This window comes from Trachypithecus francoisi, unplaced genomic scaffold, assembly GCF_009764315.1.
Source record: "Trachypithecus francoisi isolate TF-2019V2 unplaced genomic scaffold, Tfra_2.0 Lachesis_group8, whole genome shotgun sequence".
In the NCBI taxonomy this organism is placed as follows: Eukaryota; Metazoa; Chordata; class Mammalia; order Primates; family Cercopithecidae; genus Trachypithecus; species Trachypithecus francoisi.
In genome coordinates, this window is record NW_022681473.1 from 19631313 (window position 1) to 19692260 (window position 60948).

General features: G+C 46.0%; 1 protein-coding gene across 1 annotated transcript; it reads left to right on the forward strand.

Annotated features, from left to right (window-relative positions):
• The first annotated feature begins 9571 nt into the window (after positions 1–9571).
• On the forward strand, positions 9572–53064 carry SYT13 (synaptotagmin 13). The gene is made up of 6 exons (XM_033205945.1): positions 9572–9874; positions 40405–40630; positions 41896–42030; positions 43601–43902; positions 49826–49955; positions 51990–53064. Exons 1-6 carry the CDS (start codon positions 9692–9694, stop codon positions 52292–52294), a joined length of 1281 nt encoding a protein of 426 aa, XP_033061836.1. The 5' UTR covers positions 9572–9691; the 3' UTR covers positions 52295–53064.
• Positions 53065–60948: the final 7884 nt, after the last annotated feature.

Sequence of the window (60948 nt, forward strand, 5' to 3'; positions counted from 1 at the left end):
TTAATTTTCAACACTAGGCCCATGGGTGATCCCTGAATCAGCATCTCTTGAGGTGGGGCCCAGAAATCAGCATTTTGCAGACTACACCAGGTAATTTTTATTCGAGGTGTTGAACCTCCTCTTAATTAGAATTACTTCCAGGCCTGTTGATTAACATAAAGTGTAATGATTATATGGATTACAATAAACATCTTGTCATTTATCTAGCACTTAAGCAATATTCAAAGTACTTTTCACTGATTATTTGATTCTGTTTTCACAATAATTCCCCAACTCCTTCTGGCGTCTGCTCCATGACACGACATTGGCCCTGGCTTTGCCTAAAAGTTCGGCAAATTCACCAATTTGATTTTCGCTGTGAGATTCCTTCTCCAACATGCTATTAAGTCTTTGTCAGAAGTCTCTCAAATTCCTCCTGCTCCATCTGGAAGCCCACCCTGATCTGAGTAAGGTAAAAGGACCTCACTTTCCCCTTGGGCCCTTCACTAACCAGCTAAGAAATAAAACTGTGAATGGCTTGGGAAGTAGCAGAGAGCCTGAAATGAAGCCTAGACAGAGAGTCAGGAGGCCTGGGAGCCAGCCCAGCAATCTCCTCTCTTGACCTTGGTGTTCCCATCTGTAAAACAAGGCTGGAGATCACTGTCGGTGGTCTCAGAGTGCTTTGGGGGTGGCTCTGACTGTCTCTAGAGGTGGACGGTGTGTACAGTGGGGAGTAGGACTCAGGGATGCAGTGATCCCAGAGGATTCTTTACCCCACCTTCTTTCCACCACCTCACCTTGTCTTTTATTCTGAATTCCCACATAAAACTATGGCGGAATTTTCAAATAACAATGAAAAGTGCTTCTCCTGGACCATAGGACCTTGAGGTTTCCTTTCAGTCCTAACCCTTCAAAATAGTGGTAATCATTTCCAATAGTCAAGTGCTAACCACCTGCCAGGCACTAGGTGAAGCACATCATGCCCATTGTATCACTTCATTCTCTCCATTTAATAGATAGCAAAACTGAGCCTCACCAAGATAAAGTGCATTGTCAGAGGCCACCCAGCTGGTTCCTTTGTGGAATTCGAATTCACTGGAGAGTAGACTGCTCTGGCTTAACCATGACACAGGGAGACTTTCCAGCTTGCCTGCCACTAGCGCAGGCTATGACACAAGCTAGAGTGGTCAGGAGCTCTGGCCATGGCTCCTCCTATTTCAGCCCTGGAGCAGTTTACACGGTGCCAGGCATTTCTGGACTTTCCCTTTGGCTCTCCCCACAAGGTATGGGGAGAAGGGGAGCAGTGGTGTGAGCTTGCAAAGGGGCTGTGCGTGAAGGTGCAGTGAAGCCTCAGGGCTTGCGTTAAGGCCCACAGGGCAGGGCTGCGGGTCAGCGACAGGGTTCCTGTCTGTCCACTTGACATACATATTGAAGTGCTGTGATGTGCCAGGGCTGGAGATACACTGCTGGACAACTCAGACCCTACACCTGCCTTCCTAGGGCCTCTATTCCAGAAGAGGAACTCAGACCATTGGCAAGATAAATTAGACAGGTAAGGAGAATTGGAAGGAATATTAAATAATGACAAGTGCTAAGGGTTTGAAAAAGTAAGGCAATGGGGAACAGGGAGTGATGGGACAGTGGGTGGAGAGCTGGTAATTTTACATAAAAGGCAAAGGACACATAGGGAGAGGTAAAGGTCTGGGAGTCGGCCAGTCATGGTAGCTCATGCCTGTAATCCCAGCAGTTTGGGAGGCCAAGGTGAGTGGATCACCTGAGGTCAGGAGTTCAAGGTCAACCTGGCCAATATGGTGAAACCCTGTCTCTACTAAAAATACAAAAGTAGCTGAGGGTGGTGGCAGGCACCTGTAATCCTAGCTACTTGGGAGGCTGAGGCAGGAGGTTTGCTTGAACCCGGGAGGTGGAGGTTGCTGTGAGCCGAGATTGTGCCACCACACTTACTCCAGCCTAGGTAATACAGCCAGACTCCATCTCAAAAAAAAAAAAAAAAAAAAAAAAAAGGGCTGGGAGTCAAGACCTAGGGGAGGATTCACTTCCCCCCAACATCCTCCAGGTGGCAGCATCTTCCAATTCGTGGGGCCGTGCTGGTGGTTCCTTTTCCCCGCCATAGAGTATTCTTGTTCAGTTCATCTAAAAATGCCGTTTAAAATGGGGGAATCCTAGAAAGAAAACATGGAGAGTTTGGAGGAATGTGAGTATTATTATATTTTTTTATGTAGGCGCTGGATAAACAGATGAGTTCACATTGTGAAAATCCACCATGCTGTGCTTATGACCTATGCACTTTTCATCTGTAGGTTATACTTCTATAAGTTCAAAATGACACACACTTTAAACATCGTATTTTAATCTAAATCATAGTTTGCATTAATTTCCCCAAATTTTGATGATTAAACTCTGTGTCAAAACGTTTTAAATTTCTAAATACATTAGTACAGACAAAATGCTCAGAGCCAAGCCTGATGTGTAGGAAGCACTTAATAAATGTTAGCACTGTTACCTCCTGTGCATACCCACCATGCCTCGTTTATAATTTCCAGTCCTGCATTCTCTGCAGTGGAGGAAGAACTTGGAGACACTTTCCCGGCGATCTGATGGCAGAGTCCTTCGAGAATTTTGTGAGTTGTCCCAACCTTTTACAGATAACTTGCTCATATATATTTTAACAGCAGTTCTAAAAGCAACTTACCCTAATGGGTCTTTGCAAAGCACTCACCTTAGTTCTCACAGAACTAACTTTCCTTTATACTTCTATGTAATTAGTTTACTTATCAGTTAACTGAAGTTTTAAATGAATAATGAGATCAACGGGCATAAAAAGATTCTGAGACAAACACAACTAACTGTGAGTGAGTAGACGACTCCATTGGAGGGGGAAAAAGAGCAATGAGAGAACAGGCTGTGGGCATCAGGCAGCATTCTCCAGAAGGAGTGGAGAATAGCTGGGGTCAATCTAGAAAGTTGGTTGAGTGGAGGTTGGTTTAGAGAACTAATATTGTACCCTTCTCAAGTGTTGGAGTCTATAAGATTGATTCTTGTACAATTGTTAATGAGCTGGTGTATCTATCAGGCGTTGCTGGAAGTGCTTGGTAACACTGCCTTTGGGAACCAGGAATTATAATCCAAGCCATTTCTTGTGCAGCTTCCATGTGCCAGGCCCTATGCGTACAAAAATTAGCATTACATATTTTCATGGCAATCCTGTCAAGGAGACTATCATCTCCCCATTTGTATCAACTCTTGACACAAATTTAGTGGCTTAAAATGACTTATAATTTTAATTTAGCTCATTATTCTGTGGGTTAGCTCTTTGGCTGGGCTCAGCAGGGTGGCTTTTCTAGTTTTATCTGGATTCAGTCATGAGCTCTGATTCTGGTAATTGGCTTAAGTTGGGGTCATGGGAATAACAAGCTCACTTAATCTCTCATTCTCCTACAAGATAGATTGGGCTTCTTCACATGGTGGCTGGGCAGGATTCTATGATGGAGAATGGAATCTTCCAGGATCTCTCAAGACCTAGGCTTAGAATTTGGCACAATGTAACCTCCACCACAGTCAATTAGCCAAAACAAATCACAAGGCCAGCCCAGATTAAGAAGTGGATCAATAGACTCAACCTCTTTGCAAAGTCACATTGCAAAAGGGTATGGACACAGGAAAGGGAATAATTGCAACCACATTTCCAAATCATTTATCACCCACTTTCTGCAAATAAAGAAATGAAAGTTTAATCAGTTTAAGCTAATTTGTCCATCCTGGGACTCCCATCTAATAAGCAATAGAGCTAGAATAACACATACCTGTGGGACTTCAATATCTACTATTTTCACTAAGCCAAGCTGCTTTATTAAGAAATTAGAGGGTCAGGAACAAATGAGATCATTTGAATTTTAAAATTAACATTAATCAAGAATCCTGTGTTATTTGTACAGCACTATGCTTAGGCCATCCTCACAACATCCCTGTAAAGAAGAGATGATTGCCCCTATTTTACCAATAAGAAAACTAAGGCTTCAAAATATCAAGGTTACTTGCCAATGAATCACACAGCTTAGTGCATACAAAGACAAAGGATTTGAACCCATTTCTTCTTATTTCAAGTCCACTCTTCTTTCAACCACACTAGAGACTCCTAATCTGTGGTTCAAGGCATTATATGATCCTTGAACAATTTAGAGTTACATACCAAATTTATATATATATAAGATTCAGACATTTTTCTGGAAAAGAAAATTGCTTTTACTATATTCACATAAGCCCCACAAGGTTAAGCACCTCGTTTCTGAAAAAAATGCGAACCTTGCTTCTGATATGGCAGGCAAAATCCTTCAGATGATGTCTTGTAATTGTTGTACACTCCAGAACCCTAGAACCAACTGGAGCCTTTAGATTAGCTTCAGAATAAATGGAAGGGAATCAAGGAGCCATGCCCATGAGCACTAGAATGTGTGGCTTTATCTTGTGTTGAGATGGAATTAGGATTTGAAAGAATCCTGCATTTTGGAAAGGCCATGCCAGGGCAGCTGATTACCTAGTGGTTAATACGGTAACACTGTAATTTTCTCCAACACCAGAAGAGTTTCCTACTATTCAAAGACTTGGATTTCTGGATCAGACCCCTCCATCCCTTTCTCCCCTTTCTCCTTTGTGCCTTAAGGTACAGCCCAGAATTGCTCAGAGTCAGCAACAGGAGTCCTGGGAGTGGGCCTCGCACCTGGGTCTGGACTGAGCTGTGCTACTTACTGTTCTCACTGTTAGTGTCTCAGTTCTCCTGGGCTCTGCAAGACCCTGCTGTGGGGCTCAGAATTTCCACCCTTATCCCAGCAACTTCCTCCTGCACATCTCACCTTTGGCAAGGGACTTGGGCTTGGGGAACACCCAGTCAGTCATGGTCCAGCTTGGAGAACCTGCAAAGTCACCAAATGAGAGAGCTAGCAGCACAGAGCTGAAAACTGGGGGCCAGAGAGGAAAAGTGACTTGCCCAAATGTACCTGCCCTCTCCTTGTGCTGTCAACAATTTCAGCCTGCCATGAACTTTTCATTTCTGAAGGGAAGCACGACCTCTCTCCCTGGGTGCCTACTATGCCTTCCTCTTTAGTCCACCAGCACCCACTTTGTCACTTTGTTCCTCCCCAATCCCTCCAACACTTTAGCCAGAGGAACTTTCTTATTTTTTTTTCTTTCTTTCTTTCTTTCTTTCTTTCTTTCTTTCTTTCTTTCTTTCTTTCTTCTTTCTTTCTTTCTTTCTTTCTTCTTTTTTTTTTTTGAGACAGGGTTTCCCCATGTTACCCAGGGTGGTACTGAACTCCTGGACTCAAGCAATCTGCTTGCCTCAGCCTCCCAAAGTGCTGGGATTATAGACGTGAGCCACTAGACCTGGCTAGGAATCTTTTAAAAACACAAATCTGATTATGTCACGCTCCTCTGCCTAAAAACAAGCAATGGCTTTCCACTGTGGCCTCCGAGCCCTGTTGTCTGGCCCCTATTTCTTCCTTCAGGCTCAGTCACACTCTCCTAGTTGTGTGCTGAAACTGGCTCCTCCAAGCTCACAAGAGCCAATGGGAAATATTCAGGAATTTGTTGGTAGCTGGAAATCGACCACAGTGGGGTTACTTTACACCAGAAAAATCAACAGATGCTAAAAATCCTTTTTTTTTTTTTTTTTTTCTGGAGAGCTGATTGGTCAGTCCACCGCTGCTCCGTCCCCACTGTGCTGTTCCATCACAGGACTGCTGAACATGCTGTTGTTCTGCCTGACATGCTCTCTCCTCCTTCTTTGCTGAGTTAACTCTATTCTTTCACACCTCAGTTCAATTCTTACTTCTTCCAGGAAGCCTTCTGTGATATTTCTGAACAAGTCAAGTCTGTACCCTTCACCTTTTCTTCTTAGCCTGTATCATATTTGTAATTTGACAAGTGTGATGAATGATGAACATCCATCTTCCCCATGGGAATGTAAACTCTCCATGGCAAGAGAGATCAGGCCTGGTTTTACTCACTCTCTGCTGTATCACCCGACACAGTACCTGGTCATAGAAACTCACAACATCTGCTGAATGAGTGAATAAATTAGAGAAATAAGTACTAGACAAGGCTCTGGCTTCTGTGGCAGGAGTATTTTTGATCACACATCTCCACATTCTCCTCTGCATTTCCCAGCCTCTCTTGGTGTTACATTTGTCCTGTTACCAAATTCTGGCCGGTGGAATGGGGTGCTCTGTGTCCTCTAGAATGCCACAAGTAGTCCTCAAGGCTCTTTCTCTTCCCTGCATGGCTGGAAGTGAAGGAGTCACAAGACAGAAGCAGCCCGGATTCCCGAGTCACCAGTTGGAGAAGAGCTGCCCAATTGAGTAATCTGACCCTCATTCAATCAAGAAAAGAAGGAGATGTATACTTTTATTGAGTTAATCACTGAGATTTTGAATCTCATGTGATTTTGAATCAAACTGCAGCAGAATCTAGTTTACCCTGACCTAAAACACCATCCCGGTTGTCATTAACTCCTATCCTTTGGGCAAGTCACAACGTCTCTGAATCTCAGTTTCCTTATTGGTAAAATAAAAGGATTCCACAGGTTATATCTGAAAGCCTTGCAATGTTAAAAATTCAGTTATTCCGCTGGTATATTTTCCTCCCTCCTGCATAGCACCATATATAGACACCACAGATGTTTGCTAAATAAGAGAACCTCCTATGTTTGAAATCCTTTTCTCCAGATAAAAGCATTTTAGTACCTTAGAAATTCAGAGTAATTACTCAGAATATTTAAACATCTAACATGTACAATATTGATCAAAATAACAATGGGGACATTTCATCCAGAGGCTGGGGAGCCTTCAGAGATCTATCCCTCAGCCTCATAGATACCTCCTAAGCATCTTGCTCTGTCTGCTCTTAGAAATGTGGCCTCAGCACTTCCAATTATTTGCGAGTCCCAGCCTCAGACTGTCTTAACTGATCCACTCAGCTGACTCTGTTAACTGCATTTCCCAATATGCATACTCTCATTTTTCAAAGGAACCTAGTGAGGCCTTTTTTAGTGGGTTGTCATTAAAAGCCACTGTCTGCATATCATTAACCAAGAAGCAAACGTCATATCTTTGATGAGATGTATGAGGGTGACTGGTTGGGTAGCAAAGGTAGCCCAGAGTCCTGATGACTCAACTGGGCTTCAAATCCCCTAAGGTCTATTCCTAGCTCTGCCATAGGTTCATTGTGTGTGAAAAAGGCACAAGGCAAGCTCTTCTTCTTGGGCTGGGGACCCTCTTCCTGTTATAAATGAAGGCCACTGCAGCTGCAGTCATCCCAGTAACCATAGTAACAATGCATCACGTGACAGGTGTCTGATCCCCATCAGACATTTTCTGATATGAAGTATTCTTCATTCTTCCCCTTTAACCCCACCCCAGATCCTGTTATGAGTAGTGGCAGGGGTTTGAGCTTGGGAGACCTGGAGCTGACAGCATTAATTCAACCTCTATTTCCACAAAACATTTTGCATTGCCAGGCCCTGGAGCCAAGAAAACCTCCCAGGGCAGCTCTTATGTGAGAGATTGCTAAGGCTGTCACCAGGGACTGCAGTGCTTCAGCTCTACAGTTTGCAGCAAATAGGGATTAGTAGGAAAGTGTGCCTGGCATACAGCAAGCACACAATAAATACTTGTGGAAAAGTCAATTTACTAAAATGGAGCTCATATCACAAATGGGATTCCTTCAAATCACTGGAAATTCTGCATAAGATGATCATACGGATTATTCCACAGTTACTGAGTGCCTGCTGTATGCACCCATGGGTGATGACATGGAGACTCTAAAGATGTTAGCTTGTTGAAGGAATCCCAAGTCTGTAGGGTGGCTGAGGCTCAGGGGCACATTGGGAAGTGTGTAGAGAGGAGTCTGGAGAGCTTAGCAGGGACCACATCACAAAGGGATTTGGATAAAGGTTGAGTCTCTTGGGTTTATTCTTAGAGAACCTTTGAGAACTGTTACTCGTGTGAGTAACATGATCAGCTTTGTATTTTGGACACCTCCCTTTTGATGTCACTGAAGGCAAGAACTAGAGGGAGACTGTTGTTTTGATCAAATAGTGAGTGTTCTAGAACTTCTGAACCCAGGCCTTAAGACAACTGGCAGCTTCTGCTTCATTCCTCTTAGAACCCAGCTAGCATGCTGTGAGCAGCTCCAGCACCGTGGAGAAGTGACATAGGGGAGAACCAAAATGCACCAGTTGACAGCCCCGTTGTGATCCCAGTGGCAGCCAGCACCTACTGCTCACCACGGGAGTTCACCATTGCACTATCTGCAATGGTGTCTGGAGAGCTGATGTTCCAGTCCAACTGAACCCCTAGATGACTGTAGTCCCAGAAGACAACATGTTGAGCAGGAAAACCACCCAACTGAGCCCAGCCAACCCACGAAATCATGACAAGTAACAAAATAACTGGTCTAAGCCAGTAAGTCATGGTGGGTTTTTACACAAGTGTAGATAGCTGAAAACTGGAGGATGGATGGGTTCCCAGGTGGTGGTCACAGCTACAGCTCAGAAGAAAAGGTCTGGCTGGAGAGGCTATAGATTTAGGAGACATTGGCTCATAGAAATGTGAAAGCTCTATTGTGGATGAAATCACCTACAACCCTTTTCGCACATGCCCAGCACACCTAGCGCACAGCCAAACCACAGCAAATATCTGCTGAATTAAATTCAACACTCCATATAATGAAAAGCACTAAAAATCAGTGTTTTCTTGAGCTAAGACAATCCTCAAGCCTGGAATTCTAATTTCCCCTTGTTCTAAGCATACTTTTATGCTCACCCTCTCTGAATCAAGTGTGTACTCTGAGCTGCTGCATTTTATCTTCTTTATCCTCCTAAGACAAGTCCTTTTGAGTGTGGACTTGGAATCTGCAAGCATAAGCCTGGGTTCAGGGTGATGATTTTTCTACCTGTGCACCTCTCTTCTGAGCCTCAGCTTCCTCATCTATATATAAAGATGAGAATACCTGCTGATTAAATTAGGTAATAAAGGTGAACTCTTGGGCAGCTCTAAGGGGATGCATCTGTATTATCCATCTTCAGCAGGTCACAGGTACAGCCGCAACCCAGACATCCCATCGGTTCCCTCTACCTGTGGCCTGTTCCTTTTCCCTGTAAGAACCATCTCCCAGATTGGGGACCTGGGAAATATCCAGCTTTGTGTTTGAAAAAACTCTCGGAGGACCCAATTTTACAGCCAGCTTGGCCAGCCGCTCGGGTAGAAGGGTGAGCAAGGAGCTAATAGTCTGGGAAAGTGACTCCTAGAGTGGCAGATATGGTTGGAGCCCAGGTTTGTCCACTAACACAGTGTGACCTCCACAGGCTCCAACACATCTTGGGCCCAGTTGTCCCCTGTTGTACACAAAGCATTAAGAATGGCCTGAAACAACCCCAAGGCTCCTTCCACCTGGAAGGCTCCGGCTCCTGTTGTGGTGGGGGTCCGGTCACGTGTTGGCGAGAAGGGGGGTGCCAGTTGACGTGGCTCCGGGTCCAGCCTCCTCTGACGTCCTCGCAGCCGTCCTCCCTCCCTCCGTCCCCGCCCCTCTGGCGGCGGGAGAGCTGCTGGCTCGCCCGGATCCCGGGAGCTGCCTGGAGGCGGGCCGGGCCCGGGGAAGGTGCGCGGCGGCGGGACCCAGCCCAGCTCGGGGAGCGGGCACCATGGTGCTGTCGGTGCCTGTGATCGCGCTGGGCGCCACGCTGGGCACGGCCACCAGCATCCTCGCGCTGTGCGGGGTCACCTGCTTGTGTCGGCACATGCACCCCAAGAAGGGGCTGCTGCCGCGGGACCAGGACCCCGACCCGGAGAAGGCGAAGCCGAGCTTGCTCCGGTCTGCACAACAGGTGAGCGGGGTAGGCGCGCGGGCCCTCCAGGGGCGAGGTGGGGTCGCCGGGCAGCTGCAGAGGGCGAAATGGGGTGGGGCACGGTCGTGGATCTTTGCGCGACAAAGCTTGGCGGGGAGAGGGGACAGCAAACGCGCTGGAGGACAGGTCAGGGAGTCAAAAAGGCAGGCGGATGGGGGAGGCTGGGGGATGGTGGAGAGGTGAAGGAGAATTAGGAAGCGGGCGGGGGGAGGGGGTCGGGGAGCTTGTGGGGACTGAGGGAAGAATGGGGGCCAGCACCGAGAGCTAAAGAGAGGGGACAGGAAAGGGGACCTGGATAAGAATTAGGGCTGGGAAGGGTAAGAAGAGAGGGAGGCTGGGAGAGGAATCGCCAGGGTTAGGGAAGACCCTGAGAGGAACTGGAGAATGAGGAACTTGCAGAATGGGGAGGAAGACTGGGGTCTGTGAGAGGGAGGGGGATGGTGGTTGTGGAGCCAGGGTAAGGCAAGCCCTGCCAGAGCTGAGAAGAGATAATGCCTGGAAAGCCAGACGGGAGGTGGCTGCGGTCCCGCAGGAGCTGAGGAGCTAGAGGGGTCTGGAGAGCTGAATCCCGGAGGAGCCTGAAGGACTCTTCCCCATCCCCTAGCAGCTCTGAGCTCCGGTCAGTCAGAGGGGGTTGCTATGGCCTCCCCCAAGATGTCTCTGCAGATGTCTCTGCAGATGTCTCTGCAGATGTCCCTGGAGACAGGAGGGCTTTTATCCCATGCATTTGCTCATGGCCAGAGCTCCTTCGTGCAGGAAATAGTCCGTGCTCCCATTGTAAAGAGCAACAGAAGGGGTCTGGGGAAGCGGTTTGGAAGGATTTCCCTGCATAGGCTATGACCACCAGGATGCATTTCCAAAGTGCAGAGTGCAGAATGTTCTCTGGAGAACCAAGAGGCAAAGAGTCTTGCTAGAGTGATTTGAAGAAGGATGGCCCTGGGGCAGGGGCATGACTTGAAGGACCTCCTAAAGACCCTCTAGATCCGTCTAGGTTCCAGGAGCGGTATTAAAATGCTGTGACTCCATCTTCCTTTTTCCAATCAATAATTCAAAAGCTCAGAGGACTCAGTTGTGTGGGGCCTGTGTCAGTCACTGTACAGTGAGAGTGGAAAGGAAATGGCTGCTGTCCTTGAGGCACTTATAATCCAAGAATAGTGACATTGACAGTGGCTAAATAGGAGCCGGCTGCACAGCAGAATGTGGGACTTGGGGCGATCTGGAAATGGAAATAGTGGGCTTTCCACTGGCCAGGGGTTGGGAGCCCTTCTCCAGAAGTCGTGGCCGGCCGCCTCTCAACCTTCTTTCCTGCCCAACACACTTGAGGAACTGCCACTCTTCTGCCTTTCAGTGATGTCTCTCCAGGCACCATCCCCTCCCCTTCCTAGAGAGAACCACTGGGAAAGTAGTTGGTGTAAATGACCTCTAGGGTCTCTTCCAATGCTTTGTCTTATTGATGACCAGTAGCCCACAGAACAGCTGATCGTCTGTTAAAGACAAACCAGGTTGTGTCTCTCCCCTGCTTCAAATCCTCCACAAGTTCTCACTGAGCTTGGAAGAGGTCATAGCAAACCATGACATAGCATACACTCTGTGCCAGGTGCACTGTTCAGAGTGCTTTACACTAATTAGTGCATTTCTTGACCCAGTGAGGGAGCCATAGAATTATCCTAACTTAAAGATGAGGAAACTGAGGCTTAGAGAAGGTAACTGACTTGCCTAGAACTGCACAGCTAGAGAAGTTTTAGAGCCAGACTCTAGCTGAGCTTGTCTGATTCTGGAGGCCAGGCTATTAGCCACTTCTCTCCACCCACTCACCTGCTTTGACATGGAAGGTGCCTGCCTCTCCAGCCAAGCTCATGCCAGTTTCTTTCTTCATCAGCAGTCTTGGCCTCCCTGGATTTATGATTATTCTTTTAAAACACCAAGCCCTTTTCTGCCCCTTCATTTTTCTCTGGCCTTTCATATAAATGACTCCTTCTCATTCTTCAGATCTTTTTCCATTTAAAGTCTTAGGGAGGATTTTGCCCACTGACACATGAAACAAAACACCCCGTTCCTGTTATCCTCTCCTATACTGTTCTTTCCAAATCCTTTTATGGCATTCTTTACACTAGGATGCAATCTTTCATATTCACTTATTGGTGTAATATTTATTCCCAGCACCCACTCAGTGCCTGGAAACTAGTAGGTGTCCAGTAAGAAATTGTGAATGAATAAAGTCATCTCATGGACCATCCAGTGGGGATTCTCATCTTCAAATATGGATGCACTCACCATGTCTTTGTAACCAAGTGTGAGCTCAGTAGGGGCACAGTAAATATTTGTTGATACATGATACCTGCCCATCCACATTCCCATATCTGGTTCCCTCAGTGACAAAGATGTGGGCAACTTGGGGCTGAATTTATGGGTGTGAATGTGTTGAACCTGAGATCTCACAATGACTTGGTTGCCATTCTTCTCAGATTCATTCAGCCACTGGCCCAGATGCAGTAAATTGAGAAAAGACAACCAACTGACATTTCAAAGCAAGTAAAGAAGGTGGCGTTAGGGGTGGCAGATGACAGGAGGGTGATGTACTTGGCGCCTGTTGACGAGGAGGGCAAGAGCCAGGGAAGCTCTCTGAGGATGTTCCTTGAGGAAAGAAGATATGGAGGCTGGAAAATAGGGGCCTAGATTACTAAAATCCCAACAGAGGTGTCCGAGGTCTAATAGCCAGTGTCTCTGTAACTTGTAAGTTGTGGCTGCTGGAAAAATTCTTTGGATTTGGAGGCCATTCCTAGAAATCTGATTTCTGACCCTGAATGGCTGGATGAAGTTGAAAGTTTGTAGTGATTTTGAAAAGAAATTTGGAGTTTTCCCAGGGGTTTTGTTTATTTTTTACATGGGGTCTGACTCCATCACCCAGGCTGGAGTGCAGTGGTGTGATCAAGGCTCACTGAAGTCTCAACTTCCTGGGCTCAGGTGATCCTCGCACCTCAGCCTGCCATGTAGCTGGGAATACAGGCACGTGCCACCATGCCTGGCTAATTTTTTTGTATGTTTTGTAGAGACAAGGTCTCACCATGTTGCCTAGGCTGGTCTCAAACTCCTGGGTTCAAGCAATTGGCCTGCCTCAGCCTCTCAAACTATTAGGGTCACAGGAATGAAGCACTGTGCTTGGCCCCCAGGGGTTCTTATTCTGGGTCCACAAATCTCAGTCTGTAGATAGCATTAAAAGGTCCATGGTCTTGGATAGGAAAAAAAATGACATCATTATTTTCACTCACCTCTAACTGAAACAGTATTTTCTGTTAAGTAGAAATAGCAGCAAAAACCATAGTATATCATCCATACCTGTGACTTTGTCCCCAAGGGAAATCACAGATACTTTGGTTGTACATTACAGCTGTTGCAGATGGTTCACATTAGATTTACACTCATCTCTCAATCTAAATTATGGTACTTATTAAATCTCCTGCTAGACTCTGTTATTTAATGAATTCATAAAGAAGCAAACGTATAGCTACTTTACAATTTGGTTTTATTAGGCCGTCCTTTGCAGCCTTGTGTCTTTTATTTTCTGCTTTTTCCAGCAATTCAGAGGAAATGTCCCTAGGCAGCCCTCGGCCATGCATTTCCTCTCATGCTTCCAGCTGGTTTCAAGTCACAGTTCTTTGCTTTTCTGAAATACACCCTCTGGACCCTTTATCCTGCCTTCTTAGACAGTGCCTCACTCTCACTCATGTGCTACCCTTCCGGGCATGCAAGGAATTCAGTTTTACTATGCCGCCCACTCCTAGCCTGGCAGGTCACCTGGGACCTCTCTGTCATCAGCCTAGCTCTAGAGGCTTGATCATTAGGCAGTGACCTGGCAGCTTGAGCAAGGAGACAGAGCCGGGGGGCAAAGCGAGAATGTTGGTTTCTCCTTCACCATTACTTCTGAATCTATTAGTGAGCAGCGGCCAGACCCATGGGTTCCTGCCTCTGAATTTCCTCATCACCCTTGTCCACACAGGCTGCCACTCAGCCCACTTCTGGGTCCTTTCATGGGAAGTCCTCCTTTCACCCAACCTAAAGAACTTGGGAGCAAGCAAGGAGAACGGCTCTTTTCCCCTCGCCTCATGGCTCAGTCCTGTACCCCTACCACTTGGCAGGCACACATGTCCTGTTTTCAGGAAGCCTTCCTTTTCATGGCCTAGTTTTCTCCCAACATGGTGCCTACCTTGCTGTGCACTTAAGTGAATCTTTTCAAAGGCCAGAGAGGTCCCCTGGGTGACCCCAGTGCTGTCCCTTTGAAGCTAACACGTGGCCAGAGGCTTTATTGAAATTGCTTGGCCCTCAGCAGGAGTTCCCACACCTTTTTTTTTTCTTTTTTTTGAGACGGAATCTCACTCTGTCACCCAGGCTGGAGTACAGTGGCATGATCTCGGCTCACTGCAACCTTCACCTCCTGGGCTCAAGCGATTCTCCTGCCTCAGTCTCCTGAGTAGCTGAGATTATAGGTGTGCGCCACAACGCCTGGCAAATTTTTTGTATTTTTAGTAGAGGCGAGGCTTTGCCATGTTGGTTAGGCTGCTCTCGAATTTCTGAGCTCACGTAATCTGCCCACCTCGGCCTCCCAAAGTGCTGGGGTTACAGGTGTAAGCCACTGCGTCTGGTCCCCAGGTCCCTTCTATCCATGTCCCCACTGTCCCCCACTGTCACATGTGACCAAACTCTACAATTCCATCCTCTTTCCAGCAGAGTCAGGATCACTGAAGTAGCTTTCAGTGGAACCCTAGTAGATTAGTTCTAAGGTTTTACAAAATAATATAAATAAGTGTTGACTTTCTTTCCTTCTTTATTTCTTTCTCTTTCTTTCTCTTTTTCTTTTTCTTTCTTTCTTTCCTTCCTTCCTTCCTTCCTTCCTTCCTTCCTTCCTTCCTTCCTCCTTCCTTCCTTCTTTCTTTCTTTCTTTCTTTTCTTTCTTTTCTTTTTGAGACAGAGTCTTGCTCTGTCATCCAGAATGGAGTGCAATGGTGCAATCTCGGCTCACGGCAACCTCTGCCTCCTGGGTTCAGCAATTCTCTTGCCTCAGCCTTCCAAGTTGCTGGGATTACAGGCGCCCACCATCACGCCTGGCTAATCTTTTGTATTTTTAGTAGATATGAGGTTTCACCATGTTGGCCAGGCTGGTCTCGAACTCCTGACCTCAGGTGATCCACCCACCTCTGCCTCTCAAAGTGCTAGTATTACAGGCGTAAGCCACCACTGCCAGCCTGAATTTCTATCAAACAATGTATGTGTGGTGGAGTCTTCTCCTTAAGATCAGATAATTTTTCCTTAATTTTCCTTGTATTCTTGACAATGTCTGGTATGATGCTGAGCACATGGCAGTGTTTTGAATTAAATCATTATCTTGTAACCTAACACTGAATAAGAGAGGGAAGACACAAAGGCGTACATACTGTTAGGGTTCCATTGACACAGGATTTGAAGCCAGCGCAGTTTATTTATGGTGTTACCCTGGGGGACAGGAAATGACTGCAGCTGGGTGGGAGAGCTTCTGGGCTTTTGTTCATGCTCTGCCTCTTGACGTGGGTCCTGGTTACAGAGGTGTGTTTACTTTGTGAAGATACATCCAGCTCTACATTTATGATTTATGTACTTTTCTGTCTGCAGTTATACATCAGTAAGGTTTTTATTAAAAAGTGTCATATTGTGACATGTTTGTGAACATTAATTGAGTACCAGGCCAGTATTTTTATTGCCAGGAGGACTTTGGGGCCATATTCAAGACAGATGAGCCTTCTTTTTGTGGTTTTTTAATAAACTGCTTCTTCGGCCCTGTTTGCTTTCTGCTGTTTCTCCCATGGCCACCTCCTGTGTGCTGCATAAAGGATTCCCCCTTGGGATTGGGACCTTAAGACCATCAGTGTAGCCCTATTAGGCCTCCCACCTCTTCTCTTCCTTAGTCCTCTAAAGCAATGCCTTCTCTGATCCGTTGTTTCAATTCACACATATAAGAGTGAGGATGGACAGATGCTGCATTTCATTAGTTAAATAGTTCACTCATCAAAGATTAATGAGCACATGCTAGGCCTTGGGATATGGCAATGGAAAGACAAATATATGCTCTTCTTGATAAATGGGGAGACAGACAATAAAATAAGCAATTGCCATGATGAGGGAAGCACAAGGTGCCATGGGAAACCCGGGCTGGGGGTCTTATTCCCCGCTTCAGCCTAAAATAGAACTTTCTCCAGTGCAGGTTGGTTGTTCTTCTGAACTCTCCCCTGTACCTTAATGATGCTGGGACACCCCATGTATTGCTAACCCCACTCCTGGAACTGATTCAACTCTGGAAGGCTGTAAGGTCTGACCTCTATGGATTCTCAGACTTTTAAAGGACTCATTTTCTTTTTTTTTTTTTTTTTGAGACGGAGTCTCGCTCTGTCGCCCGGGCTGGAGTGCAGTGGCCGGATCTCAGCTCACTGCAAGCTCCGCCTCCCAAGTTCACGCCATTCTCCTGCCTCAGCCTCCGGAGTAGCTGGGACTACAGGCGCCCGCCACCGCGCCCGGCTAGTTTTTTGTATTTTTTTAGTAGAGACGGGGTTTCACCGTATTAGCCAGGATGGTCTCGATCTCCTGACCTCGTGATCTGCCTGTCTCGGCCTCCCAAAGTGCTGGGATTACAGGCTTGAGCCACCGCGCCCCGGCCTAAAGGACTCATTTTCTAGCCTACTATTAGCTGATCTCTTGCCTGGTGAACTCACCCATTCGTATAAACCACCACCACAACAAAGTATTTCTGTAGAGTAATAAATAACAATGATAGAATAACTAACATTTATCAAATTCTTTATATGTGCCAATCACTGTTCTAAGCATTTTAACCATATTAAAATGTTTTTTGAGACAGAGTCTCACTTTGCCACCCAGACTGGAGTGCAGTGGCATGGTTATGGCTCACTGCTGCTTTGATCTTCTGAGCTCAAGTGATCTTCCCACCTCAGCCTCCCAAGTAGCTGGGAATACAGCCATGTGCCACCGTCCCTGGCTAATTTCTTTTAAATTTATTTTTTTAGAGAGGGGTTCTCACTATGTTGCCCAGGCTGTTCTTGCACTCCTGGGCTCAGGCCATCCTCCTGACTTGGACTCCTAAAGTGCTATAATTACAGGTGCGATCCACTTCACCTGGCCATAACCATATTAATTTTAATTATCACAATAACCCTATGAAATATGCATAAGTTTTATTTTTCATTTTGGAGAAGAAAAGTAAAACACAGAAAGCTTAAGTAACATATTCAGTGGGAGAGTTGGGAATCAAATTTACAAAATTTGTCTTCAGCGTGAACACTTTTGACTACTAGGCTGGATATTAGCAGAAAAAAAGTAGTCAAAATTTTATTCGAGCCATTGTGTTTCCCCAGATACGGCATAAAAGTGTCTACAAATACACATTTTGAGGGTCACCTTCAGAAACCTTTCCCAGTGCTTTGGATTGCTTTGCTGCCGCCATCACACTTCAGGCATTGGGTGCAGCCCAGGGCCCTCCACATAGATTTTACACAGTAAACATGTTTGGGCTGGTTGCTTAGCAACGTGGAAGACAGTATGAATTTTTCTTCAAGAAATTAGCATAGATTCTTTCAGGAAGAAGAGCACAGACTCACTGGAAATACTCTTCAAAGCACTCATATGTGGGCCCCTAAGCCTGTGTCCCTCAGTCTTTTTTCCAGTGACAGATCTGACCTGTCCCATCTCCCTTCCTCCCCTAGTTCCTTGTTTGGGTACAGTTTGTAGATAATTCAGATACATGGCTCTTCTCTTCATGGAACTGACAATTCACTAGCACCTTTTGTTAATTCCAGGAGAAAACAGTGCTGCATCCTTTCCAGATTTTCAGATACTAGCCAAGTTACGAGGAGGTACCTGGGGCATAGGAGGAGGGATAGAGAGGCCTTTGGATCATGATGAAGGAAACACCTGAAAGACAAACCAAAAGGGGCCCCAGCAAAGGCAGAAGGAAGAGAAGAGACCAGCAGGAGAGGGAAGCATCAGACCCAGAAGATAAAGAGGAGAAAAAATAAGACACAACCATTCCAGGATCAAAGACCTACGAGAGCAATCCGAGTATGTGGAGACAGTCCCTTTGTTGTCCACACTGACCTACAATCTCCCAATAACCAGCAGCAGTTCACCTCCTGCTTCCACCTTCTTCTTACTATGTTCAGTACCCCTAGGGCTTATTTCATGATAAGAAACAATGGGAAAGTCTGGTCTGAGGATGGAGAATAGCTTCATAGAAACAAGTTTTAAGAACTAAGAGATTGTATACGTATGTATCAGAATCAACACACGTGCACACAAAGGGCCCCCTATAACTAATTTGATAAGAAATAATGGAACTAATACAGTTATAAAGGAAAACAGGTGTAAAAGGTGTGTTCCTCCCTCTTTTTCTCCCTTGGTTGTGTTTATTAAGCAACTATGTGCCAGGTGCTGTGCTGGGAGGTGAGGATACAGTGGTAACTACCCTCTTCCCAATGACACAGTGACCTATCTTCAGCCCTCACAAAACTTATGGTATAATGGGTAAAACCAGAGTTTATAGAAGAAGAGGTCAAATAAATGAAAATGTGTGCTGGTGGTAGATGACCTGAACAGAAGGTTCTGGTGCTTTGTAAGTGTAAGATGAAGAGCTTTTATGAGAACACCTTACAAGATGAAAGCTTTCCTAGAGAGTGATGGCCAAACTGAGAGCTAGAGTGGGAGAAGATCTTAACCAGGGCAAAAGGGAAGGATGTTGGGGGCTCCACACAGAGAAATGAGCCTGTGCAAAGGTCCTGTGGCAGGAGGAAGCCTAACATTTAAGAGAGCCTGGGGAAAAGCCAGTGTGGCTGAAGAGCAGAGAGCAAGGGAGATCCTGGTGAACAATGAAGCTGGGGAAATAGGCAGGGGCCTGGATGAGCAGGGCATTGGAGACCATGGACAGATTCATTTATTCATGCATTCGTTCATGCATGCATAAATCAAACATTTGTTAATGTCTCCAGGAGGGGCATTGAGCTATGTACTGATAATGTGAAGATTACCATTATTTTCAAAGCTTTTTTTATTCAGGTGAAATTCACACGATATTAATCACTTTAAAGTGTAGGATCAATGCCATTTAGTACATTCACATTGTTGTGCAGCCACTACCTCCACCTAGTTCTAAAACATTTTCCTCACCTCAGAAGAAAACCCCTCATCCATTAAATAATCACTATTCCTCCCTCCTCCAATCTGTTTTCTGTCTTTATGGATTTGCTTATTCTGGACACTTCATATAAATAAAATCATATGATATGTGATCTTTTGTGACTGGCTTCTTTCACTTAGCATCATGTTTTCAAGGTTCATCCACATCATAGCATGTATTAGTACTTTATTTCTTTTTATGGCCGAAAAATATTCCGTTGTATGGACACACGTAATATTGTTTATCCAGTCACCCGTTGATGGACATTTGGATTGATTCTACCTTTTGGCCATTGTGAATAGTGCTGCTAAGTACATTCCTGTACAAGTAGTTCAGTACCTGTTTTCAATTCTTTCAAGTATATACCTAGGAGTGGGATTGCTGGATCATATGGTAATTCTATATTTAACATTTTGAGGAACCGCTAAACTGCTTTCCACAGCAACTGCACCATTTTAATCTCCACCAGCAATGTATGACAGTTCTCATTTCTCCACCTCCTTGCCAGCAGTTGGTATTTTTTATTTATTTTATTTATTTATTTTTTAAAGTCATCCTAGTGGGTGCTAAGTAGTATCTCTTTGTGGTATTTTCTGAGCTTTTAACATCTAAAAGAAAAATCCAAATTCTCACTTTTACAATATTCGTCAGTAGCTGGCAAGTTTTTTTTTTTTTTTTATTGTATTATACTTTAAGTTCTGGGATACATGTGCAGAACGTGCAGGTTTGTTACATAGATATACATGTGCTATGATGGTTTGCTGCACCCATCAACCTGTCATCTACATTGGGTATTTCTCCTAATGCTATCCCTCCCCTAGCCCCCACCCTTCTGACAGGCTTCAGTATGTAATGTTCCTCTTCTTGTGTCCATGTATTCTGATTGTTCAACTTCCACTTATGAGAGAGAACATGTGGTGTTTGGTTTTCTGTTCCTGTGTTAGTTTGCTGAGAATGATGGTTTCCAACTTCATCCATGTCCCTGCAAAGGACATGAGCTCATCCTTTTTTATGGCTGCATAGTATTCCATGGTGTATATGTGCCACATTTTCTTTATCCAGTCTATCATTGCTGGGCATTTGGGTTAGTTCCAAGTCTTTGCTATTGTGAACAGTGCTGCAACAAACATACATGTGCATGTGTCTTTATAGTAGAATGATTTATAATCCTTTGGGTATATATCCAAAATCACAGTAGCTGGCAAGTTTTTAACAAACATTTGCTGTCTATATTGAGCAACCATTAAAATGAGTCCACATGGGCAACCCATAAAAACATTTCATTGTTCATGAGTCTCGTGAGAAGAATAGAGTGTGTGTGCAGTAGTCCTGGCTGCCCTGTTCTTCCAGCAAGTTTGCACCTGCTGCTCTGTTTGTCAAATATGTTATTATTGTCATCTTTCCCATTCTGTTCCCCCAAGCTTTACTCCCTCATGGTCCCACTCAAATTCACGCTGATACCTGGGCCCTGCAAACCCCATCTAATTGAGGCAGTATTTAGTGTCTTTTAATATTTCCTTATGTATCAACACTGCCAGGCCAGTGTGATGCCTGGAGGAGCCTTGCCCCTCTCCAGGGCCAGTTGCTGCCCACACAACGAACCTTCAGGAGGAGTTCAATAAGTCCTAATTCATTAGATAAAGGATGCCTTAATTGCCTTATGTTATAGAAAAGTCCTGGGAGATTTTTTACACACTGCTTAAGAATGTTACAGTGCTATTTGGGGAAGCTGATTGTGGTTTTGGGGTGGACCTGGAATGCATTATAATTTTTCCTATTAAAATAATGGAGAACCAGTGCCTGCTTTCTGAAATCTGCTAATCAGCATGTTTTTAGGAACAGCTCAGAGTCAAATAATGAGGAGGAGTTGCATATATGAATATGAATGAAAACAAGCATAAAGGGGAGGGGGTCCTGTGAGAATTCTGCAAAATTGAGTCAGTCCATCTGGCATAGACCTTAGAGTATTTTGACATATTTCATTGATTCCTCTCCCTACCCCCACCTCCACTCATTAAGTCAAAGACATGCTTTTCCCTCATGGAAAGTTGAGCAGGACTTAGCATATAGCAAAGAGAAACGAGGAGACATGTTGAATGACTAAATACATTGGTGAATGGATGGGTAGACAAATGAGAAGGCAGGGATCCGTGGGGCTGCCACCTCTGCTTGTAGCCAAAATAAAAACCACAGGCACAGAGAAGCAGGAGAGGATGCTGAGTTCACTGAAGGATCTCTGTGCTTGCCTTTCATGACATATCAAGAAATCAATACCAGCAGGAAGCATGTGGCAGCTTCACTTTTTACAGGTTTCTCTCCCTTCAGGTCTCTGTTCATCTGGCTAACGTTAGAGAGAGTTTTTAAAATCTTCAGCTGCCAGGCCAATGAGGTAATACCCAGGGAGACGTTTTGTTTGGAAGAGCATTATAAACCACACAGGTTGGACTTGCTGGTAAGAACAGCACGATGTAAAGGCTGTAGTTTATTGAGGCAGGATTGCAAAGACTTTGCTTTTCAAGTAGAATTAAGAAGGATGTTTTGGAAAAGATGGTGTTTGAAGATGCAGATAAGGTAGGGTAAAAGCAGTTTGGTAGGACAACTAGAAGAGTTGATTGAAACAGCTGCGGTTGTAGAATATCTTGTTAGCTTTAAGCTTATTCTGCATTTCTGAATCCCCCCTGCACTCCACTTCTCAGAGCATATCGCCGAGCATCTTAAAATACACTTTCATTTCCAGCAGTCACTTCACATAGAGGAAAGGGGAAGATATCAGAGAGAAATATAGTGAAGGCAGTGATGTGACATGAAGAGAAAATATTCGCATGATTTGGAGGGCTTCTTTGCACATTCTTTGCAAGTGCGTCATCTAATGATCTCGTCTCTTACTAACAAATGGAGCAGATTCTTTAAGTGGCAACATGACTATCACCCTTTGCACAACAGCCTCCATACAAAACACGGAGAGACAAAGAACAGAAAAGAATGAACACGAGGTTAGGTGCCTAGCCTAATCCCACCGTGTTGCAGCCTTGCATTTGATTTTGGGTACACACTGGAATTAATTTTAGGTAACAATCTTTGAGACCACTCGAAAGAAAAAATTAACTCAGAATGAAAATGTTCATTTTTATAATCAAGATGCTGAGCTAAAATAGGAATCAAATGAGACTCAAAAGCCTGAATTTGAATTCAGACTCCACCATTTCCTAGCCAAATCACCATGGCCACTCTGAATCCCACTTTACTCATTCATGAAACAGGGATTCTACAAGGTTCTCTAAGATCATGGGGAAGAATGAATGAGATGACATGTATGAAAGCACCCAACGGATTCAGCACCTGCCGTTGCTCAAAGGATATTTTTAAGAATCTGTGAATTATTTTCTCATTTATCCTTTACCAAAGCAATGACTTGCCTACTCACCATGCGGGAAAGGAAAAATTCATCAAGAGTATTCCAGATGTGATAAATGAAATGTGTCTGTTAGAATGAAAAGGGGAACATGAACATTCCATTTCTAGGATGATTATTCATTCAACAAATATGTCTTGCATACCTGCTATGTGCAAGGCACTGAGTTAGCCCTTGGGACAGTGCAGTGACAAGGCAGAACCCATCCCTGACCTCAAGCAGTTAATATTTTAGAAGGAGGGATGTTCATCACACAGTCATACACAGAACATAGTGAGTGCTGGGCTGGAAGTTATTTCCTTGTGCCTCCAGAACCCCCTGAATGCTCCCCTCTCAACCCCAAACCTACTTCTTCCCCACCCCCTGCTCCAAGTCTATCCCCGTTTTCTCCCCCTCCACACCCTGGCCCCAGGAGGCCCCCACCTATTGGCTGCATTGACCAACTCCTCTGCCTTTTGGCATCAGGTGGAGTTGACCCAAAGGAGATCTGAGGACAAGAGGAGTGTGAGGGGCCTTCATCACCCCTGCTCCCTCCCTGCTAGGTGCCTGGGGGGTGGCTACATCCTCAGCTGAAGGGGTCAGATCCTGCCAGGTCACCGTTTCCCTTCAGCACCCTGTCCTGTTTCCAGTGACCTCTCCTGATTCTTGCCCCTTCAGGCCTAGGGATGCTAACAGTGCCCAGCTCTCCCAGCCCCTGCATACTCGCCACTCCTTGTTGCTTTCCTTAACCCTCCATACATTTGTAAATGCTTTATGAAAATCTCCTCAATTACCCAGTTATAATGTGCTATCTGTTCCTGCAAAAACCCTTATTGATAGCATACTCAAACCATGTTAGCTATTATTACCAACCCTAATGATTAATAATAATAAAGGAAGAGTCTGTGAGGCAGAGGAAGTATGCCAATGAAATTGGCAAAGCTCAGGACCAGCAGTAGTAACACCCTTTATTTGCACAAGGTTCTATTGTTTAGAAGCCACTTTCATTTTCCCATTTGGTTCAGCGTCTAGCCTGATGCTTTGTGCATCTTGAAGCCTTTAATACATGCTTGCCAAACAGACACACCTGCGAATAGGAAGCTTTGGAGCTATTATTCTCATTTCAAAAAGCTTGGAGTGAGCTGAGGAAAAATAGTTGTCATTTATAGTAATTTGGAGCCAGGTACTCTGATATCACTGACCTTCCATGATCAGATCATATTTTGGGACATTTTGTAGACTGTTTGATTGTCAGCTCTTGTAACACAGAAGGAAATCTGTTAGGTTTGCATCTCATTTAAAAGAAGGAAGAACTAGATCTATGGATGATACTGACTGGCTTTGAATCTGCCAAAATGTCAGCTGTTGGAAGAATGTTAGAAGCAACACATTAATGGCCATCCCTTGAAGTGTACCTCCTGACTAGTCATGAAATTCACACAGAAGAATCAATTTGTTGCCCAAACATGGCAGAGACTGCAGACATCCAGTGACACACAGGGGTTCTGCTGCTTTCTTTTCTTTCTTTCTTTCTTTCTTTCTTTCTTTCTTTCTTTCTTTCTTTCTTTCTTTCTTTCTTTCTTTCTTTCTCTTGTTATACTTTAAGTTCTGGGATACATGTGCAGGATATGCAGGTTTGTTACGTACGTATACACATGCCGCAGTGGTTTGCTGCACCCATCAACCCATCATCTGCATTAGATATTTCTCCTAATGCTGTCCCTCCCCAACCACCCCACCCCCAACAGGCCCTGGTGTGTTCCCCTCCCTGTGTCCATGTGTTCTCATTGTTCAACTTCCTCTTATGGGTGAGAACATGCAGTGTTTGGTTTTATTTTGTTGTGTTAGTTTGCTGAGAATGATGATTCTCAGCTTCATCCATGTCCCTGCAAAGGACATGATCTCATTCCTTTTTTATGGCTGCATAGTATTCCATGGCATACATGTGCCACATATTCTTTATTCAGTGTATCATTCATGGGCATTTGGGTTGGTTCCAAGTCTTTGCTATTGTGAACAGCACTGCAATAAACCTACGTGTGCATGCATCTTTTTTGGAAAGGGAGGCCTGAGAAGTTATAGTTGAAGTGTATTTTTCTTGAGGCAGCTCTCACTTTTGGATTCCTCCCTTTCCCCAGCACATGGTTCCCCCAAACTGCGTTACCTTCACTGTGTCTCTATGTCTCCAGGCTGATTTTCTCACTTAGTTTCCTTCACGTCTGTCCATCCCTCCTGTATGTACCTGCTGGTTTGATTTACTGAAAACACAGTTTTGCTCATGTCATTCTCCTACTCACAAACTGTCGAAGGTTCTCCATTGTTTATAAGATAGAATTCAAGATCTTTTGCTTGGCATTCAAGGCCCTTTATGACCTGGCCTCACCATTGCTTTCCAACTCCATTTCTCCAGCCCCAGCCTTCCTCTCCAGCTGACTCACCATGTCCTAAGCATGCTCCCCTTTGGATGCACGCTGCTGCTGTCCTCCCTATTTCAGAAGCTTCTCTCTCTCTTTCATTGTTAGTCATCCCTGAATGCTGCATTGAAGCCCCTTCTCCAGGAAGCCATCTCTGATCACATCAACAATGAAGAGTTCCTCCTTAGGTCTTATGTAGCCTACAGTCCAGGTATTTAGCTCTTTAAGACTGCCTTCTATTTTTATCTATCTTTTCATAAGTTTGAATCAGGAATAGCAAATGTCTTTCTTCTTCCATATCAATTCCTATTAATGGGTAGTAGCTTCCTGGAGCCTGAAGCTGAACAAACACCCTGTGTCTGAGCTCAGCAGGAAAGAATGCTTCGATCAATTAGCCGAATCTGCCATGAGCATAGGGTAGGAGAATTGTAGTATAAGCACCTTGTATTTCCCCTTTATGGAATATCTTGTCTCTACCATGGGATGGTAAACTTTCTGAGGGCAGGGACTTACTCACTTACTCATGTATCTCCCATGGTATGTAGGGTGGGTAAACAGATGATTGGCAGGCAACAAATGTATTCTGATTTCTGTTTGACAGCAATATAATGTGAAGCAGTTTGACTTAAAACCAAAATATAAGGAGAATCTAGTTAAAACAGTCTCTGTCTTGATTTTGAAGTTGCACGTTACAATTCGGCTGTTTTTAAACGTCTGGGTTAGAGATTGATGTGCTTTTCAAGTATCTGCATATAAGTGGATGGATGTCTTAGATTAGCGGTTCCCTGCACTTTTTTTCTACACTGCATCACCTCTAATGGGTGATATTCACATGGGTTTGATGGTTCTGTAGATTTATCTCCTTTCTCTTCCACTCAGAAAAGCTTATCAGAATGCAAAAGTGTGAAAGAGGTCTTATTATAAGGATAAGCTTGAATATATGTTAATCAATTTTTAAATGGGTACAAACTCAAATTTTTGCACTTTATTATTTATAATATATATTGGCACAGTAACGGTTATGGCAGTTGCCCTAGTTAATGGTTTCATCAATTGTCTGAGCACCATAGAATCAAGTAATCCTGTAGCTGCTCTGAAAGAACACCCTAATTTCAATGCCAAGGAAACTGACATATAAACAAACTTTTCAGCCTTTAATACAAAAATGACTGTCTTGGGAAAATAACATTAAATTAGAAACACAAATTAGGAACTAAGAAAAAAATGTCTAAAGGATTCAAATGAACCAATATTAAACAATTGTGTTCCTATCTGACGGAAGTTTTCAGTTATGCAGTGCTGAGATCCTTCTAATACATGGACTCAGTTTAACAGGAAAAATGTGAGTCCCTCATAAACCAGTACAGTGGGACAGGAGAGGGGGCAGAAGTGGAAATTTTGGAAAGCAAAGTCAAATTTTGGAAGACACAGGGACCGTGCTCTGAGGTGAAACACATTGCTGAGAGCCTTGTTGTGGCCACTGGAGATGGGAAAATAAGGGTGGGGTGGCTGAAGTGAAAAGGCTGTGTTCAAGCCCAGATTACTGACCTTTTAAAATACAGTAGTTTATGATGAGTGTTGATGAGATTACAGCATAGTCTTGACATTGCCTTTGTTCAGGGCACAAATGAAACACATTTCCTGCACAAAGAATGTCAAACCCAGATTCAGAACTGAGAATAATACCAAAGTTGATGCTTAAACATCCAGGCAGTTCATGAAAACAACCAGACCACTGGTGGGGGAAAGAGGGAGTGGATGGGGCTGCCAGCCTAATGATGTGGCACCTGCCAGAAAAGTGAAAGCAATGATTCAAACTTTTCCATTTTTAACTGTGTGGTTGGTATCCACAGACACAGCCCCAAGAAACCACACACAGTGTAGTATACAGGTTAGTAGCACTGGCTTTGGGGTGGACATAGGTTCAAAGCCCAATGTTTTCATATATTAGCTGTGTGACCTTGGATATGTTTCAATCTTCCTGAGCCTCAGTTTCTTCCTCTGTAGTAAAACTAATTAGGTTTTTTTTTATTTGTTAATATTAGGGTATATAGAATAGAGAAAATATTAGGCACTTATCTATAGTTGTGTGAAGATTAAATACAGTAAAGTTTGTGTTGTGCATTGCAGAGCATCTGTTACACAGAAAGTTTACAGAGATGGTGGCCTAAAGGGCTTTGTGATGTGACTGCTGAAATAATGCAGGGACCACCTACAAGAAGGAAATCTCTAGGTAGGATCTTGCCATTTTGCAGTTTCCAGTCCCATGGAGTTTTGTTTTGTTTTGTTTGTTTGTTTGTTTGTTAATAATTCTGTTTTTAAATTCAGTTTCTGCCAGAAATGTTGAGATTGCAGCAACATTCACCCCCCTCCGCTCACTGGGTTTTAGCTGTATTGCACCCACCGACTGACTGAACTCTGGGCACAGTGCAAACATTCCTTCTGCCGTCTTGGCGGAATGCCCCGCTCTAATTTCTCTACCTGTCAGACTTCGGGGCACCCAACCCAAAGTCAGCGTCTCTATGAATCCTCCTACAGCTCTCCCTTCTCCCCTTCCTGCGCCTACCACCCTCCCCTTCTCCAGGCAAAGCTTGGTTTGCTCCTACAGACTCTGCTTGGTGTTTTACTGTTCTTCATCATAGTTATTACTCTAATAATCCCCTCTCCTCCCCACTCCCCGCAACCAACACACATGCAGACTATGCGTGGGGGTAGCGATCAGTGTTGGCCATGCCTTTTATCCCATAAAGGGCTCTCAATGTTGAATGATGGTTGATGGAGTGAATGGCTAGGCTGGGAGGATAGAGATGGGACATCCTTCCTCCAGCCCCACTGGCTTCTCCTTATATCTATCCAAGACCTGGGAATGACAACAGACTATTGTGTCTTCCTGGGAAGGGAAGGATGGGGCCAAGCTGGAAAGCCTGCGGGCTCCACAGTCATGTGCCTGGGTTCAATTCCCAGCTCTGCATCTTATTAACCATGTGACTTCAGACTTAACCCTTCTGTGCCTCAGTTTCTTCCTCTAAGTGGGGATGACAATAATGCCTCCTCACGTGGCTGTGAAGTTGAAATGAAACCGAATGGGTAAAATGCTTAGACTTGTATCTGACATATCGTAAAGCTACATATGATGGGTTTTCTTTTTCTTCAAATTTTAGCTCAGGGACCTTTCCCTGACCCTCAAATTCTGAGTAGAAACAACTCCCACCACCCCGCCCCCACCGCAACCAACCTCATTACTATCTGTCCTGGTCTGGAGAGCACTTATTCCTAAGGGAAGCAGCTTTTGGGATCTCCTGGCTTCTTGCTCTCTACCCCACTGGAAATGTCCACTCCATAAGGACAGTGATCAGACAGTGTTGTTCGGGCAGCTGGCCATTGTTGGGAGGTTTAATCATTGTCCAATGAATGATGGAATGATGACAAACAGCAGATAAAAGGTTTACATTAGGGCTGGCTAGTATTCTCCTTGTGTCTCATCCTGGCCAGGTTGGGAGGGGCAGCTGCCAGCAGGGCTCACCCACCAACAAATCTCCAATCAAGTCACATCAAGTACTGGCTGGAGGCAGTGAGTGCCCTGGACCAGCCACAAATGGGCTGTTTTAGATTTCAAAATGACCACAAGGAGAAAGGAGAAAGAATAGGAGGCGGTGAGCTCTGAGGGAGGCGGAGTTGAGAAAGGATTGGGGGCACAGACTCGGAACAAACAGGAGAGGAGGTGTTGGAAGGGATAACAAAAGATGGTACAGGGGCAAGATCGCCATGGAAACACTGTGCCGCCTGGACCGGAAGCCAAGCCTCCTCTTCAAGGTGGATTTTCACTTTGCAGCTTAAACTGTGTCACCACTCTCCCACTCCCAGAAATAACCGTGGATTTTCCCAAAGGCACATGGCTTCACAATTCTTGAAGCAAGCAAGAAGTAGAGGACCCTAGTGCTGGCAGCTTCCTAGGAGACGGAGGCCTACCAGGCAAATCAGTGTTGCAGGGGGGAGCTGAACGGACTCTCAAGAAGCCGTGCCTGTGAGCAGCTTACCATGAAAGAGGGGGTGTCTACGTCTACCCTACCTGGATGTTTGGGGCTCCCCCAAATCAGAGTCTTCCCAAGTGAGGCGTCCCTAGGCTCCACCTAGAACCCATCAAGTCAAACCTCTGGGGGGCCTGGGAATCTTCATTCCCCAAATGAAGCTGATGCACGTCAAAGTATGGGAATTGGCGCTGACAGTCCCGTTTCCCTGACTGAAGGGCATGCAGGGGCAGCATAGTAGGTGGTGGGACCAGGCGGCGTCCTGGGCATCCGCCTTAGGGGCACAGAAACGTGGAGGAGTGGTCAAGGCTCACTAGAAATGGGAGGTGGTGGCTGAAGTGGCGGGAAGGCAGCTGGGCCTGGTGGTTCCCCAGGGGATTCTGGGGCGAGTCAGCCTGGATCTGAATGCAGCCTCTACCGCCCCCTAGCGGGCCATGACTTTTGACACAGAACTGAGCTCTATGGACTCAGTGTCTTCTCAGTAAAATGGGGTTGACAATATTTGTACTTCCTATAAGGTTATTATGAGGATTTGGGGAGTTTATATTTGAACGGTGCAGGGCACAGGTAAACAGGGACACAAGGTGGAAGAGGCTGGGACCCTGAGTTTGAAAATGACCAGCCCTTTTCAGACTGTGAGAATTCAACTTTTATTGTGTTCAGCCTTGAGGTTTAAAAGTTGGCCTTCCTTGATGAATACAAGTCTGTTAATAAGTGACTGGCTAGCCATGAAGGTTCAGTTAGTTGTTGGTATCTGCGAGGACACAATCGGTTGGGTGTGCCTTCCTCTACAGAAGGAATGGGCAGAGGAGATCAAACCTTTGGATTGCTTAAGAGCTGCGCCCCACATTTTCTCCAGGAAAATTTTCTCTGCAGTTGGAAGGGAAATTTTGATAAGCTTCTAAGCTATCTTCAAAGGATAGTGAGGCTTTTCCCACTTAGCCTGTAGGAGTTGGTCCTTCCCTGGAGGCAAAATGAGCAAAATGAGGATCTCTCTGTTTCTTCTAGCTTGATGTAACGGACTTAATGCTGCTTGTCCAGACATTAGGGTGTGTGTGGGTGTGTGTGTGTGTGTGTGTGTGTATTTGAGTGGGAGTGGAAGGAGTGTGGTACCAGACCTAGAAATCATAAAATAAAAGAAAATTTTCCTTGCTGGTAGTAAGTTAAAACATGTTAATACTAAAACAATCATATGGAATCAAATACAAAGACTCATATGAATTTGTAAGATAGAATTGGAGATTTGGAGAAAGATCCCCAATTGCTTCCAATTGCTTCCCCTTCCCTAGAGTACGTGTCACCCTCTTCTGCCTCTGAGGCTATTTGGAAAGAAAGTTTGAGAAATACTGGTCTAGAGACCAGTGGATCCTAAATGCAGGTCCACAGCCAAGTTCTGGGCCGATTGTGTGCAGGAATCACTCAGCAAATTTGCTGAACATACAGATTCTTCAACCACCCCAGAAAGCCCAATTCAGCATGTTACTCAGAGGTGCATGTGTGTGTACATGTATCTATCTCTATCTCTATTTTTATTGTGATATAATTTGCATACAGTGAAATATACACATCCTAAGTTTATAGCTTGATCAATTTTGACAAATATGTATCTCTCAGGCTGTAACCCACACCCCTCACGTGCCTCTTCCCAGTTCATTCTTCCCAAAAGCAGTCACTGTTCTGATGTCTGTTACCACTGATGAGTTCCACCTGTCATAGAACTTCATCTAAATCAGGGTTTCCCAACTTCAGCCCTAATGACATTTTGGGTTGATAATTCTTTGTTGTAGGGGAATTAGGGATTGAATGTGTGCCCTCAAATTCATATGTTGGAATTCTCACCCCTAATGCCATGATATTAGGAAGTGGGGCCTTTGAGGGGTGATCAGGTCATGAGGGTAAAGCCCTCGTGAATGGGATTAGTGCCCTTGAAGAAGACATGTGAGAGAGATGCTGTCTGCTCTCCACCATGTGAGGATGCAACAAAATGGCTCTCTGCAAACCAGGAAGTGGGTTTTCCCCAGACACCAGATTCACCAGCTCCTTGACCTTGGACTTCCAGCCTCTAGAACTGTGAGAAATAAACATTTGTTGTTGAAGTTACCCAGTTTATGGTAATTTGTTATAGCTGTCCAAAGTGAGATAGGGGTTGACATTGTGGCATGCTTAGCAGCATTCCTGGCCTCCAGTAACAGCTCCCAACCCCCATGGTGACTGTGGTCAGTAGCAGCTCCACCGCCTCCATTTGTGGCAACCAAAAATGTCTCCAGACACTGCAAATGTCCCCTGAGGGGCCAAATTGTCTGTGGCTGAGATCCAGCTCTGTCAATGGAATCAGGCAGTATGTATTTGTAGACAGCTGCCTTCTTTTCCTCAGCATGTTTTGGTAATTCATCTCTGTTGCTGAGCGTACCTGAAACTCATTACTTTTGTTGGTTGAGGAATATTCCATTGTAAGAATATGCCCCAACCGACTTCATTGTCCTGTTGGTGGACGGCAGGGCTGCTTTCAGTGTTTGGCTAGGACGAGTCACATTGCTCTCAGTAGCCATGTCTAAGTCTTCTTGCGGATTCATGTTTTCCTTTCTCTTGGATAAATACGTGGGAGTGGAACTGCTGAGTCATAGGGTAGATTTATGTTTAACTTTTAAGAAACTTCCAGTTTTCCAACGTGACTTGCCATTTTCCCTTCCACCGGCGCTGGTGAGCATCCCAAATGTCTCACGTCCTTGTCAGCACTGGTGTTGTCAGTCTTTTTGATTTTAGCCATTTTAGTGGGTGTGTAGTGGTGTGTACATTTTTTTAACACCTTCTTGGGTAATTCTCACAAAGAGCTGTATTAGTTATCTATTGCTGTGTAACAAACTGCCCCAAAACACAATGGCTTAAAACAACAATGCTTATTATCTCAGTTTCTGTGGGGTCAGAAATCCGGTCATGGCTTACCTGGGTCCTTTGGCTCAGAATCTCTGCCAGGCTGTGGTCAAGGTGTCCTCTGGGGCTGTGCTTATCTCAGGGTTTGACTGGGGCAACCTCTACCTCCAAGCTCGCTCTTGTGGTTGTTGGCAGGATTCAGTTCTTCCTGTGGTGCCCTTGTGTCTTTGCACATGGGGCTCTCTGTAGGAAAGCTCTCAACATTGCAGTGTGTTTTATCGGAGGGAGTGGGCGAGAGAGAGCAAGGAAAATGGAATGTCATTTTTTCGGTAATCTAATCTTAGCAATATTGTCTTCTCACATTTGCATATTCTGTTCATTCGAAGCAAGTTACTAGGTCCAGCCCATATTCAAGGACAGGGGATTATACAAGGGCATGGACACCAAGGGACAGGACCCTGAGAGGTGTCATCAAAGATGCACCTACCACGGCGGCTCTGGTGTGAGAATGCTTGGTCTAGACCAGAGCTTCTCCAACCACCTGTGAGAGAGGATGCAGTTTAGCTTAGTTTAGGTTTGTTGTAATGCTCACACTCAATTTCTATATTTATCACAAATGAGTAAAAAAGTAACAACAACAAAAAATAGTTTATCAATTGGTCTCTACACACAAACCCCACTTTTCGTAGCACCTGACTAGATCCTAGAGTCACATAAATATTGCCGACATTTGTCGAGGGTTGGCTGGGCTAGCCTCTGTCCTAAGAGCTCTGAGTGGGTTAGCCTATCTAATCCTCAATCCAGCCCCAGGAGATAGATGCTATTGTTAGCATCCCCATTTTACAGATGAAGAAACTGGGCACAGAGAAGTTAATTAATCAGACCCGAGGTCACACAGCAAGTAATTGACAGAGCCCAGACTCCAACTAAGCTGTCTTGTTTTAGAGCCTGAATACCTGATCGGCAGGATATATTTCATTATATACACATTAGTGTGTATAATTGCCAGTATTAGAGCCCAGAGCGACAGACTCTTGCAGGTCCCTCTGCCCTGGCCTCACTACCCCCTTAGCAGGGGCTTAGCTATACTACAGACCCCAGCAGCAGCAGTGGTCCATGGTTGGCATCATCTGAATACTGGATCCTCAACTGGATGCTTCTTCTCTGCCCTCCCCTTTTTTAAAGTTCAAATTTAAGGAGCAAAGATGCCCCTTTTTCAGCTGGATCTGCTTCCCCCACCTGCAACCTCCTGGGTGGTGCAATGCTACTGTAAGAGGGACGTCCCAGCATGAAACCCCAAATTAATAAACAGCCGTAAGGTGAAAAATTAATCATGTCACAAAAGGGGTCACCCAGCATCTTTGGTAGGATTAAAGGTTTGTTTACAGATCATTAACTACGTAATTAATTTTTGGTTTTCCAACATAAGCCCCATAAGGGAAGGACAGCATCTGTCCTGTTTACTCCCATATTCCGAACCCTTAGCGTAGGACCTGGCTTGTAGTGGGGCTCAATAAATATTTGTTCATTAAATGAAGGTTCAGGTTCCACCCCCCATGCCATCTGTCCCTGCCTGGATTATTACCAGAGGCAGAGCTGGAGGCGTCTGTGCTGCCCTTCATGAGGAAGCAGGAGCCGGAGAACGGTGGGCGGGGCCCAGGAGGAGGAAGGACAAGCACAGGGCATTACGGAGCCACTGCCACTTGGCATTCAGGGTGACTGTTGGATCTGCAGGGGTCATCTTCCAAAAGGTGACTGAAGGCACTTTTGGGAACAGTGAGAAGGAGGAAGGAGAATTCATTGCCTGTCTTCCTGCTCACGGCGGTCGGGTTCCTCCCATAGAGGTGTTTGTTGTTTTTTTTTTTTTTTTTTCTCTTTCTCTCTCTTTTTTTTTTTCAATTTATTATGGTAAAAGAACATAACATAAAATTTACCATCTTAATCATTTTTAAGTATACAGTTCAGTGGTTGTGTGTGTGTGTGTGTGTGTGTGTGTGATAGGATCTCCCTCTGTTGCCCAGGCTGGAGGGCAGCAGTGCAATCTCGGCTCACTACAGCCTTCACCTCCGGGTTCAAGCGATCCTCCCACCTCAGCCCCCTGAATAGCTGGGACTACAGGCATGCACCACCATACCCAACTAATTTTTTTTTTTTTTTGGTAGAAATGGGGTCTCACTATGTTGTCCATGCTGGTCTCAATCTCCTGGGCTCAAGCCATCCTCCTGCCTCAGCCTCTCAAAGTGCTGAGAGTACAGGCATGAGCCACCATGCCCAGCCTCAGTTCAGTGGTATTAATTCATTCAGGATGTTTTACAAACATCGCCACCATCCATTTCCGTAACACTTTTGGTGCTGTAAAACTAAAAATCTGTACCCATTGAATAATAACTTCCCATTTCCCCCCGACCCCAGCCTCTGGCATCTACCATTCTACTTTCTGTCTCTATGATTTTGAGGCTCTAAGAATTTCATTTGAGTGGAATCATACAATATGTGTCTTTTTGTGACTGGTTGATTTCACTTGTCATCATGTCCTGAAGATTCAACCATGTTGTAGCATGTGTCAGAATCTTCCTCCTTTCTAAGGCAGAATAATACTCCATTGTATAGATATACCACATTTTGCTTATTCATTCATCTGTTCATAGATATTTGGATTGCTTCACCTTTTAGCGGTTGTGAATAATGCTGCAATGAACATTGGTGTAAATATCTCTTCATAAATATTTGGATTGCTTCACCTTTTAGCGATTGTGAATAATGCTGCAATGAACATGGGTGTAAATATCTCTTCAAAGACTCTGCTTTCGATTATTTTGAGTATATACCCAGAAGTGGAATTGCTGGATCATATGGCAATTTTATTCTTAATTTTTTTTTTTTTTTGAGACAAAGTCTTGCTCTGTCACCCAGGCTGGAGTGCAGTGGCACGATCTTGGCTCACTGCAACCTCTGCCTCCCAGGTTCAAGCGATTCTCCTGCCTCAGCCTCCTAAGTAGCTGGGATTACAGGTGTGCACGACCAAGCCCAAGCTAATTTTTGTATTTTTGGTAGACATGGGGTTTCCCCATGTTGGCCAGGCTGGTCTGGAACTCCTGACCTCAAGTGATTCACCCAATTCTGCCTCCCAAAGTGCTGGGATTATAGGCGTGAGCCACCATGTCTGGCTATTTTTCATTTTTTAGGGAACTACTATACTGTTTTCCACAGCAGCTGTACATTTTACATTTCCACCTGCAGTGCACAGAATTCCAATTTCTTCGCATCCTCACCAGTGCTTGTCATTTTCTGTTTTGTTGATAGTAGCCATTCTAATGGGTGCGGGGTGGTATCTCACTGTAGTTTTTATGGCATTTCTCTGGTGATTAGTGATGATGAGCATCTTTTCATGTGCTTATTGGCCATTTGCATATCTTCTTTAGAGAAGTGTCTATTTAAGTCCTTTGCTCATTTTTGAATCAGGTTGTTTGGGTTTTTGTTGCTGAGTTCCCCTATGGAGCTTTAACTCTCTGCACATCTGGGTTGCTTCTGAGTGGACAGAGTGTTCCTGGTGTCTCACACCTCAGCAGGCATGGAGGAGTCCCAGGGCAGAAGGCAAGAGAGGTATGGCTTGAGCCCAGCGTGAGACCCTGTGGGGCTGTGCCCATGGACAGCTGGTTGGACGCAGTGGGAGGAGCAAGCAGCCAAAGGTCCCAGGGACAGGTGAGGCTGGGAGAATCTAAGGAGGTACATTTGAGGGGTCTGATGCACATCTGAGGGTGTGATTCTTCTATCCAGATGCACATGCAATGCCAAGCACAGCTATGCACCCATCCCCTAATTGTTGAATGCCTGTCTCCCCTGGAAATCTTACCTTATTCATCCTGCAGATATGCTTCCCAGGCCCTATTCCTGGGCTTCAGGGGACACATAGACAGAGAATATCTGATTCTAAGTCCTGCTCCTCCTGCACCCATGGTGGAAGGCTGGAGCAAGGTCTCTCTCTAGGGCCCTGCTACCCTGAGCACCTCCTTCCCCCAGATGTTCTTGTTCTTCACCTAGAACCCTCTCCCAGGCTCCCTCTCTCAACCTCTGAACCTATTTTCTCTTTGTCTGGCACTGAAGTTTCAGCTATTTAAGTGCAAAGATAGACGCATTTGAAAGATGTGATGGTACCAAGTTTGAAATGCAATAAATAAGATTGTACAAGAGAAGGAGATAGGTAATGAGCTGCTGCTTTTGCTCCTTGAAGAGACTCATGTAGCTGTCATCGGACTCTGCTCTTGGCCTGGGCAAAGGTGTAAGTCATTCCCAGCTAAAGCCAGCCATTTGCCACACAGGATAAAGTGGGAAAAGAATAAACAGCAAATGAGGATGCCTTGGGCTGGATGCAGAGATTCAAGAGGGGTTCTTTCTATCTCAGGCCCAGTTTCTCCACACCAGGGTCATGACCTCCTGTGATGCTTGTGAAAAAGGCAATGCATCAGTTTGGGATGCTCTGGGTTGCAAGGCACTAAAGTCCCAATTCAAACTGGCTTAAACAATAAGAACAGTACTACTCATGTAACTTGAAATGCAGAGGCAGGACAGATTGCAGGACTGGTTGGCTGAGCAGCTTAATGACATTGCCATCAAGGACACAGGTTCTTTCTGTCTCTCCACTCTGCTGCCCCAAGGCTGACTCACCTTGCAGTCACAAGGCAGGGCCACTCGCTTCCTGTCCAGGGAGGAGGGGACTTCTACTAGTGTGGAATCCAAGTCCCTCCCTTCCATCTGGGTTGGCTTCCCCAGGACGGGTGCCAACCCCTAGGAATCGGTCACCAAGATAATGCCAAGAAATGGAAAGATCTGACCTCTTCCTGGGAGCTGGGGATGGGATGGAACCTAGACAACCTGGTGATGTGGAGGGTGGGTGGAGGGGAGAGGGAATGGGTATTGGTAGACAACCAAGAAATGCCCAATCTTTTGCTCTAGGAGTGCATTTTAAGCTCTGGTAACAAGCTCCTGAGATTATCAGGGACACACAAATTGAGATCCACTGAGGAGGGAGGAAGGCAGAGCCAGACTCTGTCACGACTTGAGGCAACACAAAGTGAACTTCACTCAGAGCTGAGCCCAGTGATTATTTCCCCCTTGAAAATGCAAAATCATCCAAATTGCATCGAACTGGGAATGAAGCCCAGCCCTTTTCTCAGATGATTGAATTGGGATGAAACCAAATATAAACACAAAAAATGTTTCCCAGGCCACCCAAACAGTCTTAGTTCTGGTCCCAACCAAGTGACAGCAGAGGGTGACTTTAAGTCAGGTGTGTGCTGAGGCCCAGCTGGGAGCACTTTTGTGCCGATGAATGGGAGGGAGTGGCAGTGGGTGGGCCCCTGAGATGCTGTGGTTGTCGTTTAGAATCCAGTGGCAAGACCAACAGGGATTTTGCAGTGGGGGGCGAGGGGGTGGTGTTGAGAAGCAGCTGCAGGGCAATGGAAATGACGTGAATTTTGAAGTGAAAACATCTAGAGGCTTTATGATACATACCACTTGTCAGTTGTATGATTGCGAGCTTCCCTGAGCCTCAATTTCCTCACTGTGAAACAGTAGGATGAAGGTAATACAGAGTTATATGAAATATTGAAGGTGGAGGTGACTTTGTACAGGATAGAAAGATGGTGACATTAGTCATTGCTCTGTGTCTCTTCCAAGGGCCCTGAGCATCTGGTGTCAGGAGCACAGATGTTTACTCCCCCAACCCCGGTCTTCACCCCTGCCTTCTAAATCCCCCTCTCTTTCAAGGTCTCAGTCACACCCTGGCTCCTACCTGAAGGCCAGCTCAGCCTCCCGGGCACCTCTGATTGTGCCCTGCATGTACTGTGCACTGGCTATCAGGTGTTATTTACACATATTGCCTTCCATCCGCTTCTGTGTTGCGGTCCTGAGTGGCCAAATATACTTATTTATTTCACCTGTTTGTGATCATCTCCAACTCACCTATACCTGAAAATAAAGCAATGGTGTCTCTCACCTCTTTGCAGCCTAAAAAAGCAACTCAGAATGTGGAGTGGGATAGCCTGCAAATCACCTGTCACTTAAGGTGACAACCCAGAGAGGTGGAATTACCTGCCCAAAGTGACCCAGCTCCAGCGGCAGGGTTGGTACTGGAAGCCAGCCTCCTTGATGCCAGTGACACTCTCAGTGGGGGTGGAGGTACAAAGGGGGCCTGATTTTGCAAATCATACATGTCCCTCCCAGGGTGACTGGTGGCTGTGTGTAACAAGATAATGATAAATGTTTCTGATGGGGACTGCTGTGCTGGGGAAAGATTTGGAGGCAGGAAAAATGTCAAGAGCCCTGGGGGCAGTGGGCTTTGGGCCAGGCTGATCTAGGCTTACTCTGTCGCTGCCCTCACCAGCTGCATGATTCCAAGTGACTTCACTCCACTGTAGTCAGAAATGCTTTTAGAGCCCATGTGTGCCAGGCACACTCAGTGGTGATCAGGATACAATCAGGTCCTCGCTTGGGTTTCATTATAATCTACTGTGCAGTGTTTCTGAGAGAAGAACTGAGGGTTTCTTAAATCTCCTCCGAGCCTCAGTTTCCTTATCTGTACAAGAGGGATAATCTCTACCTTTTAGGGAAGTTCAGAAGAAAACACGTGGAAATGCAGGGGCAGCAGGATGGGGGGCCTGGCAGGAAGAGGTTGTCCAAGAGGTCACCGAGAGGCCAGCCCCTGTTTCTTGCCCCTTTGGGCCCTGCTGCAGCTTCTTATGTCCAATGGATGAAACTAATTAAGGAATGTCCCTATCACCTAGGTCCAGCCTCCTTCGGGAATGGTTGGGGACAGAGTCTCAACCAGGACAGAATGTCCAGGATTCATCCTGGGATAATTAAAGAGGGTACAAAAATTAGAAACACAACGTTTTGAAATAGTGCAAACTGTTAAGTGCCTCTCCTTCCAGACCACGTCCAGTCCCACCCCTAGGCAGTGCAGGGTCACTCCTGCCACTGGGCAGGGCAGCCTGAGTCCTGCTGCCAGCCATTTGCACCCACTACCCACTTCAGCCATAGAGATGGGAGGGCCAGGAGGGCCAGCAGGGCCAGCATGGAGGGCAGAAGGCTTCTTGGGAGACTCAGTCATAGATCTCAGTTTTCAGATCTGCCTGTCTAACCTGAGGGCCCTTTTGTGGGCTGCCCACCCAGGTGCCAGCAATTTAAGCTCTAGACTTGGTCTTCAATCCTGAGGACCAGGAAGGCTCCTCTTACTACCTGTCATGTAACTTTGAGTCTCTCAAATAGGAGGGAAAGACAGAAGATCCCACTTCTCTGTGTGAAGGGCCCCATGTACTTAAGGGCTGACAAGCAGGTGGGTCTTTTCGAAAAGAAAGATTCCCCTTTTTTCCGAGCGAAAAGGGCCTAGCCTAGAGCACACAACTAGACAAGTGGTACACAGGCTACATTTTGGCTTCTACTCTGTCCTCATCCAGAGACTTTTGTGCAGTGCACAAACCATACAACATGGCAGCCCTAGTCACAGGTATTTATTGCATGCTCCCTGTGAGCTGATACTATGCTAGGCACAAGGGACACAGCAACTTCATGCCCAGTGACACTCAGTGTGGGTGGAGGTGCAAAGGGAAATTGGTTTTGCAAGTCATGCATGTCTCTCCCAGGGTGACTAGTTGCTGTGTGTAACAAGATAATGACAAATGTTTCTGATGGGGACTGCTCTGCTGGGGAAAGACTTGAAGACAGGACAAACATCAAGAGCCATGGGGGCAGTGGGCTTTGGACCAGGCTGATCTAGGCAGGAGCAAGATATGACATAATTCCTGTGCTAATAGATCTCACATGCTAGTGGGAGATACTTACTACAAACAGGCCAGCCTATGACCAAAACAATATAGGGTGAGATCTATGCTGTGAAGCAAAAGAGTGGGATGTGGTGATAGGGAGGGACAGGCTTGGGGGAGGGATTTAATTTAGATTGGAAGGTTAGAGATGGACTCCTTGGTCAGACTTCAGGTATGAGGTGGAGCTGGCCATGCAAAAAGCAGGTGGAGGTAGGGGTGGGCGGTTTGGGAGAAAAAGTTAGAGGCTGGAAGCTGGACCAAGGAAAGAGCCCAAGCTGTTTGAGAAGCAGGGAGCTCAGTGACTGGAGGTGAGCTAAGGAAGGATTGGGGGCGATATCAGACAGATGAGCAGGATCAAGCTAGGCAAGCTACAGAGAGTCTGGATTTTGCTCCAAGTGTGGTGGGAGCCACTGGCATTTCTGAACCATTAGGTGGAGAAGAGGAGGGAAGAAGGGAGAAGGGAGAATGAAGAGGCAAGGGAGCAGATGAGAACAGCAGAGGGAGAACTACCTGCAGCAGGTCCAGGCAATACCCATGGGCATAGCCATAGGATGGATGGGCCGATGGATGGTGGAGGGATAGATGAACAGGGCCCACATCTCAGTGGATTGTGGATTTGAGGGGGTTTGATAAGTTGTGCTCTTTGGAGCAGAATGGAACCACACCTCTCCGTCTGCCTTCTACAACAGGTCAGTTCACAGCTTCTCCCTTCCATGGGGGTAAACAGACAGGAGTGCTCCTTTGTGGACTAATCAGAGTAATTTGTGTTTGCAGTTCAACGTTAAAAAATCCACGGAACCTGTTCAGCCCCGTGCCCTCCTCAAGTTCCCAGACATCTATGGACCCAGGCCAGCTGTGACGGCTCCAGAAGTCATCAACTATGCAGACTACTCACTGAGGTCCACGGAGGAGCCCACTGCACCTGCCAGCCCCCAACCCCCGAATGACAGTCGCCTCAAGAGGCAGGTCACAGAGGAGCTGTTCATCCTCCCTCAGAATGGTAGGGGTCTCCTGCCCCCTGCACTTCCATGGGCAGCACTCCAGTGGGGTTTGTCAATGTCTCTGTAGATGCTGTGTGTGACCTGATGAGGAGGCTGAGTGCCCCAGCATTTGGCGCCCGCCAAGCAGGTGGGCACTAGGCCTTGGAATCATGATCCTTCCTTCCTGACAACGCGTTGCCATAGCACTTCTCCCCCAGGCTGCCAACTTTCCACTGGGAAATGGAGTCCCTTTCAAGTCATATGTGTGCAACTATAAGAGAGGATAAAGAGCCATGGTTAAAACCATGGGCTTCAGAGTCATGGGTTTAATTTGCTGCCCTTTCATATACTTGCTATGTGGCATGAGTCATGCTGTAACTCCATGAACCTCAGTTTCCTCATCTATAAAATGGGACTAGACTATTATCTGTCTGGTAGGGGAGTTGTAAAGTGTAGATAAAATAACGCACATAAAATGCTTAATTCAGGGCCTGGCACAAAGGAGGTAACAAAAAACATATTGGATTTTTTGTTGTTTTTTTGAGTTAAGGTCCCAAGCAATTTTTTTTTTTTTGAGTTGGGGTCTTGCTCTGTCTCCCAGGCTGGAGTCCAGTGGCATGATCATGGGCCATTGCAGGCTCAATCTCCCAGGCTCCAGTGATCCTCTCACCTCGGCCTCCTGAGTAGCTAGGACTACAGGTGCATGCCACCACGCCCAGATAATTTTTGCTTATTTTTTGTAGACATGAGATCTCACCATGTGGCCCAGGCTGGTCTAAAATTCCTGGGCTCAAGTGGTCTCCTTGCCTTGGCCTCTTGAAGTGCTGGGGTTACAGGCATGAGCCATCACACCCAGCCAAAACATATTGTTACTATTTCTACTCTCCTTTTCATCAGCATCAACATCAAGAGTGCAGAACCTTTAGGTGTACCATGCTGCTGCTGGGCACTGGGGAAGATATGGGAAGACGAGACACAGTTTTCCCTGACCCAAAGAATATGTAGGCCTTTTAGAAAGACAAAACATAAAACAGGGAGAATGGATTGTTGTGTAGTTTCTGTTTTGTTTTGTGTGGTTGGTGAGGGAGCCAGTGGACACAGATGCTGCCTAATGGACTGTGACATTGACCCCATGTGTTGTCTTGGTGTGGCCACTGTGATTCTGCGCACAGCTGGGAAGACTTGGGTTTGGGTTCCTGGCATAGGTGATAGAGATGGGAAAGGTGTAATCTGGAAAGCAGAACCCCAGTGTGGGTGGCAGTGACGATTTTGCCTTTCTTAACAGGTGTGGTGGAGGATGTCTGTGTCATGGAGACCTGGAACCCAGAGAAGGCTGCCAGTTGGAACCAGGCCCCCAAACTCCACTACTGCCTGGACTATGACCATCAGAAGGCTGAATTGTTTGTGACTCGCCTGGAAGGTACTGCTCTTATTTGAGTCTCGTGGGCTTCTGTGTATCTATCTGCCCTGGAGGAGCTGTGCAGACAGAATGGATCATCCGCAGCTGGAGGGATCACAGGATTAGGACTCTGACAACCAGACCCTGGAACACATGGAGCTTAGACACAAAGATTTCCCACACCCCCAACCCCAACAGTCCAAAGTGGGGATTCCTGGTTGACAAACATTTTTTCTCCAAATGGTGATTCAAGGACCAGGCTCCTTCCAGCTGTGGCTCCATAACCCCCTCTTTGTCATCTGTATCCCTGCCATCTGTATCTGGCAGATGGAAGGAGAAAGAGAAGGAGAGGGCACGATCATTCCTTAACAGCCTTTACCTGGACTTGGTGGACGTCACTTCCTCTTGCATCCCATTGGCTATAACTCAGTCACATGGGCACACCCAACTGCAAAGCAGGCTGGGAAATGTGAGTTGGCAGGTGCCCAGGAAGGAAAGGCAATGAGTTTGGGGTGAAGAGCTAGCCATCTCTGCCATAGATGAATCTGAAATTGGACAGGGCTTTGTGCTGTACACAGCGGGTGTTCCGAATGATCAGAAAATTTCTACAATCTAAGAGCCAAGCAGCCTAAGGGTGGCAGGATGTCCTTGGTTTCTCTACCCTGACAGTTCACTTTAAGGACAGCAAATAAAGCTAAGACTTTGCAAAGGAATCAGGGCTAGCAATGGGGTCAGATAAATTGGAATTTTGTATATAATTCTATTTTCTTTTTCCTTGTATTATCTTATTATTATTAGAGTCTTTTTCCTTGTATTATCTTTTAAGATTTTAAAGCACCTTCCTCCTATACTTTATTGTGTTTGGTCTTCACACTAGTGCATTTTACAAATTAGGAAACTGAGGTCTGGCAAGTCATATGACTTGTCAAAGATCACTGCATCTAACTGGTGACAGAGCCAGGACTAAGTAGTCCCATGAAGTTCAGTGGAAAGCTCTTGCTATTAAGACACATAGCCTCAGTTCTTCATCTTCTCTTCCTGTGAAATGTCAGCTACCACTTTCCAAATGATCACTGAAGAGCCAGTCAGAAAAGCACCAAAGGTGTAAATTTCTGGGCAGATCCACACATTGTGAAGCTTTGAAAACACCAAGGTTCAGAACATAAAGCCACACTCACTCATGAGGTAAGAGCCAAGTGATTCGCATGGAAAATGGTTACGTGGTGACTATTTAAAGTTCAGAACAAACAGTTATGTGTCAGCAGCACCACTAGTAAAGGCTCCCAGCAGCAAGCCCTGGCACCTTGGCAAAATTTCAGAATCCGGAGTTCAGGGGGCTCCAGGAAATGCCAAGTCTTGTCCCTCTTCTCCAAGAAAGAGAATCGGCGTGTGCTGAGGCCAGCCTCCTCAAATGATCTATTTCTAAATGTCTCAGTGAAAGGCGATTCCCTGGTGCCCGGCATGGTCAGCCTTTCAGACACCCAAGGTCACATCATTAAGTTGGATTCCACAACCCCAAGCAAGGCATGCTTCTGCCCCCTCCACTTGTCCTCCGGAAGTCCCATGCCTGTGTTGTTCTTCTTGCCTGCAGCTGTGACCAGCAACCACGATGGAGGCTGTGACTGCTACGTCCAAGGGAGTGTGGCCAATAGGACTGGCTCTGTGGAGGCGCAGACAGCCCTAAAGAAGCGGCAGCTGCACACCACCTGGGAGGAGGGCCTGGTGCTCCCCCTGGCGGAGGAGGAGCTCCCCACAGCCACCCTGACGCTGACCTTGAGGACCTGCGACCGCTTCTCCCGCCACAGTGTAGCTGGGGAGCTCTGCCTGGGCCTGGATGGGACATCTGTGCCTCTAGGGGCTGCCCAGTGGGGTGAGCTGAAGACTTCAGCGAAGGTAGGGTTACTCCTGGGTTAGAAAGGGAAAACTTGCCAGTGCAGCTTGGGATGGCAGAACCCGGTGTCCTCCCAGCAACTCTAGGCCAGGTCTTAGGGAACAAGCGTCAGAGACCTCCCTGGCTTGGGGCTGGAAGGGAGGTTGGAGTATTGAATGGAGCAGAGGGCTAGAGGAGACCCATGGCCCAGGATCTGGGATCCCTAGTGTCTGCTCCTAGTCTTGGCTCTAACTTGCCATGCAAAGACTCTCTCTGCCATCGTGGAAAATGCCATGCTGCGTGTATTACCTTTACTGCTATGAAGTATTGTCCCTATTTCAATCCAGTTATACTCCGTGCGCTCCTACTATGTGCCAGACACTGCAGGGCATTCTACCTTCCTTCCTTTTTGCAGGTGAGCATGAAGAGGGGAAGGGTGGAGCTCCACCACTCAGGAGTGTGCAGTCTAGGGCACAAATTGGCACAGACAAATGATGATGATATCAACATGTTCCACTCTGAGCCATGTAAGAGCGACCTAACCAATGTGCTCGGATAAACAATTCTAGAAGGCCCCGTGTGTTGGGCTCTGAAGGAGCAATCAGGGCTGGGGGCAGGCCCAGAGCCCGGTGATCCACGCAATCCCCAGACTCAGGATGTTTTACCCATATCTGCTGTTGGGGGGCCACGAGTGGGAAAGAAGGGTCTTCTGAGATGCCGCAGCCCTCAAGAGAGGGGACCCCTGGGGAGCAAATCATTGTTCCCCATGGACCAAGACAGTAAGGGGGTCTGGGAAGGTCAGGGCTACAAGATGGTATGTAGTTGCTTAGGCCCCTGGGTCAAAGCCTCATCTAAGGGCCTGCACTGTGGTGCCTTGAGGGAACCTTCTGGGTGACTAGTCTCTCAGCCAGATGGGCAGTGCTAAACTGATCTGAAGACTGTCTAAGCTGCATAGCCCCAAATAGGTATTATTAGGCACTTTGCAGAAAATGTTTACCAACCCTCGTGCTAAGGCAAAGAGAAAAATACTGATTAGGGCACTATTTTTTTTTTTTTTTTTTTGAGACAGAGTCTCGCTTTGTTGCCAGGCTGGAGTGCAGTGGTGTGATCTCAGCTCACTGCAACCTCTGCCGCCTGGGTTCAAGTGATTCTCGTGCCTCAGCCTCCCGAGTAGCTGGGATTACAGGCACACGCCACTACACCCAGCTAATTTTTGTATTTTTAGTAGAGACAGGGTTTCACCATGTTGACCAGGATGGTCTCGATCTCCTGACCTTGTGATCTACCCACCTTGGCCTCTCAAAGTCCTAGGATTACAGGCGTGAGCCACCGCGCCAGGCCAAGGGCACAATTTTTTAATGTTCACCGTGTATCGGTTGCTATGCTTAGGACTCTACCTGAGTGCTGCCACTCCCCAAATCAACCAGATGAGAGAGGCACCATGACTATCCCCCTTACAGATGAGGAAACTGATGGTTATAGTAGTTCAGGAATCCACACAGGGTCCCACAGCCAGGAAACGGCAGACCTTGAGGCTAGGTTGATCTGACTCGAAATCCTGTGCTATCTCATTACTTGCCATGAAAACCACCTGACAAGTATGAGGTGTGACCAGCAGGCACCTTTCCTAATACACACCCAGACTGCAGGAGGGAAGAGTACATTTCACCCACTGCCTGCTCCTCTTTTTGCTATGATTTCCTCCTTGCTCCATTTTTTCCGCTTTCCCAGGCTCAGAAAATTGATAGAAAAATCACAGCCACTCTCAGATGGAACTCAGCTGTTCCAAAGCCCACTCTCTAGTTAGTGTGTGATTTGGGACTTCTGTGGAATCACAGATGGGGATCCTGGGAGAAGGAATCAATACTTAGGATTATTAAATTAGTAAACTACCTTTCTCTCGAGATGGAGAGACTCCCCTGCTGGGCGTTGAGACTTGATACAGCCGCAAAAGGGCAGAAATACAGCCAATCTAGGAAGAAGTCTCAGGCACCTAGCAGCTTCTCTCACTGCCCCCTAGAAGAGCAGCCATCATTCACTCATTCATTCATTCTGCAAATACCTTGCCCAGTTTCTACCTTGTGCCAGGCGCTGTGCCAAGAGCTAGGGACACAGCAACAGTAATTAAGATGAAGTCCTGACTTCATAGCTCATCCTAATAATTATCATACTTTCTGTAGCTGTCTCTGTTCTGCAAATACATACTCACAACTGCTTTGATCACTGACCTGTTTACTACAAATGTGAACAGCCTCAGAGGGTGGCATGGAGTTAGAAGTAGGAGGTGAACTTCTGGGTGTATAGGGCAGGAGAAAGCTGGAAGTCCAGGCCAGGGATCCCCTTGCCCCAGCTAGAGGGTGTAGGCTGATGGGCTGATTTGAACAAGGTGAGTGGAGCCCTCAGTCATTGCAGCTCAAACGTTTTTCTTCTCTAGGCCAGAATGGGTTAACAGACATGCCCACAGTGCCCAGTTCTAGCTGGAATATACCCAGCCAAAAGTGCCATGTGCATCAAGAGGGATTCACAGGGCAACCCACTCCAAGGGCAGTCTTTTAAAATTATTATTATACTTTAAGTTCTAGGATACATGTGCAGAACGTGTAGGTTTGATACATAGGTATACATATGCCATGTTGGTTTGCTGCACTCATCAACTAGTCATCTATATTATGTATTCCTCCTAACGTTATCCCTCCCCCAGCCCCCCACCACCCGACATGCCCTGGCATGTGATGTTCCCTGCCCTGTGTCCAAGTGATCTCATTGTTCAAGTCCCACCTAAGAGTGAGAACATGTGGTGTTTGGTTTTCTGTCCTTGTTATACTTTGCTGAGAATGATGGTTTACAGCTTCATCCATGTGCCTGCAAAGGACATGAACTCATCCTTTTTTATGGCTGCATAGTATTCCATGGTGTATATGTGCCACATTTTCTTTATGCAGTCTATCATTGATGGACATTTGGGTTGGTTCCAAGTCTGCTATTGTGACTAGTGCTGCAATTAACATATGTGTGCATGTGTCTTTATAGTAGCATGGTTTATAATCCTCTGGGTATATACCCAGTAATGGGATCACTGGGTCAAATGGTATTTCTAGTTCTAGATCCTTGAGGAATCGCCACACTGTCTTCCACAATGGTTGAACTAGTTTATACTCCCATCAACAGTGTAAAAGCATTCCTATTTCTCCACATCCTCTCCAGCCTCTGTTGTTTCCTGACTTTAATGATCGCCATTCTACCTGGAGTGAGATGGTATCTCTTTGTGGTTTTGATTTGCATTTCTCTGATAACCAGTGATGATGAGCATTTTTTCATATGTCTGTTGGCTACATAAATGTCTTCTTTTGAGAGGTGTCTGTTCATATCCTTTGCCCACTTTTTGATGGGATTGTTTGTTTTTTGTTGTTGTTATAAATTTGTTTAAGTTCTTTGTAGATTCTGGATATTAACCTCCAAGGGCAGTCTTGCATGGTTCACTGAGACCTGAGAGAAAGAGAAAACCAGAGAAAACCAGGGAAAACCAGGGAAAGGAAGAAGAAAGACAGGATTACTTTAGTCTGCAAGTACTTCCAGCAGCAGTGCCCAGGGAGCAGGTGCTGTTGAAATTGTCTGGCTATGGTGCAGCTGGTTAGGCTAACCTCACCCTATGCAAAAGTGAAGATCCCTGCAGAGGCCAGCAGGTGCTGACTCCTCTCACCTCGTCTGCAGGGAGCAGAGGACTCAAGTCTGGTCACCCTGTGGCTATAGCCCGGGCTACCTGTGGCCCTCTAATAATCGACCATGAGCTGGGAGGCTGGTGCCCATCCCAACTCTATGGACACCTCTCTGGGTGCCTGGTACAAGTCCCTGGGCCTCAGTTTCTTCACTGTGAAATGAGAGGGTTGGGAAGGGCTGTCAACTGAGAAAGCTGGAGAGCCACGGATTCAGGAGTTAGGTTTTGCTCTCAGACTGGACCTCCTTTCCAAGGCTTGGTTTTGCCATTTCCTGCCTATGTGACCTCTGGCAATGATGTTTCCTTTCTGAATCGCAGGTTCTTATGTTAAAATGGGAACAAAATCAGTAGCCCTCTCGGGGTTGTCGTCAAGATTATAAATGGGATGTGCTACCCTTTTTTCACAAATGTTTGTTGTGTGCCCACTGTGTCCCAGGTGCTGGGGTTGCATAGTGTGAACAGAGGCCACAGTGGAGCTTACTTTCTAGTGGGATGGACAATGTAATTGTATCTCACACACAATGTTTAGTAAGTGTTAGCTGCTATCATTCATTTCATCACCAAGATCCTTTGAGGCTCCCAAATCATTTCTTCATATGACCAGTCCCTCAAAACTTGTGGAATCATTGGGGTTAGGCAGAAATGGAGGCTTAGAAAAGTTAAGTAACTTACTCAAGATCACAGTGGTAGGATTGGAACTTGGACCCAGTTAATCTGGTCTAGAGTCTATGCTCGCAGCATTACTCTTGTTCTGGGTTATTAATAATTGTTGTTTTGACTGTTGTCATTAGAATTGTAATTTATGACCTTTACTAAGAACTTGCTATATGCATTTTCTCACTTCATCCTCTGATATCTATATTTCTTCATAGCATTTAATGCTGCCTGATGTTACATATTTAATCACTTCCTGTCTGTCTTCCCCATGTGACTGCAAGCTTCCTTGAGGCTGGTTGTGTTGAGTTCATGGCTTTAATTATGGCATCTGGAATACAGTAGGTGCATTACATATGCTTGCTGAATGATTGAATCCAGAGAGGTCACAGTGAGCAAAGAAAAACTGATTTCAGCCCTTCTGAGTGCCTGGTCCAGCATGGATGAACAGACATCCTAGGTGTGACCTCGGAGGGGAGGAAGCTTAGGAAGCCATGGTGGCTGTTAGCCAGGGCCCCAGCCTGGTACCAGACCTCACTGAATTACCCTCATTGCACAGCTGGGAAAGAGGGACAAACCTGGAGGGAAGGGGCACAGGACTGAAAGCTGTGACATCTAGAAGGACAAGCTTCCATGGGCCCTTCCCCCACTCCTACTCCCCACTCTCCATCTTGGCACAGCAGGCCACACATCTGCCTCTTCCTTGGAATTTCGAGGGAAGGGCATCTTCTTCCTGCTCAACAGAGGAGACTTCTGACCTTCAGCTGATCCCTGCCCTCACACTCCCTTCTCTTTCCTGCCAGGTCTCCCCAGAGCTTGGATTGCAATCAAACACCCACCTCCTGGGAGGTGTCTTTTGGTGGTTCTTGTCCCTTGATGGATTTGTTGAAATTCCAAACAAACTCCTGTAGGAATTTCAGGAGAATTACTCTAAAGCTGCATGCAGGGATAGATGTGTTTTTTGGATGCCTCACAGGGCATCACCTCCTTCGAGGTGTGGTTATTGCCAGTTGCCTCTGGGCATGATCTACCGTCATATGCCCCAGCACTTCATTGACATTACTGGTCCCTCTGTTGATGAAGCAACCTCCTGGACTGGAAAGAACTACCTTTTCAAACAAAGTAATGAATTATAACTCTCCCACTGCCCCAGGAACCTGATGGGCCCATGCAGGGATTCTGAAACTGTTCTCTGAGGCTCTAGAGGACAGAGGTGTCCCAGGAGCTTGGGGGTGGCGGAAGGTGAAGGGTAATGGGGAATTCTGGCCTCCTTCCCCCTGCTGCATTCTGAGTAGCATTTCTTTGCTCTGTTTTGTATGTTGGATTTGACTATATGGTATGTGAAAAATAACATTTGGAAGCAAACAAAGAAATTGCTACTGAAGTGCATGCCACATAGAATTCCTCTGTGCCTTGCTCTCTTCTGCAAGGGTGGAGACCCCAGAATTGATGGGTAAATGGTTTCAAGGATGCCTGTTGGATGCCAATCCAGCATGACCCCAGCTTCAGCATCTGTTGCTGGGTCAGAAGCCGTCCCCAGGTGAGACTCCCCTCCTGTGTCTCCTCTTCTGTTTCAGGAGCCATCTGCAGGAGCTGGAGAGGTCCTTCTATCCATCAGCTACCTCCCAGCTGCCAACCGCCTCCTGGTGGTGCTGATTAAAGCCAAGAACCTCCACTCTAACCAGTCCAAGGAGCTCCTGGGGAAGGGTGAGTGAGATATGAGAGGATGGCCAAGGCCCATCCAGTTACTGGGAGTGTGTGCTGAGGGAGGTGGTGCCTGGGAGGAAATGGTCACAGGTAAGCAGGGAGGTGGAATATGAGCACTTCTACAGAGCCATACTCAGCTGTGTTCTTCACCCTAAGTTCACAAACTGATTTTCAAGGACACACTCACTTCTTCGAGTTCACATCCGTTTACTCTTGGACCAATCCCATCCATTAGGACCCAAGTGTGAGCCACCTGGGGCTCCCTACCTTGGAGATCCACTATGAGAACCATCAGCCCTAACCACAGAGCACAAGAAGCCAAGGGTTGGACTATAGCCGTGGAGTGAAGGGCCTGGACTGTTGGGAAAACTTGGCCCAGCCTTTGTCACCCATATCTGACTGGACCCACCTTTCAGGCAGCTGTCAGGAAGCCCAGGTTCTTCCCCTCCTGTCTGAACTCACCACCACTGCACTCCCCCCACCCACCCCAGTCTCTTCTCTCTTCTCAGCCTTTTGCCAACTGCCACCCTCACACCAGCTGAGTGTGGGTGATGGCAGAAGGTGTGTGGGTACGTGGGCTGAGGCCTGAGGTTTCAGGCATCTGTGCCCCATATACCCAAATAAGCTTTTCTTCAACACCCCGGAAGCCTCAGTTTTTCCTTATGGATACCCCAGCCCAGGTTCAGCATCTTGGAGACCAAAGCAAGCTCTCCTATATCAGCAGGGAAGCATCCTCAGCTAGCCAGATAATACCTGGACTGGCAGCCACATGCTCCTAGCAAGATATAAATAAGTCTCTGTTTATAGCAGAGTACAAATAAAGAATTGCCACTGCATTCTGAATTTCAAGCAAAAGACTTGGGGCTAATGAAATCAGAAGAGTTGGTCTGGCTGGCAGTTTCCTGAGTCAAAGGTCAAAGTTCAATGCTTTTATTCTCATTCCCTTTAGACAATTCTTTGCTTCTTGATTTCTTTTACAGCTCCTGTCAGGACAATTACAGTAGAACACTTCCTCTCTCAACTATCTCTGCAGAAATAACACACTAACCTCCCAGGGGTGATAATTACAGCATTAAATACAAAGTAACAATTATTCTCACATTAGCTTTGGAAACCCTAAGTAATCCAGTCCAGCCTTGTGATGTGACATGAAAGCTCACCTGGTGACCTGTTTGTGGATTTCCTTGGGGCCAGCTCTCTTGGTGCAGTGTCCTGAGTTTGGAGGAGTGTGCAGGAACAGGCAGTCTGCCTTCATCCCTCTTCCATAGGAAGTTGGGGGTCTTCAAATAAAACTTTAAAAAGTACGGATCAGAAGAATTCAACCAACCAGCAGGGGATCTCCTATTTTAATAACAGACAAAATTGCTTAGACCAAGAATCAAGGGGATGAAGACTTGGGGGCTGGCTTCATTTTTCTGGTCTGAGTTTAAAATCCAGCTGCAGGACCCCTGAGCTATTGTCATGGACCTGGTTTGATGGGGGGATATGAAGTCATGTAGCAAAGGGTGGTTCCCTCTTGGTACTCTAACATGCCCCAATCACAGGCCACCTAGTGGTCAGCCTTATATATCGTGGTATTGGCTGTTTCCTACACTTTAGTGCAAGTTCTGTAGAGGCAAGAACTTCTGCTGTATCCCCACATCTAGACCAGTGCCTGCCATAAGGTAGGCACTTAATATTTGTTGAATGAATGCATGGCCCAGTGGGGGAGCAGAGAATAATCTCCAATGCAAGGAAGTGAAAGTAGCCTGGATCGACTCCTAGAATTCCAGATTGTCCAGATGGGATGCTTTCCTGCTGTTATAGCAGAGCCTTCTATGGTCACATAGACTTGGGACCTGTGCTGGGGTATCCAGAAGGAAAAACTGAGCCCTCTAGGATGTTGGGTATATGGGGCGCAGATGTCCGAACTCTTGAGCTAGAGATATCATCTTTCTAGCACTAGGAGGGAGCTTTGTCCTGGGCCCTGCCAGATCCCAGAAACTCACTCTTGGCCCTTCTCTCTGTCTCTTTTTCCCCTCTGCCCCTCCCCAGATGTCTCTGTCAAGGTGACCTTGAAGCATCAGGCTCGGAAGCTGAAGAAGAAGCAGACTAAACGAGCCAAGCACAAGATCAACCCCGTGTGGAACGAGATGATCATGTTTGAGCTGCCCGACGACCTGCTGCAGGCCTCCAGTGTAGAGCTGGAAGTGCTGGGCCAGGACGAGTCAGGGCAGAGCTGTGCGCTTGGCCACTGCAGCCTGGGCCTGCACACTTCGGGCTCTGAGCGCAGCCACTGGGAGGAGATGCTCAAAAACCCTCGCCGGCAGATTGCCATGTGGCACCAGCTGCACCTGTAACCAGCTGCCTGGCCGCCTCCCTTCTTGGACAGCCCTGACCCATCTTCTGCAACCTCTTCTCTGTGCCCCTTCCTCATTCTGACACCCAGAAGACAGTGACAGATGTGTTTGCAAGGCTAGGATGGCTCTCTCATCATACTCCTGTTTCTAAGAAATAAGCAAGACAGAGCAGGACAGTGTGTGGAAATGGAATATGCGGGTCATACTGAGGAATGCATTTTGCCCATCTGTGTTATTGAAAGAGATGCTTATCAAATACAGTTCCTATGCCTGTTTTATAGGTGGGGTTAGGCCAGATGCAGAGAAAGCTAAATGTGGGAATCATGGATGCAAAGAAGAATTTGGCTTTTTGAAAAACAAGCATTTCAAAAATGATGAAGGAAGTGAAAGTATCCTGGATCAACTCCTAGAGTTAGAGGTTGCCCAGATGGAAAGAAACCTTAGCCAGCGTTCAATCAAGCTCACCACGCAGGGCAGTCACCAGGCAGTTCTCAAACTTTAGCATGTGAAGAGTCACCAGCAGATTCCTGGGCTCACCTGAAGACGTTCCTAGTGGGTATTCCTGGTCGAAGCCCAGGAGCCTTCATTTTTAACAAGTTGATGTAGAGGGTGGAGCACTGTACTTGGAGAAATTCCTTCTACAACATTCCACACAGGTTTTCAGCAACAGTCCTTGATGGAGTCCCAAAACCATGGTGCAGCCAGTTCCAATGCTGGACACCTCAACCATCAGTGTGAAATCTGGGGCCTCGGCTTTTTTATTTAATTATTTTAATTCTTTCTTTTTTTTTTTTTTTTTGAGACGGAGTCTTGCTCTGCCACCCAGGCTGGAGTGCAGTGGCCGGATCTCAGCTCACTGCAAGCTCCGCCTCCCGGGTTTACGCCATTCTCCTGCCTCAGCCTCCCGAGTAGCTGGGACTACAGGCGCCCGCCTCGTCGCCCGGCTAGTTTTTTGTATTTTTAAGTACAGACAGGGTTTCACCGTATTAGCCAGGATGGTCTCGATCTCCTGACCTCGTGATCCGCCCGTCTCGGCCTCCCAAAGTGCTGGGATTACAGGCTTGAGCCACCGCGCCCGGCCTAATTATTTTAATTCTTAATACTTTAATTTGTGCATTTCATAAGGCCCCTGCCCTTGGACTGAATTTTGCGCTTATTATTGAAGAATTTTATTGTTTTTATCTTAAAATCAGTTTCTATTATCCTTGGGGAGACCATCCCTAACAAAGTACAGGTGGGATCTCCTGTGAGTCATTGGCTGGGTTCTGATTGCTAGATGTCACACCCACCAGCATCACCAAAGTGACTCTCTGAGATAGACCGGTCCCTCCTCAGCATTCCAGTCACTTCAGGAGGAATTTAGTTATTGACTTAGTCTATGACACCTGGCTACATGTAGGCAGAGAAGAAAGACAATTTAAAAAAGGAAATCAGGTCTTTTGCAACTGTGCCTCCCTCTGTTTTCACTTGAATGGGTAAATGTGTTTTCACTTGAATGGGTAAATAACTAGCAGCTAGGTTTTGAAGTCCTACCTTGTTATTCTAAACAGATGTCCACGTTGTTAATTAAATCTAAATTATGAGCCTTGCTGAGTGGATACAGTACTTACCCCTGAACCAGGATTCCTGGGTTCTCTTGTTGACATTGCCCTTCAGAACCTGTTTGGCCAGCTGTATAAGATAGGACTAATGACTAGGAAGCCTACCCCAATGAATGATATAATAGATGAAATAGTGTTCAAAACCTGTAGGCACTCCCTGGCTAAAAACAAACTCTGAGGCCACCAGCAGATCATCTTTAAGCTAAGTTACTATATATATTTTTTTTTTTTAGATGGAGTTTTGCTCTTTGTTGCCTAGGCTGGAGTGCAGTGGCGCAATCTCGGCTCACTGCAACCTCTGCCTTCCAAGTTCAAGTGATTCTCCTGTCTCAGCCTCCCGGGTAGCTGGGATTACAGGCGCCCACCAACATGCCCGGCTAATTTTTGTACTTTTAGTAGAGACGGGGTTTCACCATGTTGGCCAGGCTGGTCTTCAACTCCAGACCTCAGGTGATCTACCCGCCTCGGCCTCCCAAAGTACTGGGATTACAAGTGTGAGCCACCATGCCCAGCCTATTTTTCACTTTAATTTGGCAGCTGAGAATGCCCAGAAAGTGCCGGAAGCATCATGGTATTTCCAGAACCATGGATTCTGCCTTTGGACCCCTCTCTATTAACATTAAAACTCTGGGCTTTCAGATGTCACCCTAATTCACTGCCCAAAGACAGAATTCCTAGACAAGATGGGTAAGGGCTTCATTCCTTCAACAAGTCAAGTTATACTTGGCCTCTCCCTGAGAATCTGAGCAGGAACCTTATAATCTATGGTCATTATTTTTTCTTTCTGTACAGACATAGAAAAGCATTAGAAATAACTTCTACCCATCCTCTGAAAAAACAGAAAAAATATTGAATCCCTCTTTCATGGGAAGTCTTTTGGATAATTGGAAACCTTCATCATGAGGTTGACCAGCACCTGCCAAGTGTTGTTTAGGAAAGCACTTGTTAGTGGTTTTATATAACATGTTTTAGAGATCTCTTCACCATACTGGTTTCTTCTCTTTGGTTGGTATGGCTAAAAGAAAGCAAAACATTTCCTATAAGCTGAAAGCTGACGAGCATTCTCTTCTTGGTAACATCTACTACTCCAATCTAGAAAAGTTGGATTCTAGACTAAAAATCAGGAAACATGGCTCCTTATAAATCTATGCAGCTGCCTTATAGTACCATCAAAGGAATTTCAGGTGGGCTGGGTGGGGCCCCTGATCCCAGAGTTATCAACTCCACCCATCATCATTCGGTCATGAAGCATCCTTTCATTCATCTTCTTTTTCTTCTCCTCCTTCTCCTTCTCCTTCTCCTTCTCCTTCTCCTTCTCCTTCTCCTTCTCCTTCTCCTTCTCCTTCTCCTTCTCCTTCTCCTTCTTCTTCTTCTTCTTCTTCTTCTTCTCCTCTCCAAGTTTTAGTCTTCCAGAATCCAAATTAAAGGTTGTCCCTGATGGGAGCCAGGTTCCACCACAGAACATCTTAGATGTCAGCCTTGACCTCACTTAGCAGGGATTACAGAAATGAGATACATTTTGAAGGAGAGTTGTCTGTTATGTTCACTGTACTCTAAGTGCCTGGGATAAAGCTGTCTCATGGGTGCTCCACATGTATTTGTTGAGTGAATTAATGAATTAAGAATGCCTGGCGGAGTAGGCAGAAAAAGACACTGCAAATGACATAAAAATTAGAGTCCTAGCTGAGTTCTCAATGGTAAAGGCATCAGATGTCTCAGCAGTCAGGCTAGAAATTCATGACATTGAGTATTACTATTTGCCTAATGACAATTCATTGCTCTCCATGTAAATGTAAGCAACAGATGAAGAGAATATAATTGCTCTGCTTTTCCACTGAGACTCCATCTTAGTGCATTTTAAATTATCCAGAGATGTCAAACTGCCAAATCAAAATATTTCAGTAGTCTTTACATCAGCTTACCTTATACCAGAAACATTGACAATTTACTATCAAATTATAGGAATTGAGCCTATGTGAAAGCATCTCATCATTTTTTAAAGGAACACCTTGTGTGATGCCAGCGAGCATTTCTAAAAAGGGTGTGAGGCAGAGGTGAAAATAAGATGAGAGACCATTTCAGAATGCAGTGTTGCCCAAAAAGGTGATCTGGTTCTTTCTTCAGAGATTTCTGAAGTAGAAAATAGGAGTTCGCCCTCATTAATCTGTGACTCCACCTCTTGCATCAAATCAATATCTATTTGTTGAGCACTTATTGATTAAGACCTTGCATATGTCTGTCCATTTTGATTTGAGGTATAACTTTTTGTGTGGGTTGAATGACAAGTCACCCCAAACAAAGCTGGGCACAGAGAGTCAGCTAGGAGACCAGTTATTCAGGGTCCATTTCTCTTGGATGTAAAGGAGTCCTGGGTGAAAGGTGGCTGTAGCCTAAACCAACTAGTCCTTGTGATTTGTTTCTGCCCTCTGTGTTTCCTGTTGTCAAATGCTAAGTGTGTGTTTTGCAGTCATGAACTAAAGCACAAAAAGACGCATGAGACATTGTAGTCATATGTCTGGTGTGACACTTTGGAGCAAAAACCTTGCAGTGGTAAATAAAAAATTTCCAACAGGGTCAGCTGCCTGGTGTTTTCTTTTTTCCCCCTTTTTACCTAATATTTTCGCATGTAAAATGCAGAAGAAATCATCTGATAAGCACTTATGAACCACTGCCATGTTTAATAAAACTTGACAACTACAATTGAAGTACCTTCAGTGCCCTTTACTCAGAAGACCATGACCTTAGATTTGGGGTTTATCATCCCAGGCATTCCCTCATACACTTACTACATGTCTCTGTAAACCCTGAGTTCCATGAAGTGTTTTTAAACTTCATTTAAATTGTATCACACTATTTTCACTCAACATTAAATATTTCAGTTTCATCTGTGCAGACACATGCAGCTCTAGTTTATTTCCTTTTTCACTGATGTATGATATTCCATTGTATGGATATGCCACAGTCCTATGTGGTTGATGTATATCTACATGTTTCTTTTACTTTTTATTTTTTTACTGTTACAAGAAATGCTGCTATGACATTCCTCTGTATGTCTCCTTGTGCACTTTTGTGAGTTTCTCTAAGATATATACCCAGGAGTGAGTGAAACTCACTCATAGAGTGAGTCATAGAGTACTCTGTGCGTGTGCATGTATGTGTACCTTGATGGCCTTGCTTGAGTACTGAATCAAAGAGGTTACATACAATTAGGAATGCCAAGGTTGGATGAGGCTTTTCAGGGATTTGGCTTCATTGCTGGGGAGAAAAATTAGGTGGAAACTAGTAACTCCTCTTTCTTTAACATTCCCCAAAGAAATACTCCATCAATGGAAGGATCTAGCAGCAGCCAGTGGTACTCATGAACTCCTGGTGGCAGGCAGGGACAAGGGGACTCCTGGAGTCCTGTTATCCTAAGCCTTCCTGGTGGCCACTACAGCCCTGCCTTCTGGAGGAAGAGGGATTAAGCAAGGGGCAGGGCCTGAATTGTAAAGCTAGTAGAAAATTAGCCAGGTTACACAGAATTAAAATAGAATGTTCTTAAATAGGATAAACAATCCATAAAGAAAGCCATGAGATGTCTTTGCTTTCCAAGTCTGCATATAATTCCTTATTTTATATTATGTATGCACATACATTCTATTTTAATGGCAACTAGCATTTTAATTTTCATAATGAAATAGGATCGGTGGGTTTTATCCCACATAGCCAAATGTTATGCAGACTATGTTTCACAAGTAACTATGAAAATGGCCCACCTGAGCCCAAAAGTCATACTTAAGAGTCTAAATTGATATAAAAGAGAAATGGAAGAGGGAAGCAGAGTTCATGAGTCACTGTATACAAGGCCTTTCCGTTGAAATGCTTCAAATAACAAGCACTGTTCCTGTGTATGAAATTGACTGTCTAGAGCATTGCATCAGGAGCTGGGAATCTGCAACCCGACTTGACTTTGTGACTGACCACCTTCACGGCCCTGGGTAAGTCACTTACCTCTGGGCCTCAGTTTCCACAACTGTAAAATGAATTTGGACCAAATGATCACTAAGACTCCTTCCAGCTTTAACATTTTGTGATTCTGTGACCTAAACTGTCAGCAACTTTTTTTTTTTTTAGACAAAATCTGGCTCTGTCACCCAGGTCAGAGTGCAGTGGCATAATCTAGGCTCGCTACATCGTCGACTTCCCAGGCTCAAGCAATCCTCCCACCTTAGCCTCCTTAGTAGCTGGGATCACAGGCATATGCCACCACACCCGGGTAATTTTTTGTATTTTTTTGTAGAGATGGGATTTTGCTAGGTTTTGCCCAGGCTGATCTCAAACTCCTGGACTCAGGCGATCCACTCACTTTGGCCTCCAAAAGTACTGGGATTACAGGTGTGAGTCACCGCACCCAGCCAACAACTTACTTTTTACACATACCTTTAGCCTCTTATTGTGTGCATAAAACAAATTAAACCCACATACATGTGTACTTGCTCTCCCTGCCCCATGCCTGCCTGGTAATGCCCCTCTGGGATCTCCTGACAGTCCCTCCTGACAGCTACTCACTCCTTTAGACAACCTGCAATGGCACCTGATGCTTCAATCAGCCTCTTCTCATTTGCTTAATTGCTAATGGGGCTGGTGGTAATTTTCCATCCAAGAGTTTCTTTTTTTTTTTAGAGCCAATTGGAAGCATCACCATTTCAGGAGGTCTGAACTCTAGCATCTGTTCTGTCTCCCTCCTGAGGCAGACACCTGGCAAGGATAAAGTCAGAGTATGTGGCTGTGGATGGATTTAGGGAGCTGGGCATTTTCTTAGTCCACGTGTTGGAGAACTGTCCCCTTGCTCCCCTTCCTCATCTCCTGCAGGTGAGCCAGCACAGATGGCCCCTGGCAGGGACCTCAGCAGCTTCTCCCAGCCAGAGAAGAAGACCCTTACCTTGGAGGAGGATGGGAGGAAGCCAGACTTTCTCCCAGGTAGGCACCTCCATCTCTAGAAGCCAGACGTTGCCATGGAAACTGAGCTACTGGTGGCCACTGTGTGATTTGGCCCCTGTGCTTGCTCATCCTCGGCCAGGTTTGGTCTCCTGTCAATGCAGCCTATCCATGCTAGGGCATATAGTTCCCCAGTTCAGTTTCCCAGCGCCCTTTCCTGGTATTTCAGGACAGCCTGTTGACGAGTGATGACAGAAATCCTGTTTCAGAAACCCAGGGGTTCCAACCAGGGACAAGCAAGGAGGAACCTGCTTTTCTAGCCAGAACAAACAGAACCTCTCCGCAGTTCCTTTCTCCTTGAGGGCCAGGTGAGATGAGCTGCAGGAAGCAGAACAAGGTGCCCTGAGGATCTCTCTGAGAAGGGAATGGTGATTCCCATTTAGGTAGAGGCATCCATGCTAGTTGAAGGTGTAAATGACTCTATTAAAAGTCACCCTGCAGCCCCAGGGATTCAGGGTGAAAGAGAATGGCAGCAGGAATCCTTGATGCTTCCTAGCACCTCACTCACCCTGATCTTAGAGGTCACAATGAGGATAATGATAATCAGCACCTAGTAAACCATGGCTCTGGGCTAAGCGCCGAAGAGATAGAATAGGATAAGTGACTCGTCCAAGGTCCCATAGGTTGAAAGAAGCACAGCAGGGTTTGAATCTGGGGCTGTCTAACCCTAAAAGGTCCAGATTCCGGGGTACAGCAGCAGCCCAGGGTCTTTATTGGAAGATCACTTACATGCATAGGCAGTAGCTTAAAAATGCTACCTGGAACCATGAACTCTGAGAATCATCAAGCTGGAAGGAGCTGGAAAAGTTCTCTTTCATACAGGAACTAGGAGACACCTGACTGGAGGATTGGGCGGAGCATTGTCCAAGGGGCAAGAGCAAGCTGGAATGGAGGGGAACTCAAGTGAGTACCATGGGAACAACCTCCAGCTTTGTGGAGTAGGGGCCGGGTCAAGGTTAGATATAAGCAGAGGTCAGGTGCAGGGTCTTTCTGATCAAGGAAGGAAACCAAGATAGAGAGACAGGCAACGTGGAAGAACCTAGGATCTCAGCTGTGACCAATACAGCATTGCAGGGGTTGCACGTCTATCAGGAGTGGCTTAAGTTCATTCATTCCTTCAATACCCACTGATTAAGTGCCCACTATGTAGCTTTTCCCTTGTGGGCATTACAATATGGAAGGGGAAGACAGACATAAAACAATCTCTGTTTCTCTCTCTCTCTCTCTTTCACACACACACACACACACAGTAATTATACAGTTTAGAGAGGCTGGATTTTAGATGAGGCTGCATTTTAGATGAGACCTAAAAGAGAAGAGTTCAGTCATGCAACCATCTGGGGAAAGCTATCTCAGGCAGAGGGCCCATGGCATCAGAGGATCTCGAGGTAGAAAAGAGCTTAGTGAGTTGAAGGCAGTGTGGCTGGAGCCCAATGCAGGGGAGGACAAGATGAGGCTGGGAGGTAGGCAGGGCTGCACTGTGCAGGGCAGATGGGTCATAATTAGGAGTTTGGATTGAATTCTAAGGGCACCGGGAAACCAGTGGAGGGTGTTAGACAGAGAAGATGCCATGACTGAATCTATGTTTTAAAAGACCATTCTAGAAATTGTTGCATGGTAGCCTTTCAGGTCTTCAGGCAGCTGGTCATTCTCCTGAGTCCTCTCTGGGTTGAATTCAACTTGCCCTTGAATCTTGGGGAAGGAGGGACAGGAGAAGCTGGGGAGAAGAGGGAGGAAGGGAATAGAATAGACTTCAGCCCCTTATCACTTCCTACAAGCCCCAGTTTGGGGAGACCAACTTCATGGTGAAGTGCAAATGGGGAGTCTTTCCTTCCCTTGCTTCCTGGTGATGAAATCATTAACATGTTCCAGATACTGCTGCAAAGGGTGGGTCAAATCTATGTAGCCCAGGAAGGGGGTGGGGCTGAACCTGGTTCACTTGGGCTGATTGGACGTGGACAGCTATGTCTCTTTGCTCCTTCTTTCCCTACACCTCCTTTGGGAAGAAGAAAACTAGACCATTCCATGGGGTCTATAGAGTGGCTTTCACAACAGGAGGCCTCTGAGTGATCAACC

Bases quoted from the DNA above. Each gene is read 5' to 3' on its own strand.
- SYT13 (XM_033205945.1), top strand. From the start codon at position 9,692: ATGGTGCTGTCGGTGCCTGTGATCGCGCTGGGCGCCACGCTGGGCACG. The intron at 40,631-41,895 runs GTAGGGGTCTCC...CTTTCTTAACAG, and splicing joins GTTCATCCTCCCTCAGAATG to GTGTGGTGGAGGATGTCTGT. The intron at 42,031-43,600 runs GTACTGCTCTTA...TCTTGCCTGCAG, and splicing joins GTTTGTGACTCGCCTGGAAG to CTGTGACCAGCAACCACGAT.